General features: G+C 41.6%; 2 protein-coding genes across 4 annotated transcripts; both read left to right on the plus strand.

The window, feature by feature from the left end:
- The first annotated feature begins 766 nt into the window (after positions 1–766).
- On the plus strand, positions 767–5097 carry DPY30 (dpy-30 histone methyltransferase complex regulatory subunit). 2 transcript variants are annotated; one of them, XM_054196021.1, is made up of 5 exons: positions 767–906; positions 1103–1174; positions 1271–1318; positions 2575–2717; positions 4864–5097. In XM_054196021.1, the coding sequence occupies exons 2-5, from the start codon at positions 1139–1141 to the stop codon at positions 4934–4936; spliced, it is 300 nt and encodes a 99-aa protein (XP_054051996.1). In that variant the 5' UTR covers positions 767–906; positions 1103–1138; the 3' UTR covers positions 4937–5097. The 2 variants fall into 2 exon arrangements, with proteins under 2 accessions (XP_054051996.1, XP_054051997.1); XM_054196022.1 differs by lacking the exon at positions 4864–5097 and adding an exon at positions 2903–2954.
- An 8221-nt stretch (positions 5098–13318) lies between these two features.
- Positions 13319–41703, plus strand: MEMO1 (mediator of cell motility 1). 2 transcript variants are annotated; one of them, XM_054195554.1, is made up of 10 exons: positions 13319–13514; positions 25626–25707; positions 28053–28121; positions 30037–30149; positions 31523–31634; positions 32608–32750; positions 33925–34001; positions 39548–39652; positions 40034–40106; positions 40993–41129. In XM_054195554.1, the coding sequence occupies exons 1-9, from the start codon at positions 13454–13456 to the stop codon at positions 40055–40057; spliced, it is 786 nt and encodes a 261-aa protein (XP_054051529.1). In that variant the 5' UTR covers positions 13319–13453; the 3' UTR covers positions 40058–40106; positions 40993–41129. The 2 variants fall into 2 exon arrangements, with proteins under 2 accessions (XP_054051529.1, XP_054051527.1); XM_054195552.1 differs by lacking the exon at positions 40034–40106 and having other exon boundaries at positions 13320–13514; positions 40993–41703.
- The last annotated feature ends 29558 nt before the right edge of the window (positions 41704–71261 follow it).

Here is a 71261-nt window from a genome sequence, read left to right on the forward strand (position 1 = left end):
GCTTCAAGTCAAGACAGGATCATTAAAGCCAATACCTAGAGAAAGCTGCATTTTTCTTAACACAAAGCTAGGCAAAATTAATGGCCAACAGTCATTGTTTTGCAAACTATACTCTACACAGCTCTGAAAGGTTATTTCACTAATAAAACCACCTTTTCAGCTCTAAGTTAATTTCAGCAAAGTTTGCACAAACATGCCAGTGAACTCCTCAGGCATCAAACTGCATTGATTGTCAGTAGATTTCTGCACCACAGGATTTTCAAGGGCAAGTGTTTTTCAAAGGCTTGTTTGGAGAACAAGAAGCATCCTGCCAGTTATAGCCCTGACAGGGCACCTACTAGCAGAATTACCTGCCTGCTCCCCCACAACTGCCCTTAACTGAGCCTCCTCCACCTACGCCTCAAAACGGTTAACAGAGGGGAGGACAGCGCCTCTGTTTCCGTGAAGAAAATCACTTTACAAAATAAAAAAACCTCGGTCAGAGCCGCTCAGCATAAGGACGACCACGTACTCAAACGCGAGCCAAGCTCAGCCAGACACTGACCACGGCCCTACAGCTACCACCGCACCCCTCTCAGCCACCCTCCGACGGTTGAGGAACCGACGGTTGAAGAACCGCCGCGCGACCCGCCCCGCCCAGACACCCGCCTCCACGCGCCCGCCCGCCAATGGGGAGGGGATGAGGCGGGAACTGGAGCTGCCCGTCTGCTTCCCCCCGCCCACCCGGAGGTCGCGTCACGGGGACTGCGCAGGCGCAGTTGGCCGGGCGGCGGTAGCGCGACAGTTTCACTTACGTCAAAACAATTTACGATAGCTCTCGGTTTGCTGCGGGAGAGGCTGTGGTCGCCCCGCCGCAGCGCCCGGTCTCCCGCCTCCCCTCCCGCTGAGCCCCGGACACACCGGCGGGTGAGGCGGGGGGGGACTCGGGGGGCGGCCTCTGCTGCGTGGGGCGGCGCTTAGGGCACGGCCGGGGCTGCGGGGTCCCAGCCCCAGGCCTGGGGGGCGGCGGGGGGGACCGGGTCAGTGATAGGCCCGTGGGGCAATATGGATCGGCTCGTCTTTCGTCTCAGCCTGCTGACCCGTTCTTTTATCGCTTTCCAAGATCACCGCGCGTCTAGCAGCTCCCGCTTCGCAAAGCATGGAGGCGGAGCAGATTATGGAGGGACAGCCGCAGGTATGGCAAGAAATGTTTGTACGTGCATCGCGTAAAAGGAGCGCTTCCGCCTTGCTGACCGTGTGTCGTTTTTGGTTTTGTTTTTTTTTTTTACAGGTTCCAGAAAATCCCCATTCTGAATACGGTCTCACGGAAAACGTAGAGGTAACAAAAATTCTGTTGCTGTAAAGTACAGTGGAAGGGGAAAAATGTTGAGTCTTGAGTGGAGCTTCAGCAAATGTATTGTTGCCAAGAAAGTTAGATGGAAACTGAACCAACAGATCCTAGATCCTGGCATAACTGGCTGTTAATTAATACATTTTCTGTTGCGTTGCTTCCATTATAGTAAGTGGTACTGAAGTAAGTAAAGAACCTTTTAACGAGGTGGGGTTTTTTGGAAGTATCCTATGATTGTTAATTATTCTGTTAATTTATTATGGCACAAAAAGCCAGACAGACTTTTATCTTAGGGAGGGGAATAGGAGTTGGTGGCATTTCTGCAAAAGTATGAAAGGGAGGGATTCTTTTCACGTGCATGTCAGTGGAAACGTTGGATCGGAATAATCCAAGCTGTCTTTAATTACTCACGCTGAGAAAGAGTAGACACAATCCATTCTTTCTGCTGTTGGTAACACTGTGGGTTAGAATAATTCTGTGGCATTTATTTAGTCTTCCTCATTGAAGAAATGCCTTCAGTCTCCCTCCAATATAAGCTCCTACCCTATGCAAAGCTTTTGCAGAAACTTTTTTTAAACGTCCTCTGTGACTGATCTCCCTGATAACTGCCTGCCTGGACGCTTCAGCTTCCACTACCGAACTAGAACTCGTTGGATACGTTGGTGCCGTGTTGGTAAATCAGTGTATGTTGCATTGACTATGTTTGGTTTACTGACAGTCGCAGGCTGTCCTTTTTTAACTACAGTTAATGGCGTAAAACAATTCAGCACTTCTTGACCAAAAGGCACGGTCTCAAAGTGCTTGACTTCAAAAGAGTCCCCTCTGTAAGGCTTCACCTGAATTTTTTGTGCTTTTAGCATTTTGTGTTAGAAGTGCATGCATACAGGAACCATCCAATTGGGACCACTCTTGTTGGTAGTTATTCCTGTCTCAGTGGTGTAGAATTTAAATCTGAATGCAATGGCAGAAATAACAACAGCAGAGATTGTGTGTCTTCTGTTTTAAAAAACTTATGACTTCCTAACGTTATTTTCTCAAAATGTAAGAGTTTAACAGAAGGCTTCTCTGGATTAATTTTTGTGCAAGGAAAAATATGCACTTAAATTTTCTTACAAGTTGTAAAGAAGTTATTGCCAGTGAATTGCAGAGCAATACGTACTTTGTTTGCACTCACACTTCAAAGTAGATGTGGCTGCTGTTGCCAATGTTCATTGACCCTTTTTTTTTTTCTTTTTCTACTTCAGAGGATAGTAGAAAATGAGAAAATAAATGCAGAGAAAACATCAAAGCAGAAGGTGGATCTTCAGTCGTTACCCACACGTGCCTACTTGGATCAGACAGTTGTACCTATCTTGCTACAGGGACTTGCTGTTCTTGCAAAAGAGAGGTAAGATGCTTCAATGTTTCTTCTGTTCGTAGGAAAAAAAGTAGGCCTCGAGCTTGGGCAGTGTGTCACCTTTTCAGACCTCACACACCAGACATGGTTTTGCTAATTGTAAAAAAGTCATTATGACAGGTTTATGAACCTATGAATTACTATGACTGACCATGCAGGACGTGTTTCTCGCTTAGGTGCATATGGCGTTGTAAGAGTTATTTGCTGAATTTGTGATCTCCCAATGAGGTATGCTACTGCAAAGGTTCTGGAGGGAAAAATGTTGGGTTTTTTTTTATTAATTTTATCACATACTTGACCTTACAGAAGCAAGGCAAGAAGTTGTTCTAGTTTTGAACAAGATTTTTGTAACATGGAATTATAGAGAATTCTGCTTACCATTTAAAAGAAAGACAGACAATTCAGGCCTGACATGCAGCTTTGTCGGAGATGAAAACACTTGCTAAAGGATGAGGCTGACCCTGCACTGTCAATGCAATAAGAAGCAAACTGATATTTTTTCCTTTAAGTAAAGATTATGCTGTCAAGGTGCCCCAAATCTCTTATCAGTCAATGTAGAAGGGTATTCTTTTTTTACCTTTCTTCACTATGGGAGGAGCTGTTCTTTATGGGGACTCATTACAGGAGTGAAGTTGGAACATTGATAGAAGAGGTTGGGGAACATATAGTGCAAAAAAAAAAAAAAGCTAAGAGTATCAAACTACCAAGGTCAAATTGTCTAATCAGTTGAGTCTATTAAAACTTCAGGGGTGAAAAAGCTGAACGACCAGCTCTGCTGTATAATCTTCTGCTTAAAATGGAACTGGAAAGTAATCCAATGAATGCTATTTTTTTTTTTGCTAAGGAATATAGAGATGTTCAGGGAACAGCCCAGTACATCTGATGACTATGCCTGGAATTCAGTAGAAATTATTATTATTAAACTTACAATGTTCTTGTATTTTTAATATTTTGTGTAATTCCAATTCCCCTTTAGTCTGGTAGAAAATGAGAACATGAGAAAGCAAGAGGAGTGACAAGGTGGTCAGACTTATGGAATGCTGTCTGTATACAGAGTGACTGAATAGATGATATCTAGAAAAGAGAATTCTGTGAGAGAATACATTAGGAATCTGTTAAACCACAAATAACATAGAGATGATGAATTGAGATGGATTTCTTATTATCTCCTCTGGTACAGTAATCAAATTAAGCGAAGCAGGTAGTAAATTCATAATGAACAAAAGGAGGTGATCCTTCACAGGTCACATAATTAAGCTATATAATTTTTTTGTCTCAGGTTGAGCACATTAACATTTTGTTTGGGCTCAAGGGGCAAGTGGTCAAAGTTGTAGAGGAATCCACCCAGGACTGTTAAGAGTGCTAACTCAGAAAGCTGTTACATGCTTGGAAGCCAAAAGGATTGGTCCAGAGAAGTATCTCTGCACACTTCTTCCATTTCTTTTTTTTTTAACGCTCTTTATAGGCATTTTTGCTCACTGCCAGACCTGTGGTCTGACCCACTGTGGAATAAGTAAATTTGTCATTTATTCTGCAGACACAATCCAGATTAGCAGGATTCATGCACTGTAGCTGTAGGAGCGTTTTTGAAAAAACTTGCAAACTAAGGCCAGTGATCAAAAGTGTTTTTTATTGACTACTTGCAAGTTACAGCACTTGTCAAACTTGAAGTTTTTGTTGAAGTTTTGTTGTGTTCATTTCAGTTGGTAGAAACCATAAAAACAGCTCTAATGCACAAAGCTACACAATAACCATTTGAAGAAAACAAAGCAAGAAAGCACTCACAGATTAACTTTTACTTTATACAGCATGAGTTAAAGAAATAGGCAAATGCATGTAACTTCCCATGATGTTCATGCAGTATTTATGCTTACAGACTATACCCTAGGTCTAGGTATGTAACTGTTCTAGCAGTTAGGTAACATTGAACCAACAGTGACTAATACTCCTTATTAAAAACTTTTTCATCAGACATAAACTGGAAGTTTACAGTGTAACTCTAGGTAGCTGGTCATCCCTAAATCAAGGCTTATTAATATTGGGAGGAGTCGTGTTGCTTTTAAGGGAAGGTGATTAGTTCTTCAGCTACCTAATTTCTTAAAAAATAATTGCTTTTGATTTACTTTTTTCTTTACAGACCGCCAAATCCCATTGAATTTCTAGCAGCATATCTTTTAAAAAACAAGTCACAATTTGAGGACCGAAATTAACTCCATAAAAATGAGAACAATTTGGCTGCTAGACTGAAATACCCATTTGCCGCAACTTGTTTTCTGCTGTAAAAATCCTTTGGAACTATGATGTTGTCTTTCTTAATCGCACAATTTGCTTTACCTTCTGAGTTATTTAATAAAGAACACTTTACATTTAATTTGTTCCTTTGTTTTTAACTAGCTATTAAGAGACTTTCAAAATAAAGTACTGGAAGCACGCTGATGGATGAAAGTCTGAATAATTCCATGGGTCTAAATCACCTGAATGCATGAAACAAAGGGGAACAAAGAGTGATAATGTATAACTTAATTTTATATCGCACCTGCCACATGCCTACACAGAAAGCAAACAAATTAAGAGCAGTTAGAATTTATTTTAAGGAAGTACTGATTTAAGTACAGAGGAGAGGACCTGCTTCAGAACACCAGGAAATGGGTTTAGTTAAAACAAACAATTAGATTCAGCATCTGAACATATCACCTGCAGACAGGGCCCAGCATTTCAGATATTTACATTAATGAGGTGTGCTCTTCAGCATTTGTAATTGACCTCTTGTGACTGGTGTGCTGGATTTAACTGATTTAACAGCATAAAATTTGAAGGGACTTAAAAAGGTTCTGTAATTTGGTTCTCTGTACTGCTACCCCTAGTTGGAGCTTTCTTTCTCTGTCAAAGATAGAATCATAGAATATATCAAGTTGGAATGGACCCATAAGGATCATTGAGTCCAACTCCCTGCTTCTTGCAGGACTACCTAAAACTAAACCATGTGACTAAGAGCATCATCCAGCTGCTCCTTGAACTCTGACAGGTTTGGTGCCATGTCCACTTCCCTGGGGAGCCTGTTGCAATGACTGACCACCCTCGCCGTGAAGAACCTTTTCCTAATGTCCAAGACAATCTTAATCTACCCAGTAAAATACCAAGTGTTCTGATCTCCCTCCCCCCACTTATTTTGTTGTTTTTCACATTCTTAAGATCTTTTTCTGCCCCCTCATTTATTTTGACTGTAATCTCAGTAGGGGTAAAGGCCAGAGTCCTCAGGGTACAATATAAGAACCTGGAACAGAAGACTGGATCAGAAGAAAAAACTAGAATTAAGACAGTAAACAATATGTTGTGAAAAAATACTAGCAAAACATGAATATTGTAGCTGGAGAACTGGCTCACTAGGTTATTGGTAATGGGTACAGGGACTAGTCACAGCCCTCAGAATTCCTATTTTTGTTTTCTGAAACTTGTAACAAGGAGCATAATCAATGTTGTTCACTAGTGCAGGATGCTGGAATCCAGATTAAGCATAATGCAGGCTTTAATAGACTGGGAGAATGACCATAATTTGTTTGAGTCACAGAAATGATAAACTTGGCTTCCAACCGTTGCTCAATTAATCAAAATCCTGTATTTTTATTCAAATAAAATTCAATATTGCCATCTTTCCATTCCCATCTCCATTCAGTGTTTCTTAGCTAATCGCTTTAATATAGCAAGCATTTAAACCCTTGTAAATTAAATTCCTTGCTGCATGGGTTGGAGTTTTTTTCTGTATGACATTAAAGGCTGCATAATTTTTTGGTCATTATGCATATATTCACAAAAAAGAGACTTGGGACTCTCATTTGACTTGTTCCTGCAATCACCTAAAGATATACACTGTATTTACAGTATATTAGGTGGTCCACTGCACAAATAATATTTTCCCTTAGTTCTCTGACATCTAGATGAATTTCCTATGGTAATTTGAAGATTTTTGTTCCAACATAGCTTTTCTTCTTTAATAGCTTAGCTACATGGGTGTAAGAATGGCCAGAAGATAGATCCTTCAGAGGAAAAAACTTAACTTTTCAATTTTCTCGTAACTTGCAGGGGCTGCAATGAGATTTGGCTGTTACTCCTAGTAGGAAGGCTCTCAATATTTTACATATTTCTTTATATGCTAAGAAGGAAACACTGAATTAACATAGTACAAGAGCAGTAAGATTGGGGAACAAAACAAATTGAAAGAAACCCAAACCCCAAAAAAACCCAAGCCTAAAAAGCTCTCTTCTGGAAAATGTAGAGAAATTGTGGAATGAGATTACTAATTCTGTTGCATTGTGGTGAACACAGTCTCCATCAAACACTGACACTTAAAAAAGACCCTGTGAAAGGATTTTAAGAACAGTGTTTTGACTTCCTGGAATGAATAATAATATTTAAGTGAAGACAAGGAGACACCATAAAGGCTTGGTACTGCTATTTTTATTGCTAAAGTGGCATTTCAAGGTTTTGTCCCTAGGTGACAACATCTCAAGACTGTAAGAACTGTTAAATGGGAAAAAATAATTAAAAAAAAAAAATCTATGCTGATCCCCAATTTCTAGGTTGAGAATTTGTGCAAGACCATACAAAAATAAGCAGTTCAACTATTAATCTTCCCTGGACAGAGCAATATTCTCATACTATATCACCATGCCTGAATTCAGAATACAATCAGATTTCTCAGTTTACGTTAGCACCCATCAAACAGCTGCACAAAACTTGTATTCTTGATTTCTTGCACTCTCGCTTTCCACACAGCTCTTGCATCAACCTAGAATCTCAAAGCATCAGTACCAGTCTTAAGGTGAGCTGTCCCATGCCACCTACTCAGCTGTTGGAGCCACTGTTTGGTACACAGTGTCACCTGCTGTTGTCTTCCCATCTAGGCTAGTTCAAGAAAATTAAAAAGTCATGTTCACAAGGTGATGATGTTATAAGATTTACTACAGCACTTTTTCTGTGTAGCTTCCTCCAAGAAAATAACTTGAAGTGTTACTAGCAGCAGTGAACTCACCATCTCTAAGAAACAAATTTTAGTGATTCTTGCAAAGGTATGACAAGTCAACAAGAAAAGTGCAACCATATTCCTTAACTTGTTAAATTGGCTCCAACAATTAGGATCTGCTGCATAGAGAATACTCTGTAATGGGAAGAAGACAGCAAGTTATTATCTGAATAATCCAGTTCTCAAAAGTAGAGAAATAATGATAAAGTCAAAATTTTCAAAGCATTTACTTGTTTTAAATTCTCCCCGCTACAAAACAATGAAAATTCTGTGAAGAGACTTGACAGATGCTTGCTATCCCAATTTAATCCAGAAAAAAGGAAGAACTGTCTTTCCGCAGGAATCACCAGTTTTGAGGGCTTCAAGATAAATGTATTTAATTTTGATGCACAAATTAAAAACCAAGTGATTTTACATTTATAAAAATGAGGAATTTGTCAATAAAATGGAGAACAGGTGTAAGGGGCTACAAGTTATTAATAGATGTGGAATAAAAGCTTGAAGAAATAATTGAAAACAGTAACTTTAGACATATGACAGACCACTAAGTAGCTGAAAGCCATCATCTCTTGATTCTTGAACAATTATTTTTTGTTTTCGCCACAGCACCCTAAGTAACTGAGTCAGTATATACTCTGAAGGGCAGTAAGATTAAGCAGTAAATAGAACAGGATACCTAGTTAACATCAAAACACACCTTCCAAGATGGCTACTTTAGATCCAATATCCAGAAGTTACTATTCAGTAACTGTGAAAGAATTATGTATGACTCATATGCAGTATTTTGAAGTCTACCTTTTTAAATGCTTTCATTGAGAACATTATCTTTTACCTTTAAGGGGACAGTGACAGAAGAAAGGATTTCCCACCAAAAGCAATTCTGATCAAAGGGTTCTACATCCTCATATTCTGAAGCCTGTTACCACCTAAAAATAAAGTTTGACTTGCCAAACCTTTTTTTTTTTTTTTTCATCTCTGATTTATCAAGGACTTTCTCCAAAATCAGTACAGGTCTCTGAGCTATCAATTTTATTTTCTGAAGTGCTGTCACTATTATAAATGCAGTCTGATCAAAAGAAGTTCTCTCTCCCCATCAGACTTTCTAGAAATAAAACAGCTGCTTTCAAACAAATTAAAAATCTGAAAAATTCTAAAAGATAGAAAGAGTTGAAACCAGTAGGTTGGAAAGGAAACACATGAGAAGAATCCCTATCCCTAACATACTTGGCAGAATACAGGTTTTGATTTATTCTTATCGTTGTACTAATTACGTAACAAATTATTCTTAGCCAAGCTTTAACTTGTGTTCCCTATTCCATTTCATAGTCAGAATTCGTTTTAAGAGCGACTACATAGCCTAGATCACAGAAGTACAGAATGCCAGCTGTTACAGAAAGAGGCATTTTACCATGATGAAGAAAGTATCAGCACTGCTTCTGCTAATGTTCACTATTCAAATATAGTTTTAAGTGAGGACTTAAAATGTAAATGCTGTGTGAATAACTACAGGGCAGTTTACAGCAGTGCTAGTGCAGCACTGACTAGGAATGAGTCATATTCTTCTTCCCAAAGTGCTTTTATCTTTCTTCTCAAAGTTTGCTTTGCCACTGTGCATAATAAACCAGTTTTCTGAGAGGAGCCTAAGTTGACAAAAAGCTGCTGGATGGTTGCGAAGTATCTCCTGGAGAGCATAACAGCTTTCTTTTTTCTCTGGTGTACATTGAGGTATTTACAAGATGGATAATTACCCACTGGTATTATCTCAGAAGCTATTATGTTATACAGGAAGTGGAGATATTTCCCTTTGTAAGAACTTTGAAGTTGGGGGTGGGTGTGTGTGTCTGCTTTTAACAGTGGAAGGAAGGACTGCTAGGAACAGGACTGTTCCTCAGATAGAGAATGACAGTGTGTAACGAGCAAAACCCAGAATAACAGTGGCAGTGAACAGCTTCCTGAGAAGGGAGGAGCCAGGAAGTGGAAAATGTGAAAAGTGTAATAGGAAAGCAGGTAAAATAAACCACATGCAAGAGGACAACGAGAGTAAAAAACCAAGAAAGCAACAGACCTTGAAAGCTGGGCACAGGATGTTATTCAAGGAAAACTAACTGGCAAGTCGCTTTTGCCTCAACCCACCTTCATGCTTTTCTTCCAGGTAAGAAACAAACTGCCAGCAGACAGACATGTGTAGCAGTGGTCTGTTCTTCAAGGGTATGCTGACTTGGGGGATCTCTCCAGGCATTGTGTCAACCCTCCCCTGCACCTTAGGGTAAAAATGACTAAAATAGCTCCGAACCTGTTAACTTTGCCCTGTACAAAAAGCGCTCAGAATTGCAGACAAAGCAGGAGGATCTCCCAACCTAACACATGCTTCACAGCGTTCACTGAAAGCTGAGCCCAGTTTTCTCAGCCCGTGGCTAGAACGCTTCCATACCTCCATGTCCTGAGTACCAGGAAGCCCAGCACCGACATCTTCTATTTAACTGAAAAGCTGCCTGCTTTTCTGTTTCTGCCTCTTTAATGTATGTTATGTGGTACTGAGGTATGTCACCAGCCCTTAAACAAAGAAACGATAGATGATCAGGAGGTGATAGTTAGAAGTTTAAAAAGAGGAACCCACAAATCACTAAACACTTGTCAGTGGTATTATGTCCACCTGTGATGATAAGGAACAAAGCAAAAAATTGTACTGTCACCCTTGCCAGTGAAACAGCAGAAATTCCTCCTGTAGTACTATGGATGACAAGCTTTGGCAGGAACAGACAGAAACTGAGGAGGATGTCCTCCAGCTTCACTGGGCTCTGGATTGAGAGTGCTAGTGGATAACAGAGAAGGACAGAGATTCACTGGAAAACAGGCTATCGCGGTGTTTGGTGGCACATGCCACAACCTAAGGATTAGCAAAAAAAGCCTGTGTTTGCTATGACCCGTGAACACTGAGCTGCAGTTGTTCCTCTGCATGATATTATGTTTGTATTGCATAAAGTAAAAACTTCATCCTAATCTACACCTAATCTAGGTGAGAAAAAAACTACACACAAGGAAAGAAAGGTTAATGAGGAAAGCAAGGGAGAAAGACACTTGGAAGCACAAGGAGAAAAGGGATCCAACCCAAGAGACGTGCAGCAACAACAGAAATATATTTAAGAAATTTTAAAAGGCAAGCTGAAGATGAAAATAAACCACTATATAGAGACAGAAAAAAATACTTATAAAATGTTTTTACTCATTAAAACCACTACTTATTAAAACTACATTACCGCTTGGAAGTTCTTATATTTTATTTTCATTGGAGGGGAAGTGCTTAGAGGAGATGAAAGCTCTTTCTCCTAAATGGTAGAAAGGAACACCAGATAATTAAAAATTATTTTAACCTCCAATTCCCCTAAGATGTTCCTCCTAGCAGCCTCCTCTAACTGTTCTTGGTGGATTGTGGGACAATGGTGCATCAAAAACTTGAACTATATGCTGGCATGACCTTTTTTCTAAGTATATAATCACATTTATTTTTCCCCATGGACTAAAATTTATCCTCTGCTGCATTTAGTTAATTTTATTGAGGGATTAGTAGTCAGTTCAGGAACTACTCCCAGTATTGAAGTTTACGTAAAAGATTTGAGAGTTATAAATGGGTATCACAACTGCCAATATAGTTTTATGTTAAAGCAGGCAGGCTAGTTCTTCCAGTCTAGGCAGCAGTTATAATCCACATTAACCTTTTCCAACGCACTATTTATAAAATAACAACTGAACACTAGAAGGATCGATAGAGCAGTGAGGGCTACATAAAACGTTAGACATCTGCTGGGATAGTCTGTCCCCATTTCCTCATGGCAACCTATTACAAATATTATAAATTGGGAACCCCGGTCCTTATTGCCCCTCAGCTGCGTGGGGGAGGCCAGTGTCAGGAGTGCAGAGGAGGACCCTCACTGATAAAAATGACATCAGCCATTTCTCTGCAGCACGAGCCTCTTTGATCTTCAAGACATACGGTAACCAGTGCCTTTGTCCCCCCATTCCCTTTGTTCTACTGTTTAAAAAAAAGGCGGGGGGGGGCAAAAAAACCAAACCAAAAGCTCTGTATTTTGCCTGCATTTATAATTTTGGATGGAGGACATTTTGAAGAATAAAACGACATAAGGGGGAGAAGGAGAATGCGTTTCCTGACCTGGCCCACACACTTTCCACCTCACAAAGCATCGGTCTGCCTTAATACTTAATGGCTGCAGCCCCTCATCTCTGCTGTTGTGGCTTCCCTCTCTGCTGGTTGCATCTAATACGTCAGTGCCTAAAATTGCCTTTTCCCTTCCCCCCTTTTCTACTGGCCACGCTCCTCTTTCCAGTTCTGCCTTATTAGCTACTTTGAGTTATAATGTCGCCATGGCAGCAGTCCATTCATCAAGATAATAAACAAATTAAAGGGGTGGGGAAGGATTAGATTGAGGAGAATTGGGAGACTTCTCTAGAATTGCACTCCCACGGCCCTTGCTGCGTGCCGCGGTACCCAAAGCCGTAACAGTACGGGCGGTGAGGCACAGGAAAGGAACCGTACTAGCTCAGAAACAAGGAGCTTCGGCCCAGCAAGCTCCCTGTTCTCTCGGCCCGAAATCGCCGCCTTTGGGAAACGATGCTCCGTCCCTCGAGTCGTCAAAACCCCAGTTGCTCCCACAGCCCGTTCCAGGGGCAGGGGGGGAGCAGCGGCGGCACCAGAGGCTGCGCTGTGTTCCCCTCACAGCAGTGGGGCAACTCCCGGTACTATAAAGCGCCGCTTCTCTCCCGAGAACACCGCTCACCGCCCCGGCCCATAACGGGGGGGCGCTCCCGCAGCCGGCCGCTCCCTCACAGGAGAGAAGAAACCCCGCGGCCGCGCGCCTCCAACGGCGACTCCGCGTGAAGCTAACGGCCACCGCTCCCCGAGGCGGCGGGGGGGGGGGGGGAGAGAGGGGGCGGGCGGAGCTCCCCCTCCGTCCCCTCGTGCCATTCCCCTCCCCCCCCCCCCCCCCCCCAGGCCGGCCTCCCCTCATCTGACCTGCGCTCGTAATCTTCCCTTCCACCACGGAGACACGGCCCCGCCAATCAGCGCGGCCAGAAGCAATCGCCACGGCAACGCGGCCAGCCAATCCGAGGGGGGGACTCTCCCTCTGAGCCCTACCTTCTTCCTCCGCCCCCCCCTCACCTCCCCCACGAGGCGGTGCCGCTCCATTCCGGGCTTGTCAAAGCGGGTGGGCGGGACCGGCGAGGGCTGGCGGCCAATGGCAGCGAGGCTTTTGCTTTCGAGCCCAATGGGGGAGCGGCGGCCGTACGGCCCCCTAGTTCACGGGAGCCGAGCCGGGCCAAACCCAGTTGCTGCCGCGGCCTCCTTCTCTTCGCGCCCCCCCAACCTGCCAGCGCGGAGTTGGCGGCGACAGCGGCGGCCTCGGGCTTTGTCCCAGCGCCCCCCCTCCGCATCCCCTCCCGCACCCGCGGGGCCACCGCCTGCGGCCCGGCCCGACATCGCGCCTCCGGGGGCCCGCGCCGCCCCGCCCGCCGCCGCCGCCGCCTCCGCGCGCTCCCCTCCCGCCCGCCCGGAGGCTCCGCCGGCAGCGCCGCCTCCGCCCGCCGGGCCCGGGCCGTGCCGGGGGAGGAGGGGGAGCAGCGCCGCCGCCGCCGCGGCCGGGCCCGTCCCCCACCGCCTCCCCCAAACACCATAGGCGGCTCCGGCACCAAGATGTCCAACCGGGTGCTCTGCCGGGAGGCCAGCCACGCCGGCAGCTGGTACACCGCCTCAGGTACCGGCGACGCGGCCCGCAGCACCGCCGGGGGCCGGGAGGAGGGGTGGGGGGGGCGGGGGCTGAATCAGCACTTTCCGCCGCCGGGGCCACCGCCGGTACCGGACGCGGGGAGGGGCCGCCGGCCCCGCCCCCACCGGCGCGGCCGGCACATGGCGGGGCGGGGCGCGGCCTGGTGAGCCGGTGGGGGTTTCGGCAGGCCGGTGGGGCGGGCAGAGCCGGGGAGGGGGTGCCGCCGGGCCTCCGGTGGTCGGAGCTGAGCGCACCTGCCTGCCGCCGCTACCGGTATTCCTCCCCCCACCTCCTGGCCCAGCAGCGGCGCCTGTCGCCGGGAAGCAGCGCTCGAGCGTGGGCAGGGCTGGATGGACACCCCCCACCCGCGGGTGTTCCCGGTGTGTCTGTCCCCGCCTCGGGGGCGCGCACGGCTGCGGCCGTGGGTACAGGCAGTCTGTGTGTTGTGCTCCGTACCCGTTATTGCACTGAATCCGTGTAAGAGCAGAAAGAATTCCGGTATTTTGGAGTGCTCTTGTGGGATTTGTTTTTGTTTTTCTGGTGGTTTTGGTTCTCCACCCCCCCGCCCCGATGACTGGGGTGTTTTGCAGGGCTAGTGGTGGGGCGGGTGGGAAATAAAGAGGTTTATTTCACTTCTTGTAGTCCGAGGTGAGCTGCCTCTGTCTTTCCTCCCAGAGTGCTTTCTCTAGTAGCGGTGAAAAGTTAACAGAGCAGTAGTACAGCGTGAGCTCTGACCGTTTAAAAAAAGAAATATTTGCAGAAAAATAACAGAAGAAAGAAGTGGCACATCAGAGGGTGGACCACTGCTGCCCTCGCCCTCACAAAAAAGGACAGAAACCTGTAGTAATGGCTGGGTAATGCTGGAGATAAGCTGTGCTGGTTTTGGGGGCAGAACTCTGCTGTTGTGAACAGGATGCGTGTCTGTAGTTTCACAGCTGTTTATTAGGGAGACTTGTAAGGGATGGTCTTCGACTCGCTTCAGGAGTAAAGGTTTTTACAAAACTGGGTGAACAAAGGTGGACGAACAAGAGGCTGTCGTAAAGAATAGAGAATAGTTCAGAGGGAGAGGAGAGGTACAATTGAAAAAAAAACCAAAACAACCAACAAACAAAAAGAGATGTATTCAGGATCCTAAACTGACATTTGAGAAGACTAGATGTGAAAAGTCATATGTTTTCCTTGGCTATAAGAGGTGCAGTTTCCCCTCTCCTCCGCAAATTAATGAACAAAGCATGAGGCAAAAATTGAAAGGGAAGAAAAGAAATACAGGAGGGAGGGTAACACGGGAAGAGGCCGATTGTGAGATAAGTAGCTGGGCTTCAAATGGTGGGTAGGCAGTTTCCAGACAACAATAGACGATGACTGTTTTCCTTCCGAGTTTAATATTCCAAGCATAACTGTTGTATCCATTACAAAACTGGTCTCAAGTCTTCATCCAGCATTGATGGCTTGCAATTACAGTTTTTTCCAATGGTCTAGAAAGGTAGGTAGTACTCTGTTTACAGAAAGCAAACAAGATCATGTCAAAGCTATAGATTTTAACACGTGCAATGACATCAAAATGTTGAAGCTTTGTGGTAACACTTCCTAACTTGCTTGTGCTATTTATATTTTAATTTATGAGTAAGGCAAAAAATTGATTTGCGATGTGGAATGGCTAGATGACCTTATACTTACATTTTGTTGTTTGTTTGATATTGCACTTCATACCAAGTTGCTGCTGGATGCTTACAAATAAGAATTTTTCTTTTTTTTCTTAATTAATTTAAGAGGCATGGATGCTGTGCTTGGTTGTGGTCCTTTCCATGCAAATTCAGTGCATAATTTTGCTAGACTACACCCTGGTAAGTCTGGTGACTAGTTGGGCCAGTCCTACTTGTCTGTAATAAGACATACAAAAGCATGTTGCTCCCGTTGCTTTTGGGCAGCCCTCTGGGTATTGCTTGTTGAGGAGGTGTGGGGTGGTTTCCCAGACACAACGCGTGCATGGAAAAAAACACAAACTGAATCCCATTGTAATGAGTTATAGTGACTGTACTTCTGACAAGTTAAGTTGTAACTGTTACAGTGTGTGTGGTAGGGGTATGTGGTTGGTGTTGCACAGACTGGAATTTTGTGAGGTGTGTTTTGTTTTCCTGTGTGGGGTTTTCCATGAACAAGAAAAGAGCATTATTTATGTCTCTTCCTATAGAGCTATTTTCTGCAGTTTACTGTAGGGTTTGTGAGAGCAGGAATTCTTCCAGTTCAGCAAGGTAGGGACTACCTGTTATTTGCTGCTTGGAAACTAATTTCTGTGTGTTGTTTAGGAGGGTCTCTCTCAAAACTCAAGAGGAAACAAATAGGGACCAAGAGCATATGTATTCACCATAGACTTAACCTAAAATCTTACTGTATTTTAGGCCAAACTAGCATGTCAGTTGCTGTTTCAAACTTGTAACGTAGGCTTATTTCCTCAACCATACAATTGAAGAAAGTCTGGATTTTACCATGTGGTTTCAACCTACATAGCTTGAAGGATGGAGCTGAGGCAGGGATTAGAGTTTGAACCGTGATAGTTCTTCAGTGCATTCCCGTGATTCTCTGGGGATTGTGTTGACAAGTCCTTCTACCCACTCTCTCTGTGCTTACTGTCTCAGCCCGAAGTGATTTGCTGGGTTATACATATAAACTGATCAGCTTTTAAACTTCCCGTTACCTGAAAACTGCTCTTTTTCTACAGAGCTGAGTTTGGTTACGCAGGGCAAGTGGATACCCTGGAAACCCTCATCCTTCCCCATAGTTAAGATGACTGCATTAATATTCTCTACCTGTCTGAAAGGGTAATGAGAAGCATGATTTTTGAAGGATGTGTTCAGATTCATTATGTCTGAAAGCATTTTAAAGAAGCTATGTGAGGATGACCTCAGTTAAATGGCAGCTTATCCCCAGGTGCCTGGTACCTGCAGGTGAAACATCAGCAAAAATCCAGGATGATGCATGGGGTCTTGGATTGGGGTGGGGGCGGGTGTTGACTGCAAAAGTAGAGCACCCATTGCTATGCTTAAAAAAAAAAAAAAAATGTACCTGCAAGATCTGGATGTAGAAGGCAGCTCTGGGAAAGAAGAGCTGAGGGAGACGAGGGCAAAGGATGGATCCAAAATGCAAACCAGCTTTTGTGGCCAGAAGATATCCTTGAACTAGATTAACTGGCTTCTCTGTGGTCCAGGAGTGGAAGCAGCATCAGAGGTGAAGCCACAATGAAGTAAGAGGGAGCCACTATTCTTCATGGAGGGTAAATGTAATGTAGGTAGGAGGGTTTAGAAGAAACACCACTTCTTGTCTTTAGAGACTGCTCACTTCTGTGAGGCAGCAATTGCTTCAGCTGAAAATAGACGCTCGTTCCCCTATTTTCTCCAGCTGTGAGACATGAACTGCTTAGGTTCTGCCTTGGAAAACATAAACATGCACTACTTACTAGTGTGAATACATCACCTAATTGTATGATGCTAATTTACTTCTTAGAGCAGGTGAGACTGGCTGGGCAAGTATGCACATCCAGGCACGTTCACATGTTAGAATGTCACATCTAACTATAAGTAAACAACTTTGTTGTTACTGGAGGGAGAGTGAGGTCCCAGGCAGAAAGCTCACTACTTCCTACTCACTTGATGAAGCTGAGAAGGGCGGCGGGGAGGGGAAGATGGGCTTCACGATGCTGTTAGCGTTTAACATCCTATGTGTTCTTCACCCTTAATGTGCTGTTATAAAGAAGAATTTAAAAGGCAAGTTCCTTAATAAGTTCCTGCAGTTGAGTTCAGTATGAAAAACCTGACCAAAATTATCGTCATATCTTCTCCTCTGGAATTCTTGGTGTGGGGAAGTTCACATTCGTTCCACATCAGTCCCTGTAGCATCTTAATGATCTTTGGATGTGGACCTGTGGAGCATTTGTCTGACAGCAAACTAACAGTGAGGTCTGTTTGGTCAGTTGTTCCTCTTCCTACTTAGCAGCAACACTGAAGCTTTACAGCTGAGCTTCCAAACTGAAATAGTGCTGTGACCGTTGCTGATAGTAGGCCACTAGTCTAAATAACCTATTTTTTCACTTGCAGACCTTGTTCTGTATGTCTGTTTTTTAAAAATTTGAAAGTGGTATGTGGCACGCCATCACTGCTGTGGATTAGCTGTGTATGGTGGCCACTAAAAACGCTTGCAAAAAATGAGATAAAGGCACAGCATGTAAATAAAAGTATCAACCTGTTGGGCTGCTGTCATGTAGATTTTTTATTTTTTTTTTTTAAATGTATCATTGTGGTGAAAAATATTACACTGATTTATTTCTGGAAGAAAGTCTCACTCCTGCTGGATTAATTCAACCACCTAGTGTCCAGACCTCTTTAGAAATTGATTTTGACCAGCAGGGGGAAGAGGAAGATTCAGGACGACTTGAAACAAAAATGGCGTAATTTTCCATGACTTTGAATACAGGACAGATACATTCCTAGATACAAAAGGAGTAGCTGAAATACAATGTGAACGACACGCTTTCTCCAGCACAGACTACTTGCAGGACAATGTGTGGGTGCTGTCACCTGATTTACTCCTCCATGTGAGTAGATTCTGTAAGTGTTGGGCAGTTCGGCGGTGGTGGTGGTGGAAATCAATCCTGAAATGAAAATAAACATTACTGTGTGTCATCATTTTTCCTGTATAGCATGCCTTTGCAAGTGAGATGTCACACATCAGGGCACTTAACACAGCTTATTCTCTGGCAGCTGGCCTGCCTTGCCTGGCTCCTGGAAGTGCTAATTGAATACTGTACCACTCTTTGTTAAAGCGTTTGGTAAGACTTCTTGTCTTAACTCTTCCCCAGTCAGTGGCTGCTGATACAGACAAAACACAAAGGTTTTTAGTAGGCTTTTCCAAATCACAGGAGTAAAATCGAATTGAGAGTGTGTATGAATAACAAAACGACATGATCTGACTCTTGCTCTGCAAAATGAATTTGTCATTGTATTAGATATGGCTTATTTCTCTGTTTTCATTGACCAAGCAATAGTGGTCAGAGGCATGCTTTCTGGTAGCCTATGCCAAGTTGTTTTAACTAGGAGAACCTTAATTTCCATACGCTTATTGATGCAAATTTGAGTTGGCAGAGTAATTGCTGTGTCGATTTTAAAAGCCATTGTGCTTATTGTCTTCAAAGCTATTTTTTATGATGAGCCAAGTAAATGGTCTGTCTCCACATAAATGTTTGAAGAGAGTTTAAACCTCATGGTACTCTTATGTTCAGAGTTGTTTTTCTGCTGCTGTGGCTTGTAAGTAGAACAACCCCAACGGGGGTAGACACTGACATCTTGTTGCTAGCATTTGTTAAGGATTAAGCTTCTAAATTGTTTGGACAAGAAACGCCAGAACTTTGGAATAACTGGCTGTCGTGTGCCCAGGGATGTTCAGAGACCTTGTCTTTCAGGCTGAGGGCTGCATGATGGCGTCTAGGTCAGCTGGAAAGGGTAATGCTTTGAAGAACTTCTGCAGATCAGAAAATAAATGAAAAGGCAGTTGCATTCCATGAATGATCTGTTTAGAAATAATGTTCCTCTGAAAATAGTTGGCCACTATTTTACCATGTTTGCAATCTCTTCTACTCCTTTGTGATAAGACCTACATTAATGCTTTCTTTCTGCCTTTGTACCAAAGACTGATTTTTCTGATGCCAAAACCCACTAACTCTCTGTTAATAGCCTTTTGAGGTAGCCAGCTTCAACATGCAATAGCAGCATGATTCTGAGATAGTACAGCTTTTCTCACTTGCAACTTCTGGGGTTTGGGGGCCCTGGAGAGTGACATCAAAGTGTCCATTTTAATGAATAGTGATGTGATCCCCGCATTTGCGTGTTTGTTGGCATGAGCTGGAACTTCTCATCAGCATCAGAGAGCGTGTACGTGGGTTACAGCTGTTTCTGCTCTGCCAGGATGTTGCTGAATGTGCAGTCTGTTCACCAGGCCCTGCTGCCCGTGGTTTCTGAGGGCAAACACTGCTGCTGGGACGTCTGTCACTGACCCTCAGGGTGGCTGCATCCCACCTTAACTTAGAGCAGAAACCCTTCTCTGGAGTGTGTTGGATCTGAGTCTCTGCAGCAGCTGAAGTGGCTAGAAGGAAATAATGTGTGCAATATTGTGTGGTGTCGGGCTATGAATGCAGATGAGGGGTTGAGGAAGATGTTCGCTATATCATAAAAGAATCTTTTTATGAAAGTGCTTAACTCTGGTGTGCCAAGAGCCCTGGCATGTTCCCCAAAATTGGAATAACTCATCACAGCTCATTCATAAACGTAATGTACAAGTAATGAACTATCATGTTGTTTGTAGATGGTCATGGACAAATGGGTCCAGGAAAAAAATTAAAAAGCGTGTGAGGGTCACTGAAATGAAAGTTTTGACCTCATCTCTGTTGTAGTGAAAGAAGCTTTCTGCAGTAGCAGGATAATTAATGTACTTATCATGAAATCTTAATGTTGTGACACTAGCTGGAGCATTCCAAATACAGCTATTAACATAAGTTCTTACCTTGCAATCTGTGAACAACTAATCATAGTGTGTCTTGCAAATTTTTTTAACTATTTTGCTTTGTAATGTTAAATACTAAATGTAATGTTTCTCTCCCTTTGGTCTTCTATCTTTTTTAGACATTTTGTGGGGAAAGTGGATGTGTCATTGCTGGCTCTTCTGTGAATTCGTCATGGAACACAGTATTAATAGGCAGACTGTATTATTTAACATTGTACACTACAAAAGTATACTGTAATAATTTAAAATACAATTTCCAGACTATTATTTCTAGCAGAATCATTTAAGTACAGTTAGAATCAAGATACTTCAAGTAAAGAACGTATATTCAACTTTTACTGTACAATTGGAATTAAAAAAGCGCTTTAGATTTGGTGCAGTGCTGGTATTATTAAAATAGGCCTCCAAGTATCACTTAGTGAATACTTTCACAAATTCAGGTTACATTTAGCATGTATTAGAGACAAAATCACTTTCTCAAAGGTATAAAGCAGAAAGTAATTTGTTTGGATCGCTGAGTGACCTACCTGCTAAGGTATTTTATAAAGCGAGGTAGGTGCATGTTGGTTGATACTCTTTACGAGTGGTGTTATAGTTTGATTATTTCCTAATAACTTTCAGTAAAGGAAATTAAAGAGCTAGTGGAATACTGGAAAACTGGGACATGCGAGTGAGAACTGCCACCAAAGCAGATTTCAATCTTTCCATTATGGCTTCAGTTTTATTTTCCCCCGTTCAAACATCACCTGCTGTTTAATGTTCATCTTACAATGTGTATAATAGGAGTTTATGTAGCATCAGTGTAATCTTTATTTGTATCTTAATTTTTCCCCCCAGTCCTATAGTTTGCATAAGTAAATTTATGCCTTGCTTATAGGCTGATTTCACTGTTTTATCAGTATTCCATACTGGAAGAGAGTATGTGCTAGCAGTAGAGAATGTGCTCATCAACAGGAGTTGTTGGAAATTACTTTCTATTCCTGACAAATCCTGTCCTTTGTATAGATAAAACTTGTTCTTTATTCAAGGATTTGGCTTTTGTTGCAGTGAGAAACAGATTTTTTTCTTTCTTTTTTTCCAAGTGGGACCTGTGTTCTTTAAAACAATCCTTATACTTTCTGCAATTTTAACTAAGAGAAGAAACTGGTTAGTCCTCTGTCATGTTTCGGATTGGAATTTGCCTGACAATTGAATTACATGTTTTGGACTCGCCTTCAAAGTTGTGGAGAGAGGAATTCCCTTAGCTCCAGTTACTAAACTAATTGTGTGCCAGCCCCCAAGGTTTCACTGTTACTTACCTTGATTTTTTTCTAACATCTTACAAGAATAAAGACTTATTTACTTCTTAGTACATGTGCTGTAATATTTATTAGAAGTATTTTCGAGGCGTAGACTTTTCATCAATGGATAGTTAAAAGACAAAAGAAGCGATAGGCTCAGAAAAAAATGTTGGCTCCTACAGGGTAGGAGACTCAGTTAGACAAGTAAAAGCTGTCAAGTAGAAGTGTGAGAGCTGAGGACTGCAGCGTTACAGCCCTTGTGCTCCTGCATTACTTGCATTGCTGCAAGTGCTGTACGCGTACAGCCGAGGGAGACCTGAGCGGTTTTCCCTGGTGCTGCTCTGAATTTTGGTTGAGGCTTATACTCTTCCAGTAAAAAAAAAAAAGCTTTCACTGAGACTGAGGATTTGGAGCAAGCACTGTGTCTTCCCTACCGATCTTAAAAGGCAGGTTTGCACTAGCGATGGTGGCTGCTGGGGCAGGAGCAAGTTCCCACTACATTGTGTTGACACTTGGCGTTTGAGCACTTCAGCCTCGTGCGATGAGGTGAGCTTGGCTGTGGGAAGATTGTGCTGGTTTGGCTTAACCCACAAAGCCTGGACCGTGACAGCTGTAATTTGAGGTGATGAACCCAAGCGTGTGACTACCAGATGTCTTCGCGTTGTCATTCATTGGGTAACACTGGCATGCATTTAACGTGGAAGGATTCCTTCTTACTTACTCTAGGGCTTTGTGAGGGATAAATTGATTGTTAAAATAATTTATCCTTTTAGGTAAGAAATTTGAATAAATGCTGCCTGTAGCTGTATCCATAAATTTGCCTGATGGAGACTTCCAGTGCTTCCAGTTATTTTTAATTTGCCATAATTTCTGCCCGTTTCCAAAACAAAACAGGATGTGAAATATCGACAGATAATGTCAGCGTTCTTTAGTTACATACCTATATTTATACCTTACTTTATAGGATTGAAATGCAGATCTTAACATTATATGCTTCAGTGAAGCTCATATTTTGCCGCCTAATCTTCTTTTAATCAATAAAAGGTCTGATTTTACAGTATTAATGCTAAAGTGTATTGATCGTTGCATCCAGAAGTTGCATCCATAAGGCTTTCTGTCCTTCTGTCTCGGTTGGCCTTAACCCCCCTCCCCTGCCCTCATGCTACCAGCTTTCCCAAGCTGGGGTCTCCACCTGCTCCGGGAGGGAGCAGGGACCTCTCCTACTTCCCACCAGTGCAGTAGGAGAATACATGGACGGCAACACATTCCCATGCTTGTCAGCTTAGGAGATGGATATTTACTGCCTTTATCCCACTGACTATTTGCAAAGACTCTTTTCCAGTTTAATTTAATTTACGTATGAACAAAACTTCCCTATAAAGCTCTTCATGAAGAAGCTACTCGTCTGCTAGAATACAATTCCATATGGCAGAGCATATCTGCTGTGATAATGTGGGTTTATTTATATTTTGTATATCCAATTCAAATATTTTGACTTTAGCCTTAAGCATTGTCATGTTTGAGAAATTAGAAGGAAAAACTTCGCAGAACACTTCAACAAAAAGTTGATGCTGATTTGGTAGCGAGAAAATTACAGTGTTAGAATATCTCCCTTAAAGTATTTATAAGCATAGGAGGCTGCAGGTGGGCTATACTCCTGTCAGTTCATGTGAGTTCTGCTTGATTTTTTTTTTTTTATTTTTTAATTTTCTTTAGCTAAAAGGTCAGGTGGATATGTTGTACTCTCCATTCTCTCTTTCCGTTAGTCCTTTGGAGAGAGAGATCTGATTACGTTTTGTTAAAATAGTACAAATAAGTATCAGTTGATATGGAAACTTACATTAGGTCGGAGTTAATGATTTAAAAAGGCACCTTGTAGTTGCATTAAAGGGAAAAACTCTGGAAGCAGATGTGTTACCTGGTCCTTAAATAAACACTGACAGAATTTTCATCCCTTGGGTCACACAGATCTGTTATTTTACTGCCTCTAGGGAAAAAAAATGCTTGTTAGTCTGTGAGTGTGTGTCTGTAATAGCAGAGTAAGCAAACCTGAGCGTCTTACTCTGCTACCGCACTGTAAGATTGGAAGGTTTGGCCAGATTTGAACAATGGTGGAATTTTAGGAAACTACCAGAGATTCTGAACTTTGTCTTTAAACTGCTCAGCAAGTTACCTGATTTGTCTTAACCAAAGACAAATCGCCTTAACGGCCTTCTTAATCAAAAATCCGTGCTAAAGAAGGGATGGAGGAAGGCCAAGCGCTGTGCCTCGCTGGGGAGGAGCGTCCCAAGGCTGCCTCACTTCTGCCATTGCGCTGCCTCCGGATCCTCTTCTTTGAGGAGAAGACGTCAGGTGGGGCAGGGTCATGTTTTGTTTTAGTCTCTGAGTAGTAGGTGTTTGAAAAGAACCAAAACAACTGTGTCCCCCCAAAGGGCTTCATTCAGAAAGTACTTTATCCTTCAACATACTTCAGGAGAGTTAGGAAGTAAATTCTTTTTTAAGTTATTTGTGTCTTCACTCTTAAGTATATAAAAATCGAAGTGGTAAGACTGTAATAGAGTACTGTTTTGTTAATCTCCTAGTAGCTTAGAAAGAGGATGGAAATAGAGATCTATTTATTTTTACTCAGCTTCCCCAACAGCCTCCATTTTCTAAGATGTCATTATCCTTATCTCTATTGAATGTTTCTGCTGCTTGTAATTTCCCCAAGCTACAGAAGCAGCAGAACAAAATTGGTGTGTGGGGTTTTTTTGACAATTTTGTCATTTCACAAAGTCACTGTACTAAGGAGTGACAGTGGCTAATCAATGTCACCCTTTAGCCTTGTTAGAGTTGTAGGCAGCATCCAAGACATTCAAAGTGATTGTAGGCTTAATAAAAAGGTGTTGCACTAGTTCACCTTCTTCATGTCAACCACTGAAGTCGTCCTTTTTTTTTTTTTTTTTTTCATGAAACACATGAATTCAAGTTTTGTATAAAACCAGCCTTCCCTCCCCCAAGGTTTTCTAGAGAAACCTTTTTGGCCATCACTGATCAGTGACTGATTTGATTCTGCAAAAGTTGACATCTTTGCTCTGATCTCTAGTTCTTGTCAGCTTTTTGGACAGGTGTTAGTGAGATCAGGGCTGTTTGGAGAACTGGTGTGAAACAGTTTCAGGTATTTAATTTGGGTTTGATTTTCCTGGCAATTGGGGAAGATGCAACATGCATGGCAGAAGAAGGCAGCTCACTGCACTGTACTTTACAGCAGATAAACTCTGCTGACATACAGTTCTGTAAAAGCACAGTGTTAACTGAAAAAAGCGCATCTGTTTTTGTTAGTGATATGTTACCTGTAGCAACAGCAGCTGTGTGAGTTTTACTTGGAAGTTTGTTTTGTGTTCTTTAATATAAAGAATATCGCACTGTATTTGCCAGACTTGCTTCTTCAGGAATAGCTTTATGTCAAAAAGTTTTCTTTGTGATGGGAAATAATCAAAACCTGTTTTTTTTTTTTAATGTTGTATTTCTAGAAGGCATTTGTATCACCTGATTGAATTGAGAATATTTGCCACTTGTTGAGGTACAGAATTTAGCTTAAAAAATAAATAAATATTGGATTGACCAATTATCAAAGTTAGTGTTGCCGAGAAGTTTATGTACTTGTAGTATATGTTGACTGATCAGAAGTTGTTAAGGCATTAGTATAAGCAGTGGTGTCTTCTCACTTTTAGATTTTTTTCCAGTGTATTTACAGTTTTTCCAGGTTACAGTGTGCTTTGTGTTCTGCTCTTATGCTTGCTTGGTAATAATAAAGGACTAAATACATAGCCACTGGCTGTCCTGTTGGAATATGAGGTCTTTGTATTATATCATCTTCCTGTATCGGGCTGTCTTGCTGTAGGTTGTCTTAACTTTTTACTTCTGAATTCTGAAAATCTGGTTACCAGAGGAATCGGTCATCTGTTAGCCTCTCTTTTGAGATCAGCAGCCATCCTTTCTAATGATGAAATGGTATGTGCGTCAGTCCACAGAGCAAGAAACTATAAGCGTGTGTTTGGATGTGCAGTAAATGAACTTACTGGACTAGGAGGTTCAAACTTTCCTGCTGTAACCTTCAACGTTACAGGCGTGTTGGATTTACTCTCTTCTCTTCTTTTTTTTTTTTGAGATTTAAACACAGGCTTTGATTTTTAAGATGCCTTTAAATCTGTTGGACTTTGGGACTTTGTTAATTCTTGAGGTATTTTAGATTGTTTTATGGCTTCAGTATTTCCTTGTCTCTTCATAGGACCCCAGCTGAATGCACAACTAGAAGGTTGGCTTTCTCAAGTACAGTCCACAAAAAGACCTGCTAGAGCCATTATTGCACCGTAAGTTTGAAATCTGTTTTTAGTATGTACAATACTTGATTGGTTAAATGCTTCTTTATTTTGAGTGACTTTGAAAACTGGTGAAAGGAAGTATTTAGCTGAAAGGAATGTCATGTGGTTTCTAAATAAGTATTTTGGATATGACATAGAATGGAAGAAATCTGTGCACATTTTAGTATGTGATTAGTTTCCTTTTGCTGATGCATTGCAGACATAATGTTCACTGGTGATCATAGAATCATGGGATGCTTTAGGTTGGAAGGGACTTAAAGATCATCTAATACCAACTCCCCTGTCATGGGCTTGGAGAAGTAAAATCCAGTAAGACAGATAAGAGCTGTATGAGTGGAGTGGTAGTCTAAGGTGACAGCTCTTCCAATGCACTTTGAGTATAGAACAAGCACAGCTATTAAAAAAAAAAAAAAAAAAAAGAAACAACAAAACACACAAAACAAAACTCTGGCATCCCCCCCAAAATCAAAACTTCAAAACGTAGCGAAGATTAAAACAAAAAGTAATGAAACTATTCATCTGTCCAAAATGGTTTACTTTTGTTATTTTAGTTTAGTTTGGTTTGATTTTTTTTTTTTGGTCCACAGCAGAAATAGGGATCATCTAAACTATTTAAGTAGAATTCAATTTCCTGAAGATAATTGAGACACATAATAAGAAAAGTATGTTGGTCATTCTAATTATTATGAGTTGGAAGGAAATACTAGAAAAAGCACCTTAAATATGATGTTTTTCATGTGCTAACATAGCATTGATGTAACGTTTGAAGTATTCCATAATAGTATTGAATGTGCAGAAGAAATTGTCCCAAATTTGCCTTAGTCTGTCTTGCAGGAATGTCAGGAAAGAGGCCTTTCAGCTGCAGATGAGGTAGCCTGGGTTATTTTTCCAAAACTGCTGGAGGTCTCCCTGTGGTCTCACGAAACTACTTCACTAACTATGCCTTTGATTTCCCACCTGTAAAGTGGGATATGGCTAATAATGTTTTTGTGAAAGACTGAAGAAGCCTGTAGCAGAGGGAACCTTTCAGAAGGCTCTTCTGACATTGTCAAATAACATACCTTGCCGGCTCACTAGGTCTCAGTCTTCTGTTTATCCCCTTAGCGTGTACTTTTCTGAGCTCTTTAGAATGAGTGAGGTGACACTGAAGTAAAACCCTAGGGTAATTTTGAGGATAACTTGCTCCAGATATCACTCTGTGGATTAATATACATGCATGCAAGCATACATACATATAAATAAATATAAAATCAATGGGGTACTTGTATCTTCAAACATCCTTTATGTCCCAGGACATAGCCCACATATCATTCTCAGTATTGTTGTATAAAAAGACCATCTGGAAAGCTGTAGTTGTTGCGCATACTTGACTCAAAATAAAGGATAACTATTGACCCAGGGTCACAGGTGCTCCGGATGAGCTCCAGAGGAGATGTGGCCCAAGACCTGTGCAATGTGGGCATGGTCTTCTGCTGTGGACATGCTGCTGAGTGAGCTGTTCTCCGCCACTTGGCCTGGGACCCTGGGGAATGAACGTTCTCTGGAATGAATGCTTTTAGCAGTGTAAACTGAATCTTCTCCTGTTTTTAACAGTCTTGAAGGGAATGGGTCTTCGGATTTGGATGTGATAGTTGAAACAAGTAGACAGAATAATTACGGATGTTTTCGGAACACACACAGAAACGCAGGTCGAGAAAGGCTCCAGGCCAGAGTGATAGGAAGCGATAAGCATGTATCGCATTCTCTGTGGTAAAAGCTGCTGTGCTGCATTCCACTCCGTTCCTTGTGCCCATTCACTCTATTGCTGAGGTATTCTTCTTCAGTGACAGAGCATTTTTGTTCTCGGTTTATCTGCTGTAATGTGTAGTGTCTCTTTGCCAGACCCCTCTACTGTCATCGTATTCAGTTAGTGAAGTGTGGTTAGAAGAGCCTTCTCTAGCAGCTTGCTGTTCCCTTGTTCCCTGGCTGCACTCTTAGCGTTATCACGAGCTTCTGATAATACACAGTTGTGTAGTCTGCCTACTACTATCTTTTACAAGTCATGAAAGGTGCTTTCATCTGGAGGCTTGCTTACTATCAAGTAACTGGTCACTGACAGTTCTTTAACAAATACGTCTCTCGTACTTTTAGTACTGCAGCAGTGCTCTCCAGCTCTTCCAGGAGTTGATTTTTTGATCGCTCTTACTATTTCTAGCTCATTGGGGACAAACAATATTTAAGATGTTAACATTTAATAGCAGTGTCAACATATTTAAGGTGTTAAACAATATTTAATGTGTTAAATATTGTTTAACAATATAAACAACATTTAACGTGTACGCCTTGAATTGCAGCCATGCAGGATATACCTATTGTGGATCTTGTGCGGCCCATGCTTACAAACAAGTGGATCCTAATATTACGTAAGTATGAAAGTTTTTCTTTACAAAGCGTAAGACAATGCCATTGCAATTCTGTGAGAAGCTGAATGTTCTTTTTATATTCTTACACCTTGAAGTACTCAAATTTTAATTTTCTACTCGTTTTAGTCTTTTATGCATCCCTTCTTTTTAACATCATAAATGTTCAAATTGTTTGGATGTTACAAAAGAAAAAATTAATGTTGTATTTTAGAAATTGAAAATGCAAAGCAGTATTTTCAAAAATTATTGAGAATAATTGGTAGCTACATTTTTTAGAAGGGAGGGGTTAAAGGTGTTCTTTTTGCAGGTAATATTTAATTTACTTTGTTGCTTGGTGTTCTGAGGCTTTTATAAAAGCCCGAGCTGGGTTGGTTTTTTTACTGGTCACAGGATGTCTTTGTTTCTTCTTTGTTGGGAGGTTTTGTTTGCGTTTTAAGTATATTAAAATATTTTATCATGATTCTGCATTGATTTTTCAGTGCAGGATTATGGGCTGAATGCTGCCAGGATTCTCTTCTGCTGTGGAGAAAGTGACCTGTGTGTGTATATAATATTTGAAGTCAGTGAAAGTTACTTGTTACTATAATTTTAAATGGACTTGTGTTTTTAACAGCGCAACGGTTTAAAAAAAGAAAAATTTAAAAAACCGCAACATGCTACTGTAGTCTGTGCCTGCCTCTGAAAATATGACTCCAGTTATTCTAGGTTAAAGGAATGTAATTCTTATGTGTTCTGCTGACTGCAATGTTTTTTTTTAAATGACAAAAATTTAAAACATCTCCAGTATTTATTTAAAGTATGTATTTTGCTATGTTAATATAAAAACTGTCTGTGTCTATTAGTTGCTTATGAGATAACATGTTGTAATGTTCTTCAAAGACAATGGTTTTGATTCTTTCTAAACTATTGTAAACTAAATGAAGGTATCTTACAGCGTGACAGATAACTAGTTTCTCTAAAACATCTAGAACAAGTTGCATTCCCCAGGTTCCGTGACATGGAGTCGATTGAACTTTCTGGATCATATGCTATTCTACCACATGGGATGTTCAGAATTCATCTTTCAGATGAAGTATTGCCCTTTTGGATATTTTGGTTTTATGACCTCTGTAAAAAGTTTTAGTATTTCAGTATAGCTTGCTATAGCACTCCGCATGTAAAGAAAAAAAAATATAAATCTTTACATGTCTCCCACCCCTTTATTTCAGATCCTGAATCTGAAAAGCTGAATTTCCTATAGGTTGTTTTTTTCTTTTCTTTTAAGTCCTGTGGCAGGAGACCCTTAACACCTAATCAAGAGCCAGGAACTGAGGACTTGATGAAATAACATCATGATGACGTGTGAAAGTTTGCAGTATCAGCTAAAGCTACAAACGTACAGGTCCAAGTCCCTGTTGTTGATGCAACAGCTGGATTAAAACAGCATTTGAGAATGACTTAAATTTGAATTTGGTGAAATCTGAAGTAAGGCTAACGAAGTAAATAAGTAAAAAGCTCTGACTAGATGGTAAATCCATAATCCTGATTTGAGGGCACATAACTGTAGTCGTTGAAGGTGGCGTGTAACTGAAGGTTGTGTTGTTCTAAGGAAAGAATCCAAAAATCTGTTCCAAGGAGCTATAACACATCATTCAGTCTCCAAATGAGTCCAGTCGGACAGATTTCTAGCTGATGAGTGCTGTCTGATTGATATATAACCTGTTTAAGAGGTTTAAGGCTATGGGAAGCATTATTGAGCTGATTGTTTCTGAGATACCAAGCAAGATCTGTGGTCTTACACACAGCAGAGCAAAACTCTACTGGTAACCACCAGCAAGTATCGCTTTGTACGTTTTTATTAAACTTGTTACTCTAAAGCATGTCTCTGTACAATTGCAGTTGTCTAAATTGTGGGCTTTTGTGTTAATTGTTGTAGCCGAAAAATTTTCATTCTTGGGCCTTCCCATCATGTGCCCCTTTCCCGATGTGCACTTTCCAGTGTGGACATTTATAGAACACCTCTGTATGATCTCCGAATTGACCAAAAGAGTAAGTGCATGATAAGGCTTACATCTTGAAGATTGCTGAGCCTTGAGTGTTAACTGTGCTACTGCAGTGCTGAGGACTCTCTGGTTGGGCATTTCGTTGCTTTGAAGTGGCGTACAAGTATAAATCTGATTTTACTGCAATGAAAGCTAACTTCTGTAAGATCCTGGTGGTTGTGGATGTTGCTATATTATAACCTTAAAGTCTGTCTTGCTCCTGCAAGTAAAGAATTCTCCACCTTTGCTTATCTCTTCTGAGTGTGCCTCTTGAGAATGATCTTTAAAAGGGATCTCAAAATTAAAAAGCGTTACATTTGAATAACAGCCCACTCCACACCTGCTCTATTGTTCTGTGAAGTATTCTGTCTGCAAAAAAAAGACAGTGCTTTAGTTGGTTTGTGTTTATTTCTGATAGATTAATAATAGAGGAACAAAAACCTGCTTTTATTTGGATGCATTATCGCATGTGACTCTTTTTCTTAACTGGCAGAGTACTTACAGAACTTAAAAACTGTTAGTCCATGAAATAGCAGTCTTTCAGACTAAACTTAAAAGTGCGATGAAGATAAATTTGATATTTTGACTTTAGTGTGTTTTGAGGTATACCTAAATAATACAATATCTTTTTCAGAGGAGCTAATTATCTGTATTGCACTTTCGACATGACTGTGATTAAGCAAGCCAACTGAGGCTTTCTACATACTGCCTGCAGAAATTTGCTTAGGTAACAAAAGTTTTGGTTTCTGTAGAACTCCTTTATGGAGTGGAGAAGGAGGCACTGCCCCCACATCAAATCCCTCATCCACTGGAGAGTTTTCAGAATGTAGAGATGACTGCATACCACCAAGCGCACCTGAGAGTAGAAAAGATAACTTATAAACATGGATTTCTTAAATCAGTTTTTGCCGTCTCTAGATTTCATGATTCAGTTAATAATAATATTGTATTAAACAGTAACACATCCAGCAGTGGCCCAGCTGATCAGCAAGTTTTATTTTTTAAACATATGATGGTGTAGCTTGTGAAAAGATAAATTCAGTGACTGGCCAAATGCGTGCCTAGTTTCAAATGTGTTTTATTTGTGTTAAATTTTGTATCATAACTGAAAATCTTTCTCAATATGCTAACGAGGTCACCAATTTAACACACGTATTTTGTAAACTGAATCAGTTATGTTTGTATCTTTATGACTTGAACGTAATGTTAATCCTGAATTTATTTAAAAACAAGTGGTTAATGATGACAGCCCTTGGAGGCAAGTAATTTGTTATAGTGGCCTTGTTCTGATAAAGATGCACTGTAGCTTGCTTAACAGTGGCTTTTTGTTGTTTTTTTTTCTTTTTTAAGTAGTAAAAATTAATCTTTAATTCATTTCAGTTTATGGAGAATTGTGGAAGACGGGAATGTTTGAGCGTATGTCCCTACAGACAGATGAAGATGAACACAGTATTGAAATGCATTTGCCTTACACTGCTAAAGCCATGGAAAGGTACTAGGGCTAACTACTACTTCTGCAAGAATGAGCATTATGTGCATTACATGTTTGAACCACAAGTGGAGTGCAGTAGGAAGTAATAATGCCCTTTATGGTATATAATGCCCTGTATGGTGTATAATATGTGTATAATGTCACACTCCCTCACACCCCGGTAAAAATTTTGGGGAGGAGAGGGTCAGGGACTAGGATTAGTTGCTGTAATAGAAACTGTGAGCGGAGCAAATGCCTGAATGGTGAAATTGCAACACCCCTTATAAACAAGTTTATATGTTTATATTGACTTAATAGAGTTAATATTACACATGCTTTTATGAATATTTTTCAATCTTTTTCAATAAAAAATTAGGATGATTTTTTTTTTTGCAAGGCATCTCTGAAAAGTTCAAATAGTAGTAAGTGTTTTCTGTGGGATTTTGTTTGGAGGCGTAATACTAATTTTGAAATCAGGGTTCTGTTTACACCTGCAATTTCAGATGAGTACTTTGAGTATTTTTGCTTAGAGGTGATAATTTTTGTCAATTTGTGGTGGGTGTCCCCCTCCTTTTTTTTTAAAAAAAACCCAACTTTTCTTCCATAGCATTTGTAATTTTCCCTGGAGTATCAGTATACATCTGTGTGCTCTCTTGAGCATTTTCATATACGTTGGAAAATTACCCAACGTTTGTGGAGCATCTATACAGGGAGAACTTCCTTCCTATTTTATTGCTAGTTTCATTGTGTCTTTTCTTTTTGATTGCTGGGTGTTTTCGCTTTGCAGCAAAGATAAATACTGGGGGGGGGGCACTTCTTTTCTGAAATTTAAGTAGTTTCAGGTTCTAAAACAACTTTCTAGTATGACCTTACCGAATCAACTGTATCTTCAATTCAGTATTGCCCTTTTAAAACATTCTGCAATTTCAGTTAGCAAGCCCTGAAAAGCTTCAGCTGTTACTTGAATTACAACCTCTTTTCTTTTGCTTATAAGCCATAAGGATGAGTTTACTATTATTCCTGTGTTGGTCGGAGCACTGAGTGAGTCAAAAGAGCAGGAATTTGGAAAACTCTTCAGTAAATACCTAGCTGATCCTAGTAACCTCTTTGTGGTTTCTTCTGACTTTTGCCATTGGGGTAAGTTTCACATCTCTTCATTATAACAGTATGATGAATATTTTGTAGTGATTTTCAAGTAATGTATTTTATTAAAACTGGACATTTTAACTTCTGGTAAATGTATCTTTGAAACTTAAATGCCTTCGCAAAGCTAAAAAAGGATTTTTCTTTTTTGAATCTGGAACAATAGATGAAAAATATTAATGCGGTAATGTGTTTTCAGTGTAGTGGAGGAAGTAAGTGCTGAAAGTGTATGGGTTTATATACATCTCTTTACTGTTGCAATGAAATAAGTGTCTGAAGTTTCTCGCTCTTTTTACTCTTCTTTTGAGCACCTCAGAGCAACTTGCAAAACGAATTAGCTAAAAATTCACTGGACATGGCAATATCCCTCTGACAGAAATAAGTTTTGTACATTTTACTGCTGGGTAAGATAGCAGATGGAGTATTTATGCCATTATGCCAATTCACCAGGGCTATCCCAGTTCATCTTGGTGGCAGAACTATAAAGACTCCAGAAGCCTTGAATTCTGTCCTGCTTTAACACTTTATTTTTCTTTGAAGTGTGATAATAGCTGGAAAAGGGACTGCTTCAGAAAGATATATTTTATGTTACACAACAGACGTTCTTTCCTTTTTTCCGTTGTCATCTTTGGTCAACTTATGTTATTAAGTGCATATATTATTACTTGTCTTTGAATTGTGGAATAGGTGGAGGTATATAAGAATGACCTGGGTTCTGTTGTGGCTAATGAACCATCTAGAACTGTTCACTGAATTATCATGAACTTTTTCTTTTAACCTTCGTTTACTGTGGATGTTGTTGTACAAGCAGAAGTAGCCTGACTCCAGGGTTGACTTTGTCAAGAGGGATAGCGAAATGAAATGTTGCTTTACTTTTTAATTTATAAAATTGTATTCAAGGCAATAACAGGCAATTAATCAGTGACACTGCGGTGTCAGTTCTACACAGTAGGCTTTTCTTTAGGAATACAGCTGCCCATCATGTATTTTTTTCTTCTGGGCTGCTGCTTTGATTGCCCTAGAATGTCCTCAGTGGAGCTAAAAAGTATAAAATAAATGAAGATTATTACTTTACAAATATTATAATTTCTATTATTTAGTAAGTACTAGGGAGTGTTTTAGCTACGATTTTTCCCTTTTTTATTTTATACATGATTTTTGTTTCAAGGTCAGAGGTTCCGTTACAGTTACTATGATGAATCCCAAGGAGAAATTTATAGATCCATTGAGCACCTAGATAAAATGGTAAGTTTTCAGATTTGGTGGAACTAACTAACAAATTTCTCCTGTACATTACATTTCTTTGAACACTTTAGAAATTTCTCTAACAAAAGTATTATAGATTAGCTATCTTATTGAATGTGTACTTTTCCTTTGTTTACCACAATAAGAACTTAGCTGTTGTTTTTAGCTAGTATCCTCCATTTTACTGACTGCACACAATATATTGTGGGTATAATCTAGTAAGCATAATTTATGAGAATAAATGCATGTTCGCCTACCTAAAATGCCCTAGTGTAATGTAATTCCTGTCCACGTACCCTCTTAGGTTTTCAAGAAGCAATAAAAATTACGAATGGAGTGTTGTGGTAGTTCAGGCTTGATAGCTACGGTACCTGCATACGGAGGCAGCGTGGTGATTATGGTAATGGTTTCAGCAACGGCCATTTTGAGGAGGAGAGGCTGGAGGGGATTGTGCTGGTCAGGAAGACAGAAGTAGCTGTTTCCTTGGGACTCATCTTTCCTCCTGCCCCTTACTCTGTAGTAGGTGGTGGGGAAAGGCGGTAAACGGTACTTCGTTCTGGGTTTGGCAAACGGCTGAACGGAATGCGAAATACACAAAGATCATGATGTCAATTATGTTGCCTTTTCTTTGCAATCACAGGAGCCAAGGACTTCTTTTTAAATGAAAAAATTGTGTTAACGTTCAAGACTATACTTAAGGCACAGAATAGAAGTAATTCTTCTGGAAATACGTAACCCTAAAATTTGTCTTAAAACTGTTTGGATCATTTATGTAACTTCTGTAAAATCTGCTAAAGGGAGAACTGTTGTTATTTGGGGCATGTTAATTTTTTTCCTTGTCTTGAAGGAATAAATCCTATCTGCTGGAGGGATCTCTGGAGTTTTGTGCTTTGTGTATCCATATTAACCTCTTTGTTTTCCCACTATTCATCGCTGGAATGGAAACAGTAAATAATTTGCCTTCACTCTATTTATCCCATTTTTAATAATTCTTGTTGCCAGTTGAGAGGTTTCTCTATAAAGACAAGTGTTTTTCTATGGAGTCCCAGAGTTTGCAGCTCTGAGTGTTTTTGCAGGAGAGCAGATTAAGGTGCATTAGCAAACGTTAGTTTCCCCTTGTTAATGTCTGTGGTGAAAGCTCGTAGAAAGACTGGACTTTGGCATTTAATTACTTTTAGTGAATACACTGCTGCACCAACTCCTTCTTTTGGTGGTTATTCAGCCAAAAGGAGATGACATTTTTTTTGTAACACTGAAAATGATGTCTACTGTTTAATAACTATGAAAATACTTTTTCAATCTTAACTGTAAAACATGCTGCGTAGCAGTATACTGTGGTTATTTTTTGCCTGCTTATATCGTGCCATATGCAAACACATGACTCAGTATTCAAACTCTGTACAGAGTAGGTTTTGCTTTTGGTGAATTTCAGAAATTTCTTTTTAGGAGTATTGTGGGTACACTTGGGATGTTCTCCACAGTGCCACAAAGATCTCCCTGTCATGTTTCTCCAGCTTTTGGAAGAAGTTTATTCAATTTTGTATGCCCCATTCAGCTGCTTCTTGTTTCCTTAGATAAGTATTGCATTTTTTAGTGTCATTCGGCATGCTAAAGAAACTTGCATTGTTATAAACACTAGGCCTCTCCACAGAGAAAAGAGCATTAAGATAGAGACAAAAACCGTACTTAAAACCATCAGAGGTTTTAACCTCTGCTGTTACTGGCCGAATAATTTATTGGGCCTCAGTAGAAAAGCAGTCGGCTGAGTGTTTTTCAAGCAGGAAGATATTCTGGGGTTACATGAAGTTACTTTTCCTTAGAAATGCCCTTGCGGGAGGACGATGGTCTCTTCCTTATTTAGACTGGACCTTAAGTACAGATGCATGGTGATTTTCCTGGCTAGTGCGTAAACAATGCTAAATGCTTTGGGCGTTGAAGTTTTCCTAGCCTGGTAAATGCTGTGAGAAATTTTATTTGCTGTGATTTTAAGTTAGAGCTGTTAGACTCTACATACAGAACAGTAAATATTGCTGGGCACACATCGGTTTCTCCATGGTAACTCCTAATGTGACCACTGCGTTACGCTGGGGGTACCACAGTGCGTGCGCCTTGTGAGGTGATGGCGAAAGGAGTAAACAGCCCCATGGTAAATAGGGGTACCTTAGGGAAGAATCCTCAAATGAAGAGATATAATTGAGCAGCTGATGTGTAGTAATTCGTTAGTATATCATAACCTGATGCCTACCATCTTTTAAAATAATAGTGGGGGAGTCTTCTGTAAGACATTGTTGAAGAGTAATTATTTTTTTATTATGGCTAGCCAGAAAATGCAGACTGCTCTCTTCAGTCTTCACTGCCAGATCGCGCATCTTATATCTACTTGTGAAACCTCATGCCTCACTTGAGTCAATAGGAGGATTCTGTTACCCTGAATGCTGAAGGGGGAGGATAATGCAGGCGCTGAGGAGAGCTGTGCAGGAACGGCCAGCGGTTGTGGTGCAGGAGCCGTGCACGGCATGGGTGGCTTCTCAGGTGGCTTTAATGAACTGCCAAATTCTGGTGGTTTCTGCTGTGCTGACATGGCGTGCCAGCACCTTCCAGAGTGCTCCAGCCTGGGAAGGCTTCTGGTCTTGGGCATAGTGCGAGACCATGACTCTCTGCCTGGGTGCCCAGCTCCCCGCTTGCTCTGCGGCACCCAGCCAGTAATTCTCCTGTTGGTTATTTATCTTCTAGCCTGAGTGACTCACACATGCAAAGGTAGTTGGACTGGCTAGTGCTAAGACCGAGTTTGTTTCTACTTCCATAAGTAGAAGTAGTTCATAACTTATAATTCCACTAGTTTATAATCTTTAAGTGTGGAGAATTAGCTGAAGTAACTGATTGCAAACTGAGACTTGACCAGGCAAAGGATTATTGGAGTATGGTATAAAATAAACCTGTGGGTGGTATGGTTGTGGTTGGCTGGGGTTTTTTTTAAGCTTGTAGATACTTGATCCTATAGAGGATGATATTTAAGAATGCAACTGCTTTTAATCATATTAAGTGCACTGTGCTAGGATATTGTAAATGCCATTTACAGCGTCTGGTTAACTGAGAGTTGCAATTTCTATGTGGTGGCATAATAACCATGTGATGAACTGCAGAACTGCGTGATGGTTTGCATTTTTATCATGTGGGTTTTGTTGCGTATTTTAACTCTGTTCTAAACCGTGTCCGGCTGAGTTATCTTGAATACTGAAAATGATTAGCTTCATACTTCTGCTTTTTAAAAAAATCAAACCCAACCTGACAAAAATATTTCCTTTGTTTCTCAACACCATTTTAGACTGAGAAACAAGCTTGGCAGTCTTTGCTCCTCTGCCACAACGATTTTTAAATCCAAAAGATTGAAAAGTTCAGTACAGCTGAGTGCTTGTAGGATATGTGTCTAATAGCCATTCCCTGTGGATTTTCTCCAGCCTGTGATGTATGGAGCTCTGTTAGCATTTGCTGGGATGAACTGCATAGCTGTCAATGTTTTGCAGCGCTGAACTGTGCATTGAAATAAGCTTACTAGGCATTCTGATAAATCCATGTCCATTCATTTGAGACAAATGCTTAAATGCCTCTGCCCAGTATGTTTCGGTGACTTACAGCTATAAAATGAGTCTCTCAATTGAGCAGCCATTTTCATTTTTTAAAAAGTCTTGAAAGGGCTTACAAATGGATAAAATATATCCTTATGAGCTGTTCAGTACCTGAGTAAATGCCTTATGCGTATATAGTTCAGTTTGGTTTTGCTTTCTTTAGCTGTGTATTGACAAGTACAATTTACAAGTAAATGGATGGTTCAAAAACATGCTGCTTAAACTTTAGAAATGCAATGGTATTTGTGATCACTGATAGTTAGAGAATAGCTACCTTTATTTTTTTCTGGCTCTCGTTTAAGTTCTGTAGGTCTGGAGTGAGTTAACAGCTTTAATTACTGGCCAGGGGTCCAAACACCCTCTCCATGATCCTGGAAGAACTGAGCTCTTGCCAGCAATTGGGTCAACATAGTTTGGTTTTCTTTGTCCATAAAATTTGTCTCTTCATGAATTCATCTTATGTCTGGTTTTAATTAAAAATACGCAAAGGTGGTGGTTATGGTTGCTGTTTTCTAATCCTCCCTGATGCTCCTGGGAATCTCCAGCTCCTCCACTGTAAGCTCTGATCCAGTCTGAATAATTAGCGCATCTGCCAGCCCAGCCAACGCCCTTGCAGAGTATTCAAGAGGTTTCACTCTTGAGGTGGAGACTTCAGACAGACTGACTGCTTCCTGCATTGTGATTTCTCCTTTTATCACCCGCACTTTCCCAAAAGCAGGGGAAGGGGACGGGATAATTGCAGAAACCTTAGGAGAAATTCTCTCCCTTTCTGATATCAGCCTCCCATTGTTCCCATGCAAAGTGTATGGGTTTTTTCCAGTCTCTAAGGAAAACATTCCTGTTTCATCAGCTATGTGTAAGAAGCACAGCTATGTGTCTTACTGAATTAATGAGTGTCTGCAGCTCATTTACCTGGTGAAGGGAATTAATCATTTTCAGAGGAAGGAAAAACACAGGAGGGATGTAGTCTAATACAGGCAAAATAGCAAAACCATGATAAAACTCAGGCAATAATTGATTTAGACTTGCTTTAAAGTGCTTTCATTGTATTTGATCTGCTCTGTGGGATGGGATAAGAGTAGGCTGTATCTGGAGTTGTAGGATTCTTTTTGCTTTTAAGAATGCAAATGTTTGTATATGTGGAAGGTTCTGGTTTCCATACATGTGCTGAATTTCATAGTATGACTCCATGGGATCGTGGGCCTCACTGTGGATGGAGAAAAGGATGTATATATGTGACTGCCTGATGTGAAGCGGAAGCGTCATCTCCTGGCTCTTATGTTTCGGTTGTGCACCAGCTTTCTAGTGCTGTAGAGAAGTTACGGATCTGCTTTATGTACTCTGAGCAGATGGCCAGCCTGTGCCCAGATCACCTGCCACGCATGCCTGATGTGTCTAGGATACGTTACACTTCCTACATGCTTGAATTGCATGTGTGTATATTGGTGATTTCTCTAGGGTATTTGGACATCCGCAAGTCCCAGGCAAGTGCTCAGCCCTGAGCTCTGTTACCAGGGAGAGGAGATGGAGGCAGAACTTCTTCCTGCATTGCCCCCTTAATAAATTTGTCTGGTTATTGCTGTATAAAAACCTATGGAAGTAGAGTGCCCTTGGAGGTGGGGATCAGCTAGTCTGTGGGAGGAGCTTTTTTAACATGAGCTTCACTGGTATCTGCAAAGATAGCTTCGCAGATCTGTGCATCATCGACGGCTTTGGAAGAGCTCCTGCACTTTTAGTTTGGCAAGGGATGGCAATGAGATGACTACAAGCTAGAGCTCACGTGCTGAGATTCCCTTCATGCCCTTGATACAAAGTAGAGGTTTTTTCCTCCTGAAATATTCTGTGTTGTCATAAATAGGTAATGTATAAACACCTGCTTATGAATGTGTAAAGTAATCATTACTATCGATTCTTTTTCAGGGTATGAGCATTATAGAGCAGCTAGATCCTGTATCTTTTAGCAATTACTTGAAGAAATACCATAATACAATATGTGGAAGACATCCTATTGGTGTATTATTAAATGTAAGTAACTGATTTGTTGAAAAATATAACTTTTAGCAAAATGCTTACATTTGTTTTAAACACAACCTTGCTGGAGTATTCATTAGTTCTGAAATTGCAAGTCTTGAATTAATTTATTTTTCCAAGGGTTCTCAATTTGGTCTCCAATTTCCATGCCTTGCATATAGACAAATGTAAGCTCTTACAATGGCTGAGGGTTTTCAGTTCCCTAGGGGAGATGAAGTACCATGTTCCTTTTGAATTTCAATGAAATACAATCATTCACTTTCTCTTGGCCCTAAAGAAACAAACAAATAAATCCATCTCCCTGAAGAAGTACATACTTACTGCTTTGAATCAGTACTTACAAACATGTATATATTTTTTCTGTATTGCTGTTAGCTAGCTATTGCGAGTGCCTTGTGATGTCTGGCAGCATTTTTGAGTTCTGCAAATAGGATGAAAGATTGCCTCTGTAAGTATTAGTGCAGTGCTCTGTTAACCCATAAATTAATGGCAATTAGAATCAGATTAACTGGTACTTTCTAGTTACCCTGTTCTGCTTCTGCTTCGGTGATGCAGTACAGACATAAACCTGGCTTAACTTAGGTGTCTGGGTCACAGCTGCTTTACAGCACTGGTGGAGTGCTGCAGATTTGCCATGCTGTTTGTATTGCTTGAGTGAATCTCACTGTATTTCTACTGTAATTCAAGTCTGAAACAGGAGGCACATTAACCTTTTAAAAGAGAAAACTTAATTCACTCAAAATGCAGCCTATATGGAGAACATAGAGGGACCTTTTAAAGTGGAGACTATAAAAAGTTTGTATGAGTAATATGAATATTGGGGATGTATGTAGCAAAAGTCAATACTATGACAACTCTTCAAAAATATCCAACTCTTAACCTCAGATAATGATAAGTTTTGCAGAGAATCTGAGCTAAATTCTGTTCATTCACTTTTGCCAATTGTCACACTTTAATAAATTATCTTGTTAAACTCTTTTTCCTTAATGGAAGAAATACGATCTAAAAAGTGTTGATAGTGTTGGATTTTTTTTCTGTTACATCTGCGTTTCTGTATAAATTCCCTATGGAACTGAAAGTATTGTTTCTAAAGGATCTATTTTGAAACGTTGTTTAGGATTGCTTTATAGGACTGCGTGGCTGTACATGGTGCGGTGTGGGGGAGCGTCAGTGAATGAAACGGCACAGAAATGGGTTAGGTCCACAAATTACTTGGAGGTGCTTATATTATTGTGAGAGATGGTGCAGGGGGAGGGGAGAGGACTGAGATCTAGAAAAAGTCATAATTTCAATGATACCTTTTTTTTTTAAACAGCTTTTTTTTCTCTCTTCAGGCTATCAACGAGCTCCAGAAGAATGGAATGAATATGAGCTTTTCATTTTTGAATTATGCTCAGTCAAGCCAGTGTCGAAACTGGCAAGACAGCTCAGTGAGTTACGCAGCTGGAGCACTTATGGTCCACTGAACCGCTGAATGCTCAGGGATGGCACCTGCACACGCTCTGTATACGGGGTCCCAGCCTAGCCCTTACAAAGATACAGTCCCTGGTCTTTGGGTATACTGAAACCTCAAACTAATAGAACTCTCTTCTTTTCTAGTAGGTGTAGTCCTTCCTTAGTTTCAACTCATTTGAAAATGCTTTCTTGTTTAGGACAATGGAAGGAAGGCTGGTATTGAAACATTTTGTGATTTTTTTATTATTATTATTATTATTATTATTTTTTTGAAAAGATAATGGCTATGATGGCATGGTGGCAGACAGTCCTTACAAATACAACATGTAAAGCATTTACCGTATCCTAAATTTGCACTCTTTGCAGACCTGTGCACATGTACTCAGCTTTCAGAATAGTTTTGCAAGTTGTAAACGGAAAAAGGGGTGGAAGCTTTTTAATAAAAGGAAAAAAAAAAAAAGGAAGACAACGCATTTATAAATGATCCTGTATTAGAATATAATAAAACTCCAGTATAGTCAGTTACTACCCGTGATGTAAAACAGATATCTTCTATTTTAGTTGCTAATAAAGGGCTACACAAACCAAAATAGTCTGATTTAAACTTATTGCTTTGTGTTCTGTATGTGGCTGCTTGTCATTAACATCTTTTCGCCTCAGTTCTTAGCTTGATAATTCAGCCATTCTGTAAAATACTTTAGAATGTATTTTATATTCAACATTTGTTATGACTACTTCATTTACAGATTTTTTTTTATCTTAAACCTCCACTATGAGTTCAGCTGTGCAAAAGAATTTTAAAAACTTTTTGTATATTCTAATTCTTTTTGTTTTACAATTATCTATAAAATAGTATCTTTTAGTATGTGATACAAATTTGTATCAGAAATACGCTTTTAATGATTTTTATGCTGTTTGATTATTAAAGTGAAATAGATGCAGTATTTTTATTTAAAATGACTTAAACAGTAGCTCGAAAATGATAATTCTTAGAGTGTCTATCAAGCATTCATAGGCCACAGAAGCCATACAGTGCTAAGCTCAAGCAGTTATTCCTCAAAGATTTAATTGGGAGGGGAAGGTAAGGCTTCTCTTTTTTTTTTTTTATTTTTTATTCTTTATTCTTTGACTGTGGGTAGAATTGTTTCATGTTCTCTAAGCATCATCACATCTTAAGAGTTCCTGAACTTTCTTCCAGACAAAATAATGGTGTAATTATTTGAGTTGTCATTCCTGAAGACTTCCTTTCGTTCTAATAAGAAATGCAAAGTAGGATGGCAGTACTGGCTCATTATCTAAATGGAGATTTTATTCCCTGATATTTCACCTGCTGTCAAGCAACCTCCTGGTATGTTCGGCTTTTGTGAGTGGCAGCGGGGAATTTCAGAATTCAATTTAGATTATCTTTGAAACTTGTGGGAATTGCCGCATGCAAAGTCTTCACCTGAAAGTGTATCAGACATCCTGTTTGTTCATATTAGAACACCCTTTTGGAAACAGACACTGCTTGCACTGTTTTCTTTATCACTGTTTTAATGGTTTTGGCCACCATTTTAATAATACAGGTGAATGCTCCATTTACAAAATGACCTACTTTGCAGCTGTTCAGAATCCATCCCAAATGCCAAACTCCTTTGCATGTCCGTTCTTTTAGTTGCCTTATTGCTCTGCCTTGTTCTTGAAAAGTCTCAGCAGCAGACAGGGAAAACAACTTCCAGATTTCTTTTGACAGACCGGCAGAAAGGCTGTGTAGGCAAAACTGGATTGGTAGCCAGTCTTTATAAATACTTGTCTGACTGTGCCTTATTAAAAAAAAAAAAGTAGTTTGATCATGAAGATTAACTCTTTTTTTTTTTTTTTTTTAAATCTTTGGTGAACTGACGTTTAATTAGGGTTTGGGTTTCTTTCAGTCTTGTGCCAAATGCTTGAAGTCATTATTGGAACACACAGTTAATTGAAACAGTTAAGTATATACTTTCTCCCTAAGGTAAACACAGTCATTAGCTTCTGAATACAAATGCCTAAGTTGCATCTTAGTTCTGTAAGATAGTTTTAATGAAGACAAAGCACAACTGGAAGAGCTTCAAGGAAATCAGTCGGCCATTTTGCTCAGCACAATGTTACGAAATACCTTACAGTGAAAGCACTTCACATGTAAACTGTGTAATGTATTTCAAAATAAAGTTTCTAATTAAAATGGGAATTTTTGTGCCTACTAATAATAACCAGTGATGACAGTTCAGAAGCCTACTCAGAGAGAAATTTAAAGCTTTGTGAAATCTGCTGTAACGTAGAAGGATTTGTTGTAAACCCCTTGTTTGTTTGAAAGCAGAAAATACCTGACTTCAAAGAACTCAACTTTTTTTTCCTCTTTTTGTGGGGTTGAAGAGAGTTGACTTCAGTGCTCAGTTTCCTGGTGTGTCACTTTAAAATGTGTCATAAGGAAAAGTAAATTATCTCCTGAAGAGATCTTCACTCAAGACTATAGTTTCATTATTTTAGCCTTGCCACGTATTTTATTCTCACTTAAGTACACATTTTAATACAGCATTTTGGGACAAAGAATGTCTGGTTTAGACAATATTGAATATTCACAGTCCCATTTGCTTTTGTGGAGGTTTCTTTTCTGGCTGGGATGAGTGAGCTTTGACCGCTCTTCTGGTGTGATAAATCCAGACAGGGACGTGATTCGTGTTTTAAAATTTTGGCATTTTAGAGAAACGTCCAATGTGTGAAAATGTTGATTAAAATACTAATTTGTTTTGTTCTCGTGTTGTTTGCAAAAGAGCTTTATGGGTTTTGTATTTTTTTTTTTAAATTACTGTCTTTTAAAAGTGCTTTTAAAGTACTGTCTACTGAATTCTTAGCTGGCGTTTTTGACACTGAAATGGAGCAGGAGGTCTTCTGCTGCTTCGGGTTTAGATCAGCAGGAGCGGGAGAAAGCGCGGGCGTAAGCAGCATTCCATCCCGGTGCCGAGCGGTGGGTGGCTCCGAGGGCACGGGCAGCCACCTCTCGCCTCCATCCGAGCCTGAGGACTGTGCCCCTGCCCCCCCGGCACCTGGGCCCTCGCAGCGTGGTGCCAGTTACGGGTAACTACTGCAGCTCTCAGCCTTCCTCAGTTCGTAACGACTGCTTGGCTTTATTTAAAAAAAAAAAAATCCCGTCCTGAGTGGCTTTGGTCTGATGTTGTTATTTGAACGGAACTCTTACTCCAGTGCAGCCTCTGGAAATGCCGGGTTTGCCCAGGACATTTTTAGGCCTCGCTCTCGCTGCTTCCCCCTCGGGGAGTCATTGCTGTGTCCCAGGGGCTCTGGATGTTGCTGCAGGCCTTACTCGGGAATTTCAAATTGACATTTCAAGTGCTGAAATGGGGGGGTTTCCATCTGATGCCTGCACACGGAGTCTCCCAGTACCTTGGCATGTTGTTTTGGTGGCTGGTGTAGGGTTTTTCCATTTCATGTTTGTCCTTTTCCCCTTATTCCCTCAAGAAAAATGCTTTCCTCTCGTCAAAGGAAGCTTTGCTTTCAAATGACATCAGTCACCGTGGTTCACAGTTGTTACTTCCTCGGGCTGAGCTCAGTGTGCTAACTAGCATCTGATCCGCTCTAAAAAATTGCCTAAACTATTACATTCATGGAGAAATGTTTAAAGTCCCTTGTATGGGTGACATTTTGCCTGCATTCTTCTGTGAGAAACTTTCTGAAATTAGCCTTGAAGCTCGCCTGTGAAAAGGTCTTCAGTGTGAAGTGAATTTTGGGATGCAGTTTAATGCACCCCGAAGCCGTGAGATGTTTTGGTTCGGGGCCCGCAGTGCAGCCAAACTGCCTTTTCAATAGATGGTTGCGAAACATGATTTGGAATTGGTCTGTTGGGATGAACTGACTTTATTCTTTCAGTAATGCAACATCTATTGCCTCTATTCTAATTGTCTCTAGTGCTTTTTTTTATTATTTCATTTTTTTTCCTCATTTGATTTTGTGTAATTCTGAAAACAATTTGTCCATGTGTGCAGCAGACAACTTCCAGATGCCTGGTGTCAATTTGAGGGTTATCTTATTCCAGCGTTAGCCGAAAACTCGGTATTGGCTTCTTCCTGCCACGTCTGGTACCTCTTTGGTATGTGCATCCCCTAATGCTGGGGTCTGAGACATCTCTCCCATGGCTTATACTCCAGGAATGGAAATGCCATGGTAGTGATAAAGAATTAAGAAAGAAATCATGTCAGTTTGTTTGCTTGTGTTTTGTGGTTTTGGCTGGTTGGAGGAAGGTTGGTAGAGCTTGGATCTTTTTGGAAAGGGCAGAGGAATGAGAAGAACAGGCGTAGATGGGGAAGAAAATGGTTGCTTTTCCAATTTAATGCCAGCAACTGTTCTGCTATCCTGTTTGGGACCTGACAGGCTGCAAAATATTGCCCAGTGCAGCTGTGGGCTGGATGCAATGATGGGCAGCCTACTTCTGCTACTTCCAGGAGAAGAAATGTTGGAAGTTTTTTGTCCACTGTAGCTCAATTTGTTGAAGCTCAAGGGTGAGAATCCTGCGCTGATATCTTTAAGTTACAGGTAGTGACGGGGGACCCCACACCCTCCAGGTTTCTAAGGCAATGTGTTTCCATCTTGGCGGATTTAAGAGAAGCAAATAATTACCTCAGCTCTGTGATCTCCGTTGACGTTAATGTAAATATGTGTTCCCTACAAACAGTTCTATATACCTTTTTCAAAGCTTGTGAAACCAAAGTTATTTAATTACTGCTTTCAAACAAAAATATATCCTAATTTGAGTAGTTGTATTTAAATCCCATTAAAGAATAATCCAGGGCCTCAAGTCTGCTGTGAGTGAAGGTGGTAATGAAACTTTAGACTTTGGTGATATAGTATCTGCTCTGTATATCACAAAGACCTAAATGACAAGAGGAATAAAACATGGAGTTAAACATTAAACTGGGAACTCTCTGAACCTAAACCTCTCAGATTTCTTTTTTTCTTAAGTGAATTTTAAAACAGTGAGAAATGACTTTCCTGAGCCTGTGAGCAGCTTCACAAGACTGAAAACAGCAGTGCTCTTGGGTGAAGTCCCTTCTTTGGTAAAAGGTGGTTTTTATATTTTTCTGCTGAACTCCTGCAGCACAAAGTGGAGTATGAGCATCTTGGGGCCTGGGCTGCAAAGGCTCGACTGAGCTGTGGGCTGCACGGGCAGGTAGAGAAAGGCGTCCCCTGGGATGTGTCAGCTGGTACGTACTGAAACGACTTTCCATTTGCCTCTAGGAATTGTTATAAAGATTTGAAGAGTGAGCCTTTAAGCTCAGCTGTGATGAATCAGTGTTGAGTTCGTGCATATTTTTTATGATAAAAAAAATCTATTTTCGTTTGTGATCACAGTCCAATTAGCTGGTGTTACAAATAACCTGTTGGTAAGATGTCTGCCATCAATGGCTCATCTGGAAATGCTGACTGGCGTTACAACTCTTTTCAGGGAGAAATCACACTTCCTGCATTGTAAGAAATGGTTTTCTGTTGGCAGGGCTGAGATGTAAATCAAATGCTACTTTCAAGCCATTCTGAAATGAACTGACTTGGTTATTGTATATAAGCACTTAGCTTTGGTGCATGCTCAGTGTTCCCTCTGTCAGAGAAGTTAGAACAGGATGCATTACTGACGTGTGCCCATGCATTTCCAAGCCAACTCCAAAGCACTGGGGTTGTGAGGGAAAACAATTCCAGTGAAGTGGATAACAGGTATGTTTTGGCAGGTGTAAACCTGTGCTTTATGGGATTTACAAGAGTATTCTCATGTTCACTTAAAAAACCCAAACCCTGAGAAAGCAAAGAAAACCACCCCAAAACTCAGAAAATGTGTAAGAATATTTCTATGAAAAGTAGGGAAAACGTTAACCAGGAGAAGGTTAGCCTCCTCATGAAGGCTGGGACAAACCTGGCTTGAGAGGCTTCCTCTTCCACGTCCGCAGCAGGAGCCCTGGGAGAGGCGGGTGCCCCGGCTGGGGCTGGCTGGAGCAGGAGGTCCTTGGGTGGGCTCAGGACTCCCCGTCCAGAAGGAAGGGCCTTTTCTGCTAAATGCAGGTGAAGTCTTCTGACCAGCAAGGCTTTCGCAAAACTGCCTTTGCTCGTACTAGAGGAGCCTCTTCAGACTCTGCCTGCAGGAAAGCAGGCCCTTTGTATGAGACTGAGGGAAAGTGCTGGGGGTCAGGGATGCGTTCCCACCATCGCACGGTGGCGGACTGGAAAACGGGAGTCTCCTGCTGCATTCCCTCTTCTCATGCCTACGTGCTTTCTGGCCGTCAGCACCCTTCTCAAAGGCAGGCCTCCGCAATCGCTGCCTTGTGCTAGGGAGGGGGGGGCTGCCCTGCCCTCCCCCGCTTCAGCAATGCTCGTTGCGAAGCGTTCTGAGGTAAAAAGGATTTTTCCCCAGTGCTTTTTCTACGTTTCTGAACCAAGGGCTGTTTTGGGGAGGGAGGGGGCGGGCTGGCCGACACTAGGTGTCAGTGTCGTGCTTCCCTCTGCTCCCGCCGAGCGCCGCTGCCGGCCCGGGGGGAGCGGGGTGCCCCGGCGGCAGGCGGACACGCTTCCAGCCCCAAATAGTCAGTAGTAGTTGATGTTTTTAAAATATCAGCTAGAACCTTTCGTTTTCCAGTTTTTCATGAACTTCGTGGCCATAACCAAATGATCCTTTTCCAACGGTCCCTTTACAATAGAATCATAGAATGGTTCGGACCTTAAAGATCATGTAGTTCCAACCCCCCTGCTCTGGGCAGGGACACCTCCCACTAGGCCAGGCTGCTCAAAGCCCCATCCAGCCTGGCCTTGAACACTTCCAGGGAAGGGGCATCCACAGCTTCCCTGGGCAACCTGTTCCAGTGCCTCATCACCCCCACAGTAAAGAATTTCTTCCTAATATCCAATCTGAATCTCCCCTCTTTCAGTTTAAAACCCTTACCCCTCATCCTATTGCTACACTCCCTGATAAAGAGTCCCTCCCCATCTTTCCTATAGGCTATTACATTGCAGATTATCACCTACTGAGTTATCTCTGTCACAAACTACAGTAAAAAATGGCAACAGCATCTATCATGCACAAATATTTTTTGTTGACAAGGCTCATAAGCAAACATCCAAAGTAAAGGGATGGTGCACCTCCAGCTGTGTCTCTGGACATGGACCCTCTTGCTCTCTTCTGATCTCTCGGTGTTTCGCAAGTTGTGCAAAAATTACTTCACTTGGTTTGTTTGGGATTTCAAGAAGGCTGTTGTTCAGTTAGGGGTGAGGTGGGAGCTTGGGCTAAAAGCTGAACCTCCTCTCACCCTACAAGTTGGGTAAGGCAAGGGAAAGGTTTCCCCTAAGCTCCTCTGCAAGTGGCATTGCGGGTAAATTGTTAAGGACACGCTCCTGTTCGTATAAAAGCTGGTGGCCAAGCTCTAATGCATTTCAGCAGGATGGGCCCGAGACAACAGCTGGAGCTGTCACCCTACCCGAGCTGGGGGCGGCAGGACAGATGTGAGCATCCTCCACAACATCTCCCACCCTCATGCTTGAGGGCAGGACGGTCCCCAGACTTTGGTCTGTGTGCTTTGGTTTGGCCTGCCAGGCGGAGGGGACACACTGAGCCACACATGGCATTCTACCTCTGTAGGTACTTAATTTCACAAAGCTTGAAAAAATACCTTTGTGTCTGACCAAGCTCCCACTGAAGTCAGTAGGAGATGGATCCAACTTCGCATTCATAAGGAGATACGGAGTTGCTCAAGAAGGCAGCGAGGGAGTCAGATCTCAGCCGTTGTAACCTGTGGAAGGTTGGTGCTGGCAGCTTGCGCAGTGGAACAAAACCAGAGATGACAAAGATGTACTCAAATTGTTTCTGGAGACAAATGTCCATGCTTTCTAACCCCGAGCAGAAGTTTAACTTATCTGATCTGCCAGTTGATTTTACAAGATTATTTTGTTCCTTAAAAAAAGGAGTAGGAGCCAAGCTGCTGCTTTTTTTTTTCTTCCTTTTTTTTCCCTCTTAAATACTGCTACATTCTATTTTCTTGACACATGAGCTTTTCCATGACTACAGTTTCTTTTAGCTGAACTCGTCTTATCTAAGAGAGAAATCTCAGGCTGGATCTAGCTAATTTTATAATACTTATATATAAGCAGCATTCCAAAATCAAGTCAGAAGGTGAGGGACTAAAAAGTTGGCCTGGAAAAGACCAAAAAAAAAAAAGACAATGTCTGCTTTTTTCCATCTGACTCCAACCAGAGCAGAGTTGGGCCAGTGAAGACATTTTGAAATTCGTAATTCTTCACTTTCTATTGCTGAGTTGCTTTTGCCGTTGGCGAGCATCCAGGCCCTGGCACCTTGTATGGCTGGAGCATGCCATCACTAGCCCTTCCTGGAGACACGCCGCTGCAGACCCAGCACTGGTGTAGCTCTACTTCCAGTAGCAGGGAGATGTATGGTAAAATGGGCAGTGTAGATACTGTGTCTGTGTTGTGTACAGCTGCTTTGCATGGGCGTAGCTGACAGGATAGTGAAGATGCCCTTTTGCTGTTAGCTGTTGCTACCATGGAGCTGTATCTCCATAGAAGGAAAGATAAAGCAGAGGTAAGAGACAGTCTTGTGAAGACGCTGCCTCTTTGACTCTCCAGCAACTCACTGTACTGAGAGAGACAAAAACTGGGGGAAAGCCCAGCTTGGCTAGGGCCAGAGAGAGCAGCTGGGCCAACACATGTTGGAAGCTGGGCCTTAGGTTAGGTGATCAAGGGCTTTGCCAAGCCAAGTCCTGCATATTTCCACTGAGGGAAATTTCGCCACACCTCAGGGCAACCTATCCCAGTCTTTAGTTGGTCTCACAGTGGAGAAGTTTTTCATGTGTCTGGAGACAAAATTTGTCCTGAAATGACTTGACTGTCCATCGCAGTGTATCCTCATGAAGGGTGCCTTCATCATCTCTACATTTCTAGCACTGAAAGACTGGGATGAAATCCCTCTGAGCCCTTGCTTCTCTAGGCTGCATGAACCCAATCCCTTCATCCTTTCTTCATGTGCCAAGTTCTCCAACCCCATAACTCATAATCTTGCTGTGCTTACTGCCCCAACCCTGCTGGGCTCTACCCAGTTTTTCAATGTCCCTCTTGACCTTGGGGGACCAAAACTGGACACGGTGCCCAGGTGCGATGCGAGATAGTCACATCCCTTGTTACGCTGGCTGCACTCTTGCTGATACAGCACAGTTAGGTACTGACAATAGTCACGGCCATGGGGTATTTTTCATCAAGCAATTTCAAAGTGCTTTGTAAGGATGTTTTAGGAATAGCTCTCAGTTTCTGCCCTTCTGAGATCTTTTTCAAAGGAGGTCAAAACTTTTTCAGCCCTACCATCTACAGATCAGAATTCAGTCTATTGTTTTAACTGCCCTCGTCCTTTTGGCCTAACAGTCAAATCCATCACCTTCTGCAGTGTGTAACTCTAGAAAGAAATTTACAGGGGAGAAAAGACCCCCTTGGAGAGTAAGAGGAATGCATCAATTTTGCAGCTAAATGAAGTGCAATGAAATCTTGAGTTTCTCTTATGCATACACCACATGAAAGGGATTAAACTTTTTCTAAACTGTTCTATAAATGAAATACAGAGTTTTTCTTAAATATTTCCCGGAGCAACATAATGTAGACACAAAAATGAGCTCTGGCTCTAATCTTGATAATTTTATCAAAAAGCGTATTTCAGCTTGGCAACTGCTCCACCAGATCCCTGGTGACGGGGTTGCATGTTCTGGAGTAGAGTGCACCAGCCTTCTTGCCCAGCTCTGTGCTTGACCAAATGCCAAACTTTCATCCAAGCAGGCAAATGTGCCTCAGTTTCCTCATATTTAAAAAAGAAACCATGGCACTTGACTTTCTTTTGGTAGCAGCAAGAGAGAAACTTTAGTGACGTCCACCAAAGCTACCAGGGCCTTTTTCTTGTTTGCAGGCATTTGGAAAGATAGCAGTGTCACATCGTGTGACACTTGGGAGGTCCACCATGCCATCTCTCATCCAGAGCACACACTTAAATTGCCCTTGGCAAATGTTTCTCCAAAGTGTCCATGACATGTCTCTGGTGTGGTGACCAGCATGGTCCTGCCAGGGCTTTGCTGCTCTTCCTGGGGGGCACTTGAGTTGGGATCTCCTCTGCAATTTCATCCCATTTGTCTTCCTATCCCAGCAGACTTGTTAAACTCTCCCATCTCCTTGGCAGCTCCTGCTTTTGATTGTGAAATCTTATTGCATCTCTTCTCAATTTTCTCTTCCCTGGCAGGAACAGCCCTAATTCTTGCCATCCTTTCCTACACCATGACTAGTTGCTCTTACTGCTTTCCTCCAGGCTGGTGGTCAATGCTTCCTCGGCCTGTAGAATCTCAAATGACACATTTCTGCTGGGGCCAGACAGGTGCCAAATGGGGGGAGTGTCACTTCATGTTTTCACACATCTCACCACTGCACGGTGTGACCCATATGGTGTGCATCCTTCCCTGCAGCAGCAAGGCGCTGTGACACACGCTAACACCTAAATTCAGCAGAACAGCTGTGTGGCCAGGTGTTGCCTTGTCAAATGTCTGCTCATCCAGAAACCCATGCCAGGTTTGCACTTTCTCTTGTCCTTATCAAACTGCCTTCTGTTTTTTAGATTAGTTTCTCCAGTTTGGTTAGATCATTTGAATTCCTACGTTGTCTCCTGTGTACTGGAAGTCTTTCCACCCTAGCTGTCATCTGCAAATTTAATAACCGTACTCCAGGCTCTCAGTATCCAAAGCATTACTGAAGACACAGTATAGTACCATAGACTGGCTTCAGTGAAATCCGTGCTTGATGCATCCTTCCAGTTTGGCCAGGGATTTACTGACAATGACTCCCTGACACAAGTTTTTTAACCAATTCTGAACTTCCCTTATGATAGTGTCATGTTGACTCAAGTCACTTCCCCTTATAAGCACACCACGTGAGAAAATGTCAAAGCTTTACTGTAGTCAAAGCACATCTGTTGCTTACGTAGAATGACAGTTTCCACTTTCATCCTCTCACAGGAAGAACCTGAACTGGGTTTCATATTAGTTCCTTATTAATCTGCATTTGCCATCACTCATCTGATTGGGGTCTTTCATGTATTTGCAAGCAGCCTGGTTTGTTCTTATGGTGTTTTTCTGGGCACTGAAGTTAAGCCAACTGGTCTCCAGTTGTTTTGCTCATCTCTCCCCCCTTTATAAAGCTAGGCACTCTGTTTGCCTTTGGTCAGTCTTACATGACCTTGGTCACCCTCCCCAGGTTCTCAGGTAACCTCAGCCAGCTCTGAGGTAGCTTCTGCCAGTGGTGGAAATACCTATGGGGAATTCCATTAGGCACAACAAGTTTGAAAACATTTAATTTATCTGAACAGTCTTTTTAGATAAATTTAGATAGCTTTCTCTTTTTTTGTAGTCTGAAATCTCAGTCTTTTGATGTCAGTTCTGTCAGCTGTCCGATCAAACTTGACCCGTTCAGTGGAAACAGAAAAAAATATATTAAACACCGTCATTATTTACACTGATAGATCTAAGTGATAGAAACGTGGGGAGGAAAAGGACTACCTGGTTCAGTAAGTCCCATCTCCAGTGGCCATAAAGTATAACGTAATGCAGAGACTGCGCAAATCTCTGCACCTAACAAACCAAACCCCATTTACCAAACTCCTGCCAGGAGGTTATTATCCTGCGCTGCTAACACTGAAAAGGCAGCCTGAGCTTTTGGAGGCCTGGGGGTTTACCTTTGGCCTGTCCTTATTACTGAGGATTATGTTCTTACTCATCACTGCCGCACCAGCACGCTCTTGGCTGCTGCCCTGATGGGTGGACAGCCCTTGCAAGCCTCCAGGCACCACTGTTTGGGTGGCAACCTGGGCTGTGGCTGGAAAGAGAGGCTGGGGCAACAGTTCCCAAGGCAGGAGGTGGCTGCAGTGGCCTGAGGAGTGTGGACCCAGTGTGGGCTGCCATTGCCAAAGGGCCTCTCCCCCAGCCCTTGGTGCAGAGGGGGAGAGGTGCAAGGCTTGGGCTCCCTTGGTGCAAGGCTTTGGGCTGGTGGTGGGACAGCGAGGAGAGAAAATACAAACGAGATCCCCAGCAGGGAGCCTGCAGGATAATGGCAATACTCATCAGCTAAACAATCTGCTTGCTAACTTTTATACAGGTTCTTGTTCTCAATTCAAAGGGAAAGATGCTGTATTCAGGGCTTCGCCCTTTCTTGCAACAATCCCTGACTTGCTTGTGACTTGCCCACGGCTGTATGATTGCCATGCTGTCTCTCACTCTCTTTTTTTTTTTTTTTTTTTTTTGCAGCATTTGCAGCATCATCCCAGATCAGAGACCCGCAGAAATTTCCCCAAGCTGTAAAAATGGATAATCATGCAACAATCTCTTCTTTCCAATTCATGAAAGTATTATACAAGCAGTCACAAATGCTGATCTTTGAAAACAAGAGCCGCTTCACATGCAATTGTTTAGTTCAACCAACGTACAAAGCAAAAAACTTCTTGGAATGCTACATTATTGTTATTTTTTTTAATACTAAGTGGTCCTTTAATGCGTGTTAATCTCTGACAGATGGCTCTGTCCATCTGGCACTACTGAAGAGTATAAAAGTCTAATTTTTGTGGAAAACTTATTTAAAATTGTATATTCATTAGAAATAACTAAAACAACTGATCTTTTCATCCTGGGAGTGCATGATGGTGCCGAAGCACCACTAATAAATTCCATTGCCAAGAAGTGGGAGAGAGTTTGCGGACAGAACTGATGGCATGAGCAATTTTTCTCCTTTCATAGTTGTGAAATATTTCTAAGGGAAAAAAATCCTGTGAACAAAGCGCAATATTCCTCACAGACAGATTCGCACAGGCTCTGGCTTGTTCTGAAGGAAGGTACCGTATCAGCGTCGGCCTCGGTCCCTGGTACAAGTGAGGGCATCCCTGGTGGAAAGGCAGAGTTGGAGATTCTGGCTGCAAGCATGCCTGGCTCAGTGCAACACCTGAAGGGATGATGACGGACCACTAGTGCTACTTCTTCCACCAGACTAGCAACTTTATACTCACCCAGCCTGCTGCAAAGGGCTGGAGCTCTTGCTGGCTGCCCCAGTGGCTTGGGATGCCGAAGGCATTGTCTGGAGAAGGCAGCGGGGCAAGCCAAGCACAGCCCCAGCAGGGCAAAGCAGGGCTGCATGCCTGCACTATGGAAGAAGAGGGAGGAGGAGACAGGGACCCTCTAGAAAGTCTGCAGAATGCCTCAAGGAGGGAGGTGAATCCACATGAAACCAGGCTTTATCAGTCCTGCTGCTCATGGAGCAATGTTACTCATGCAGGCATCAGCTTCAGAGTAGTTAAAAAGGTAGGAGAGGCCCTGCAACAAACAGTTGTACAGGAATTTTTAATAAAACACAGAATTTGCCATCTTCAAAGCATGATCCCACTCCTACGGTGGCCTGTGTGGTGAATCCTCTTGGATTTTGGGAGAACTTGACTGTGTTGTTATGTTGCTGTGGAAATCTGAAATATTATATGGATGTGATGTCATGCTCAGAGAATAAAGCAACACTTTGTCTATGACAAAATAAACACTTATCTGTTATTTTTTCTTCTTTTAGCATCATCAAATACTCAACCTGAGAAGGAATACCATTTTTAAATTTGTCCTGGAATAAGAAAACATTATTCTGTGTCAGTTCAGAAAAAGTACTTTCTGTCTGCAATGGGCAAGATGATTGTCCTACCTTGAACCATGAAGGGGTTGAAGTTTGAGTATTGTTTCATGCTGAAGTAAAAATATTATTTTGTCCTGAAGATCGGAACAGAGTATCCAGTATTCCTCCAGCAAGCGGATCTATATTTAGAGTGACGACACACAAGGTTTTCTTAGCAATGGTAAATTTTTTTCTACAAAATCAGTGTCCTAAAATTAAATCCTTAGGCAAGACTGCTTTGCATTAAAAAAGTGCTTTCTCTTTTGAGACTTCAAAGTCAGGTTAGCCTCTTAAAACTGTTTGGAAAAGTCTTAGATGATTTATTAAAAAGGTAACTAATCAGGCTCTTGCTATGCGATAGCGGTTTATTAAAATGTATAATTTCACTAAACATGTATTTTCTGGTGATATTTTAATCATGGAGTATCTGACAGCAGAAGCATCCTTTCTATTAAAGTTCAATGGGACAATTTTGAAGGCTCTAGAACACACTTCATTTCCTTTTAAATGTGCTATGATTATTCCCTAGCAGCAAGAGGTAATAGCTCCAGGCTGCCCTGTTCAAAACCAAGCTTCTCTCTGTGGTGGATGTTGAGAGAAAGCCACCAGGGTGCTGGCCTGTGAATCGGAGGACCTGAAAGTGGGTCCGTGGTCCATCATACTCCACCTGCATGACTGTCTTTCAAACTCCTGAGTGTGTTACAGGACTGTGAGGCTGCAACAGTCAGTCAGAGCTACTGACATGAAAGCCAGAACCTGGAGCTCATACTTTTGATACAGAAGATATGGAAAGTTTGGCACCCTTTAAAAAGGATTGGAAAGCAGGCATGCTATGGGTCAGGGAGCCTCTACCGTTTGCCACTGGGAGATGTATTGGGAAAGGTCCTGCATTAGTGCCCTTCTCCAGACCTTGGGCACCCAAACCCGGGTCCTATCTTGAGGGCTGGTGGTAACATCTTGACTTTTCAGAACCAAACAATGCTCATTGCATCCTCTAAAAGAAAAAAAAAGCATTGGTGTTAACACCTACATTTTAAATTAGTGGTTTGAACACATGCTCAGGAAATGAGACACATGCATTTTTAAGCCTTTCTCAGCTGGAGGATGTTCAAACCCACATCAGAGAGAATCAGTAAGAGCGAGCCTGTAGCTGAAGGATGAGCGAGTGCACTCAGAGCACAGAGGGCAGGTCTGCATACACATTGCATTCTAGACTTTGGATGAAAAGCAAAAATAATTTAGGGAACACAGATTGAAGCCTCACTGACCTTCTGAGTCATACTTCCTCCTGCCCGGTCTCTTCTTCTGTGCTTGGGAGAGCTGCGTTTGTACCGCCTCTGCCCAAGGGAGGTGGCTCCTGACCCTGTGACAGATACTTAGAATTGTTGCCTTGGAATAAAACTTTCCTGATAGAAACCTCACGAAGAAAAGGCACAAGTGCTTTGTAAAGGAGTATGAGTTATTGAGGTTGGCCACATGGTCACAGCCTTCATTTTACCTTTCTCTATCACCTTTATGGTTAGAACTACTGGCACTTCACCTCCACTGAAATAGATGTCCTGAGCTTAGTGTCTCTATGGAAAAACACAAGCGGTGGTCACAACATTGACAGGCTTTTGTTCCCCACATACTGATTTAAAAGCTGACTTGCAGTTCTTCTCTCTGGAAATACCAGCTCAAAAGGGTTGTGAAGCACTCAAATACTTTAAAAGAGACTGTCCCCATTGGAAAAGGTCCTGACTGAAAGCCACACTGTCAGCTGTTTGTGCCTTCCCAAGTGCAAAGACAGCAGAAACCCTGCATTGTAGTGGGGACAAACCCCCGTTGGATGGTCTTTGCTGGTGTGAGAGGCCTGAGCCCATCCCTGGAGATGCACAAAGTTTCCTCAACTTAAATAACTGAAGGAGAAGAGAATTTTCATCCAACAGCTATTTAGAATTAAATTCATAAGCAGATCTGCCCTTCCGCTGCCAAGGGTGTGCTCTGTGGAACCAAGGCATTTTATTGCAATTATCATACTACCAGAGAGTCTCTTAGAGCCCTGACTCCCACAGTCCAGTGAACCCATGACAATCCCAGAACTGATTCAAAGTAATAATTCAGTTTCTAGCTGTCAGGAGCTAGAGAGAGGTTGGAAATTGTTACTTGGTTTTGTTTAAAGGGTTCAACAGGGTCATGAGTATTTTCCTTTTTAATATCATTATTTTAAAACTAGCCCCTTTACATAAAGAAAAGGCCTGATTTGTGAGTTTTGGACATGCGTAGTTGGCAATTCTGTGAATAGGACTACCCTGCATACGCTTGCTCAGTTAGTGTGTCCTTCACTGTATGCACATTTTAGAAATTAGGACCCTGATGTCCATTTGTCAGTTAAACCTCCCCAGATCTGGCTGCATTGGATCTGTTCTGGAGATGCCGCCGGGCATTAGTTACTATTTGCATTGCAGCATCGGATGTTACCTGTGGTGTCTCTAGCTCTTGAAAGAAACGCTTTTCCAGGGGTAGCATTCACAGCCTGGCTTGTCAACACAGGGGCTTGGCATTCATAGCACCACAGGGTGTTTTTAAACTCTGTTCATTCCTGTAGTTAAAACCTTTTGAACTCTTTGGAACAACTGCCCAGAACAAAGTACAGGTAAAGGAGAGGCTGCACAAGTAACAGCTGAACTTTTGTCTTAAGTGTTTCCCTATGACAGGAACTATTTCAGATAGACTGTAAGTAGCACTTCATAGAAATAATGGTTTTCCCATGACAGCAGAATTTTTGTACTACCATTAAGCTTTGCAAGACTTGACATACAGACATGGGAAAGCAACGGGAAAGTAGCAGAGCAACCAGAACCCTCCATACATCTCTTACTCCTAATCATAAAAGGAGCAGGCAAGACTTATTTTCTCATTTCTTCCTTTGTGTAGAGAAAGTGAGTTGACCGAGCCGGTCTGATCATGGACCAGATGGAAAAAAAAAGGGGAAGTTCATAAAAACTGAATGCATGCCTCTTTCCCTTAAAGAAAATAAATACATTTGGAGAGTTATGGATTCATGATTCTAAATTTGAAAAAATAACCAATTCTCTGACATGGGAAGCTCCTTCCCCCACTACCAATACTGAGGCCAGGAAGGCAGATCTCGTACCTTGCTGTTTGCTGTTATGTTTGTGTGTTACTTAGCTGGGAGGCTTGTGTCTTATGCTGTGACTATGAGGGAGCGCGAGCTTTCAGCGCAGAAACAAATTCTGAGGCTTGAACACAAACTCAGCTGTTGTCAGTATAAACTAACATTTAATTAACCTAGAAACTGTTACTGAGGAGTTTGTCTGGGCAACAAATGATCAAAGAAGATGTCTTTCCCCCATTTCATTGGTCTGGTTTAACTCCCCACAAAGTGATGTTTTGCACTCTGAGCATGGGGGGCGAAGGGGGGAGATGTCCTTTGAAGTTGTTTTCAAGTGCTTTTGGCAAAGCTGGTAAGAAGTGTGATGTTTTCTATCTCCTTCTCTTTGCAATAAAATTACCAGCTGCAGAGGCCAAAACCTTTCCCACAGAACTGCGGAAGAGCACAAAAGGCTCCTCCTCCAACAGGTGCTGAATCTCTTCCTGATAAATCTTCTCTACTTTTATACTGGCTTTTTTAGAAGCCAGCTACAGGCCCTCTTGCTCAAGCACAGCAAGTGACAGATCAAAGGACATGTTGCCCAAAGGGTCTGCTGTAAGCTGGGACCAGGAACCTGGACCAGACTGAGCCTAAGCCATGTTTTTAAAGTTTTGCTCTTGGCAGCCCTTTCTGCCCCAGTCAAACCTGAAAGGGAGCTGAGCTGGAGCTTTGGGTGGCTCAACTTCCTGCTTAACATGCTGCTCACAAAGTGAAAGACAGCAGGTTTTAAATGGCACTGTTAAGTTTCACATAGTTTTACTGAGTTAGTTCTGTTTCCTGATCCAGAGGGAAGGTGCAACATCAGGGAGGAAAGGCAAGACCAACCTCTTCAGTGGTGACACAACTAAAGTGATTAAAGTCAAACAGTAGCCATGACCTAAGAGGACCTGCAGCAAAGACACAGCTCTTGATTCAGTCCTGAGCAGTGCATGTGGTCCAGTAGGTAACTATTTAAGTAGTATTTCACAGAAGGGATCATAATGTATTAAATCCAGCCTTCTGGCAGGAGTGAAAAAGACAAACACACTCAAACCCCCCACAATAATGACTTAAAACTTTTTTAAAAAAAGAGATTCATGTAAAAATGAAGAAGCTGTTTGATAAGAAATTAAAAGGAAACTGAGGATAATATACTTATAGGCATAGAATCATAGAACAGTTTGGGTTGGAAGGGACCTTACAAGGTCATCTAGTCCAATCCCCCTGCAGTAAGCAGGGACATCTTCAGCTAGATCAAGTTGCTCAGAGCCCCATCCAGCCTGATCTTGAATATTTCCAGGGATGGGGCATCTACCACCCTCATTATAAAAAAAAATTCTTCTGTATATCTAGTCTGAATCTACCTTCTTTTAGTTCAAAACCATTACCCCTTGTCCTATCACAACAGGCCCTGCTAAAAAGCTTGTCCCCATCTTTCTTATAAGCCCCCTTTAACTACTGAAACACACAATAAAGTCTCCTTGGAGCCTTTTCTTCTCCAGGTTGAACAACCCCAGTTCTCTCAGCCTGTCCTCACAGGAGAGGTGCTCCAGCCCTCTGATCATCTTCGTGGCCCTCCTCTGGACCCGCTCCAACAGGTCCATGTCCTTCTTATGTTGGGGGCTCCAGAGCTGGATGGAGTGCTCCAGAGCTGGATGGAGTACTCCAGGTGGGGTCTCAGGAAAGTGGAGTAGAGGGGCACAATCACCTCCCTTGACCTGCTGGCCACTCTTCTTTGGATGCAGCTCATGACATGGTGTGCCTTCTGGGCTGCGAGTGCACATTGTTGGCTCCTGTCCAGCTTTTCATCCACCAGTACCCCTGAGTCTTTCTTGGCAGGGCTGCTCTGAATCTCTTCATCCCCCAGCCTGTACTGATAGTGGGTGCTGCCCTGACCCAGGTGCAGGACCCTGCACTTGGCCTTGTTAAACCTCATGAGCTTCACACAGGCCCACTTCTCAAGTTGTCCAGGTCCCTCAGGTGTGTCAACCGCACCACTCAGCTTGGTGTATCTGCAAACTTGTTGAGGGGGCACTTGATCCCACTGTCCATGTCACTGATGGAGATCCTAAAGAGTACTGGTTCCAATATGGATCCTTGAGGGACACCACTTGTTACTGATCTCCATCTGGACATGCAGCCATTGACCACTACCTTCTGGATGCCAACATCCAACCAGTTCCTCAGCCACTGAACAGGCCACCCATTAGATCCCTGTCTCTCCAATTTAGAGGGAAGGATGTTGTGGGGGACCATGTCAAAGGCCTTACAGAAGTCCAGGTAAATGAACCCGTAGCTCTTCCCTTGTCCACTGGTGTAGTCACTCCATCATAGAAGGCCAGTAGGTTGGTCAGGCAGGACTTGCCCCTGGTGAAGCCGTGCTGGCTGTCTCAAATCACATCCCTGTCCTCCGTGTGCCTTGGCATAGCTTCTAGGAAGATCTGTTCCATGATCTTCACAGGCATAGAGCATCACAGAGGTTGCTTAAGGACACCATTTTAGAAGCTGAGAATAAATGTGTCTCTCTAATGAATAAAAACTCTGAAAGACGCCTGATAATCAAAGAAGCCAGTGTGGTTAAACAGCAGAAGCTAACAAAAGTTTACCAAAAAAAGAGTTAGGTTATTTCAAGCAAGGAATAAAGTATGATGTCTGTCAAGTTAAATGTGAAAGCAAAAAAAAATTTGGCTTGATAAAAGATTTTAAAGAGCAAGTTACTAAAGGCAAAAGCTAATATTAAATGTTTTTAAACACATCAGAAGTAGGAAATTGTTAGGTTATATGATAAAAGCTTGTCTGCACACCCACAAAGAAGCACAGAGAGATGGGGCAGGAGGGCATATAACAACCTGCCCAGTTCCTCCCATGCCCATCACAGGGGCCACCAACCCACCAAATGCCCACGTCCACATGCCAGAGGTGCACAGAGGCACAACCACAGGCGGCAACCCAAATCAAGGATCCCCAAGGAATGAGGGAGCAACTTCTCCAGGCCCCTCCCAGGGCTGTCCCAGGAGGGCCTCAGCCCTAGTGTCCAGACTTGAAACCCATCACAAGGTGTCATCAGGAGCAGCTCTCTGGATCTCCTTTTGGACTGTGGGGGTCACTGCCTGAGGCTGTAGAAAACAACCTTATGGCATGCTGGGGAAGAACAGTTTGGAATTGCACATGACTTATTGCAAGATGTTTATGGGAGGAGGAACCAAAGGGATTTGTCAGGGATTTAGGTGACTTGGAGTGCTTTGTGTGTATGTACCCACTGGGAATACATTTTCAGCATCGCTACTGGTTTGACCAGGGGCATGGAGCTGTGGCAGCCTCGCCTCTCTCCAGCTGTCAGATCCAGCAGGATATATTTTTGTCTAACAGAAACCAGCCAAAGGTCTGTGGGACTGATATGATATCAAAGACTAAAGGGACCAAGCAAGACAAGTAACAGACCATAGCAATAACATTAGCAGAAAGGTTTTGGTGCCCACTGTGTTGGAATTTAGCCTTTCTTTATGGCAAAGAAACTTCCTAAAACTAAAGAATGAATAAACGAAACTTCAGAGCTGATAACACAAATAATGGGTGGCTGGCAGGTACAGAAGGTATTCACACCAGAGTTCTGAATATAGCTACAACTCATATATATAGTCATGAAACCACTGCTTGGATATATAATCCAGCCAGACATAATACCTCAGCTGTGGTGCCACAGGAATGGAAGATGACAGATATGACACTAATTTTTAATCCAGGAAACAGATCACCAATCCTGACTTCTACTCAGGAACGTGGCACAGGATAAGACTAGAAGCAGTCACATAGATAAATGTGGTATGCTGGGAAAGGTCCCATATTGTATAGAGAAAAGTTATGATGTCTGTTAGATTCATTTGAAGCTTTTAAAAAAGAATGAAATTGCCAGGGGGTTAGAAGGAAGATAATTTATGTATTAATAACTGGTTGAATAATAGAAAACAAAGTTCTCTCAATGGAGAAAGGACATCAGTGGAATCCCTCAGGAATCAGTGGTAGGGCCTCTGCTCTTCAGCATATACATAAACAATCAGAAGTGAGGCAGCAAAGTTTGTTGATTATAAAAGCTATTCAGATGGACGATGCCCCCCTGAGTTCAGTCAAGGTTTTCAAGGCACGTAATGATTTACAAGCAGATCCTTAACTGCTTGCGAGAATTGTGAGAATGCAAAGTAATAAGAAGTTCAAGACATAACTGAAATATAACCCAGGTGCAAAACAGATAGCAGCTACAATCTGGATTTATAAATAGTCTCATCTACATCATTTTCAAGTAAAATCATACAAAAAACTGATTGTAGTACTATAAATCAGTATTATAAAGAACTGCCTATTGTAAATTATCCTTTCTCTTTAAACTGGAGAGAGCTGGCCACATGGGCTGTCTGAAATCCACTATCAGATATTATCATAGCTTAAATTGGACAACTTCACCAGCTCCTAGAAATAAAGGCTGTAAAGGGACTTCTGAGACCAGCTGATCCATTGCCCTAAGGCTGCATCATGTGTACCTGCACCTTTCCTGACAGACTCGTGTTTCAAAGACCTGCAGCACTGGGGAACCCACAGGCTCCACTTTGTAACCTTTAATATCGTAATGTTTTTCTAAATGTTTATCTTGAATATCCTTTGCAGTAACTTAAGCCTATTATTTTTCATTGCAAATATGGGAAACAGATTATTCCTTTCCTTTGTACAGCAACTTTATATGTATTTAAGGGCATAAAAGATCTTCGTGACTTCTTCAGCCTTCTTGTCCTGTGGCTTGAGAACCTGGTTCATTCAATCTTTCTTTTTAAATCATATTTTCTAGACCACTAGTTATTTGTGCTGCTCTTCTCTTGACTTTCTTCATCTGCAGGGATATAAGCCAGACCAGCACAGGCAATATGCCAGCTGAGTCGTTACCAAGCACTAAGTAGAGTAGAATGGTAATTTCTTACGTCTTACAGTCTATAGCCTTGCTTTCACAAGAACAGTATTTGCTTTATTGCCACCAGAATGCCACTGTTGATAGGAGTTCAGCCTCGTCAATTGGCTTATTAAACCTCTCAGATCATTTTCTGGAGAATGCTTCGTAGCATTCCCAGCTATGATTTGTGACTCTAGAGACCTATGTAGTTTTGGTTCCTTACCTAGTGACAGAGCAAACCTAGAAAAGTTTCCAAAGAAACCACCTCCGTATGTTTTACATTTTAATAGTGGACTACCAGTGGCTACTCTGCAGTCACCTGTGCAGCCAGTTTTGTACTGGCCCTATGGCAGTTTTGTGTAAACCAGTGATTTTGAAATGATTGTCTTTAGGCTTTGATATAGGGGTTTCTGAAATGTAGCAAAGAGAAGTAGGCATATTTTCAGTAATTAAAATTTACTGTGGAGGACTGTGAGCTTCCTCATGGATCTAAGTTAGAAAAGACTGAAAACCACTCATCTAAACCATGCTTCCCTAAATTATAATGAGAATATCAAATGAAAAAGTGCTAAGGAAGGCCTGGCTAGAATCATGGAATGTGGAAACTCTTGCTTTTGCCTGTTCCACAAGACCTGTTATCCCTATTGCAGACAAAAGCAAACTGGTTTAACATTATTTATACTTGACAAACCTATCTTAGCCTACACTCATCTTCTTTGCCTTCAAGGTATAGTTTGTTCAATTTTTTCCATCAAGATTTTTTTCAGAGAAAATTTCCTTTGGTCAGTTGATAATTTACCATCTTCATTCTACACTTTTTAAAGCTATCCACTACATTCTCCATTTTCTCATCTTCAGACCACCTTGTGTGCCCTCTGTGGGTTTGCAGAGGTTACATCACTCTGAGGTTACTTCCACCAAGTCTTCAGGTTCTCAGGCCGAGATTTATCAGTCCTAGTCCTTTTGAAAACTTATAAATTATCTGAGTTATTTCTAACTCATTCTTGGCCTATTTTACAGCGAAAACTTTCTTCTTTGCAGCTGATAGTGATTTCTTCAGATACCTGCTTCAGATACTTTTGCTTACTCAGATGCAGCCTAAAATGAGCAATATGAAAAGGCCAGAAAGGCAATTTCACAATATTCCTAACCAAGACTCAAGTAAAAAGAGACTGTAATAACTCAGTGAGAGCCAAGCCCTGTCTCATTCCTAGGCATTATACAATAACTGAACACAGGAGACAAATGCAGCCTTTACTCCAAAAGCACCTGAAATACAGACCAAGAACCCTCAATCCCCATAATCAAAACACATCCCCCATCAACAGAAATCAACACAGTGGAAGAACCACATGTGTTTTTGGCAAAAGTTGCATGCTCCGGAGAGAAACAGCAACTGAGAACAAAGGAAGAATGATGAGGATTCATAGCCAAACCACAAACAGTTTGGAGTCTATTTGCCAAATTCTTTGCCTAAAGATGACAACCAGGAAGGGACAAAAACCTTCACTGCCTCATCCCCCAGAGGTTCCTCTATCTCTCCTTAAGCCTCAGGATAAAGGCCTGATCATAACTAAGTGGCAAAACTTTTCCCCAAGTTTCATATGGCCTGAAAAAAGAGACTAACAGATCTTGTGAAACTTAAGTGTCAAACCACTAGTGCTGGGTGCCATCCTGGGAACACAGCTGCTTGAGTCAAGGGTCAACGAGGAGAGAATCAACTTCTGTCCAATCCTTACAGGTCCAAAGCTGAGATACTGTGAGGATCTTGATGAGATCTGGTGAGTCAGCAGTGGACACTCGTTCTGCAAAATGTAGGTCCAAGAAGAACTGATCTCCCAAGGCCCTTGACACTGCCATTTGCCTTCTGTGACCCACACCTTAGCCCAGAGCAAGGCAGAAGGGAGCTCATGCAGAAATTCTGGGGGCTCAGGAACCAAGCCAAGACCACTTACCCCAAACTTTGTCATCCCACACCTCCTATAAGATTGTTTTTTGCTATTTTGTACTCTTGGTAGTGCCTAAGGCCGCATCAAAAGGGGATTTTGTTAGCTCTGTGGATCCCAGAACTTCTCCACACAGTGGCAAAGACCCAGGGCTGCCTGGTCCATGTGTTGCTTACAGAAAATGAATATTCACTTTCCTACTTCCTAGTACTGCTTAAATGGAGGAAAAGCCATCTCTCAAAGCAAACCCACTCTTTAGGAGAAATCCCAACAGTACCACAATTACATACTTTATATAAGGTGAGTCTTAGAAAGTCATGGGAGGAAAAGGTTTGAAAGAAAATGCGAGCTATAAAGTACCAGTTCAAATTCTTACCTACAGCTCTGTTAGAGACAATGAACATAGAAAATTAATTATCTACCATCGCATCAAAACCTTTCCAATGGGCCACAAAGAGAGTGGCACTAAAACTCTGTGAGTTATACTGTCTTTCCTCAGGGTGGAAATGTCACCAAACATCAGCCAAGACTAAATCACTCAGCAGAGAGGATGCAGTTCCAAATGTTTCCCATGTAACATCTAGTTAAGAGTGTTTCAAATCAGTCCTCCAGAATAAAAGGTCAGTCATTAAACAATTTGCCAAAAGAACAAATTATCCCTATGGAAGAAACATAAACATTAATTAAAGAAAAGATTATGTTGATCAAAAGAGGTACTCAAAACAACGATAAACAACCTGGAATAACTTCCTGAACAGAAATCAAATCAAGCCGGAGCTGCAATCTCTACACCACAACTAAGAAAAACTTCCCTTCCCTACTCAGTAAACCAGTCAGTGTAATTGTCTTTACCCAAGTGCACCTCTGGTGCAAAACATAAATCTATCATCTCTTGGAACATGCACTATGAAAAGAAGAGTTTCTCTAAAGAGTCATATCTGTAGAGACCGACACTTTGAATTGTTCACAAAACACTTTTTACAGAGACTAAAAAGGAGCCAACTGCCAAGCCTCAGACAAACTACTGAAACCACAACAGTTTATAGCCACTAATCCCCAGCATCATCACTGGCCCAACACGCACAGCAGCTATCATTCTCTTCAGCCTGTATCATTTCCAGTTGTCAGGCTTTAGGTACAGAGACATGCCTCACAATACATTGATTGGACAAGCAAAATTAGGTAAAATCCTGAAACAAATATCAACCCTATCCCATCTTCAGATCTATCAAAAAAACCCCCAACTGAGCATATCCTCCTCAGGGCATGGTGAGACCAAACGCATCCCTGAATCCCTGCTCCTAAGTTCAGAGTTGCAACCCTGTGCCAAGACAGTTGTCACTCAGACCAACAACTCATACAGAAATTAGACACTGAGTGGACACATGTGGAGAACACTTTCATTAACATTAATCACAAGAGATGTTTCTAAAACAGCATCCTTGGGCCTTGCCATTAAAAACAGACCTTTCACATCTCAGGTGTCAAGAGAAGCGTTGGGTGGGCATAAGGAATGCCAATTACAGAGTTTCTCTTATGCACCCAGCACCAGCTGCTGTTGCAGGCCAAGGGACTCCGGACCTTCTTCCACGTGGCAAGTCCTTCACTTCCAAATAACATGCTGGAAATTTGCCTTGGAGATCTAGATAAGACGTGGCACCAGTTGTTGGCTAAAACATGATGCTGACGTGTCAGTACAAGGATTTGCCTGAGTAAATTATTTTTAAACCTTATCATTGCAGCAACAAGTGAATTAATAGCTCTTAAATCCATGCTTAGTGTAACTATTTTTCTGAAATAGATTTGAGAATAACCATATGTTTCAAGATAGGCACTCAGAAACACTGAGGTGGGTTGGAAAGACAGCAATGCAAGTGGTGTCACCAAATACTGTTCCTTGTGCCAGCCCCGACCTCTGTTTGTTGTTTGGATGATGATTCTTGGCAGATAAGCCATGATGTGAAAAGGTTTGATCCCGTACAGGCAGGGAGAGTATCGATGAGCACCTGAGCTGGCACCAGCAGGCCATTATCACTGGTGAAGGACTCATGCTCTGAAAGCATGAGGGATGACATGTGGCTAGAGTTTAGTGCAGATAGATTAAAGCCAAATGGGACCGACAGGAGTGTTAGAGAGGGAAAGAGACATATAAAACCCTATGTCTCTTTGCTGTGCACAAGCCCACGCAGGTACTATGTGTAAACCGGCAGTAGACACCTACGTTTAGGGACCTGCATCCCAACCTTCCTGTGCTTCCTGGTTTCCTCTAACCTCAAATGACTTGAAGAGGGCAAAGAGCAAGAAATGCCCATGCTCATGTTACTCCATCTCTGGGCATGGGTGGCCTTCCCAGCAACCCTGTCTCACTTCGGCTGCACACTGTGGCAGCCCCTTCTCTGTTTACGTTAGTATTTATGGCAGCTGGATCAAGTCTATTCCTAAGGCTACAGCTGTCAGGACAGCTAATGAAGTGTATCTGACAGTATTGCTTTCACAAGACTTTACAAGGTGTTGTTAAGAGTTGTTTGCTGCCACAAAGCACAGCATTTGAGCAAGACATGAACTGTTCTGTGGAAATCCAGGACACAAACTATTGAGACACTGAAATGCCAATAAAAAGAGAGATGTAGGACACAGTCAGACCCTGAGGGTCTGAACAGTCATTGCAGAACTGTGTTTACTTTTCAGTGAACTTGTCCATATCCACAGGACATGTAAGTGGGGCTTTACAGTACAGCAAGGTCTCTATCACAGCTCTTGCTGTGTCTGCTGTCTCGGACTTACAGACAGGGATGAAACCTGCTGTGGAGACATTACAGCTCAGCATACTTTTGTGTATAATTTCCTAGGATATTAAAGTGGCTAAGGCATCCCTTGTTGCACCTGCCTTCTATCCTTTTTTACTCTGTTATCTTGGAGGAAATAAGTGACAAGACGTGAGTTCCCATGCATAGGGGGATCTCCAAGAAATGAGACTAAGCAAGAAGGGCACTGAGTGACCTGTGCCACTAGTTTCAGTTCCTGGGAGAGCCTGAATAGGGGGTTTCACATTCTAAGGAAAGGCTGGCAGAAGGCGCCCTAGAGCTGAAATTGGTGATGAGCTATAACTGCACTCCATCCGTCTAGAGGTACGTGGGGTCTCACCAGAAGTTCCTCAGTATGGCAGTCAGGCACTAACCCAGGTTCAGACAGCCTGAAATGAAGACAGTGCATCTGTTTGGAGATGGAGATGAACTGCAGTCAGTTCTTTGGAATCTGATGTGTGATACAAGACCTGTTACTGGGATGATTCATCTGTGATCAAATTCTGAGCTAGGGAAAGTAAGTAATTCAATCCCAAGACAAATTATTGCATTTTGAATCTTGGTTTCATTCTAATTCAGGATGAAAAGTCAACACTTAAATGAATAAACAAAATCTCGGATAAAAATTTGGAAAGAGAAAAATATACCTAAAGACATAGAAACTTCCTTATAACAGTACTTCTGACAAAAAAAAATGCAATGTAACAACAGAAGGGAAATGAGAAGGCTGAAAATAAATTGAGAGAATTGGGCTGCAATCTCCCATTTTCATTTTAAGTCATTCCGATATTATTCTTTTGAATTTTTGCATCATAATTGATACATTCCCATTAAAAATGAAATTTTAGGGTAATTAATTTTCCATCTGTTTCAAAAATAGTAGAGGAAATCACGGTCTTTAGTTGGTCATAAGTGATAACAAAGAATTCTTACCAATCTGGTCTTCAAACTTGCGTTTAAGAATATTGCATGGATGACACAAACTCTTTGGAAGCAATTGATTTGCATTGAGCAAATTACTGTTCTTGCCAGCTGAAGCCATAATTTGGGTCAGATGTCTGGGCAATTCACAGCTATGAATAGATGAAGAATTGTTGAGATTTGCTTTGAAACACATGATGGGGTGAATTTCAATTGTCAAAATTCTTGTAAAGTTGAAGCGGGGTAGGTTCCTGCTGACTAGATATTCATGAAAAATAGCTAGCAGCAGCAGAATGGAAAAAATGACTGGCAAAATGCAAACCAGGGAATATAGCAAAAGCTTGAACAGGAAGCCCAGTCCTTGAGAAACATTTTGACACCCAGAGTATGAACCTATCTTCAGTGGGATCTGTTGTCCCCACATTTCAGGCCATGGGCGCATTCAGAGCAGCAAGGGTTTTACTTTGTAATGCACCAGGAACGTGTCGTTGTTCCTTGAAGCAGCACTGTTCCCATACTAAAAAGAGAGACACAAATTTTTACAGACAGTCTGGAGCCTGCAAATGAGAGACATACAGCCTTTGCTGGAATGTGTGATGACAGCTGAGCATTACTTGATTTTGTCATTGTCTGGGATTTTCCAAGGCACCTCGAGTGGTTAGGTACCCGCTTCTCACTGGCATCCACTGGGACTACAATGTGTTGCTTTCCTATACTACTTTCAATACCTTTAATAGTGGTGGCCAGAAAAAGGCAATTTTTTGGAGGGAGAACCTGTTTCCTTGTGACGTGGGAAAGAATATCAACTTAAAAACATTCTCATCAAAGGGAGATTAAAGCCACATGGCTCTAGGGCAGCTTGGCTGCCAGGTTGCCCCAGATGTAGGAGTCCCCAGTGTCTGTTGGTCAGCATGGAGGGCTGTGGTCACTGCATTATCCCATGTCTGTCCCTCCACCTCAGGCCTGGGCCACCCTGGGACCCCACAGCCCCCTGGAAAGGCCACCCACTGGGAGGCTAACAGGCAGGGAGTCAGCAGGGTTTCCACAGGAGCCAGCATGTTGTAGGTAGATACATTTTGTGAGTCACTGCTCCAGGCAACAGGAATACAAAGCTGAGGTACACCGATACCTCCTCCCACACAGGTATCGTTGCTGGACTCAGGTCAGACTTTCTCAGAGTTTTCCAAGAATACCAAAGAAATTACTTTTAAAAGCACTGCAGTTTCAGAAAAAAACATAAGATGTAAATTCATCCCATGTTTAACATCTGCCAGTGCTAGTAAGTCTTCCCAAACCTTACTTCAGCATCCTACCATATACATCACAGAAATTACTGTAATGAGAAAAATTAAACTTCTGTGTGGAAGAGGAGTTTGTTTAACATTAGACTTGTAACAGTGACCCTTAGATGCCAGTCTTTCAAGAAATGACAATTCCTCTGACACCTTTTAAATGAGCAAAGAGCATGGAAAAATACAAAAGGAAACCCTATTCAGCCCATACTGACAGTGCTATGGTAAGGAAAAAAGTCTTCACAAACCAAAAATAAACCCAAGCTTATTTTTCCAAAGTAAAACTCACTATTACTAGCCCCTGCTACATAAAGCAAAGAAATTCTGCCCTGAAACTGCAATTAAATTTAAAACTCATTTGAAATTTGAAATAAAAACAATTTACTTTTTTTGGCACAATGACAGTCCTGGTTTTCACCCAGCTCTTATTATCATGTGAACCCTTCTGCTACAACATTCCTTTACTGCCAAATCTGCTTTTCTTTCTTCCATGAAGAAAAATTTAAGAATGTGATGAAGTTTCAATTGATTGCACTACTGCCAGAAATGGAAATTCAGTGACACCATGGCTGAATGTATGTGTAACTTGGCCTTTAGGAAATGAAGACAAAGCTTTGAACATAATTGTGCTAACAAACAGAACGCAGCAGGTGCTGGTATCTACTACAATTTGTTCTTATTAAGTTTTGCACTAAGAAAGAGAAAATGATCATTTGCCAACTGATCCACATTTCAAAATTAATAAATCAATGGTAATATGTTTATCTCTAATATATTTAGTATCCTTTTGTTACCTCTCAAAAGCTTATAACATAAAATCAACAGCCCAAACTGGCTGAACTTATTCAATACAATAACATATTATAGAATCGGCTGCTGTGTTTTTAAAACTTGTTTTTGGTAATGTAGAATTAAATTTCAATGACAACTTTTATATTGCTTTTTTATGCAGAATTCTGGGTCAGGAACTGTTGTTAAAGAACGTAGCTGAGAACGTTATCTCTGCTGTCCAAGCAAACAAACACACACATCTACATAAAGTATCTTCTTCTTATCATCTTTCACTGACAGATTCAAAGTAAGTAAAAAAAATTCAATTTTTTAATCTAAAAGGAAATTTAAGGACTGAGATGGAGATAATAAGATGGAGTGTATGAAAGTACAAAAAAGGTGTTAAAACTGAAACAAAGAGAACAGGAAATGTCAGGCAGCAGCCAGCCTCAGATAGAGCTGTACAAATAATTGATTCGTGGTTTTTCCTTTTAAACAAAACAAAAACTTGGCAAAATAGGATTTTTTTTTTTAATTTTAACACTATATTAGACTATGCTTTGTAGATTTAAGCAGCTTTATTAGTAATACTATTTTTTCAGATTTAA

Source organism: Rissa tridactyla, chromosome 3 (genome assembly GCF_028500815.1).
Source record: "Rissa tridactyla isolate bRisTri1 chromosome 3, bRisTri1.patW.cur.20221130, whole genome shotgun sequence".
In the NCBI taxonomy this organism is placed as follows: Eukaryota; Metazoa; Chordata; class Aves; order Charadriiformes; family Laridae; genus Rissa; species Rissa tridactyla.

Bases quoted from the DNA above. Each gene is read 5' to 3' on its own strand.
- MEMO1 (XM_054195552.1), top strand. From the start codon at position 13,454: ATGTCCAACCGGGTGCTCTGCCGGGAGGCCAGCCACGCCGGCAGCTGG. The intron at 32,751-33,924 runs GTAAGTTTCACA...TTTTGTTTCAAG, and splicing joins TTCTGACTTTTGCCATTGGG to GTCAGAGGTTCCGTTACAGT. The intron at 39,653-40,992 runs GTAAGTAACTGA...TTCTCTCTTCAG, and splicing joins CTATTGGTGTATTATTAAAT to GCTATCAACGAGCTCCAGAA.
- DPY30 (XM_054196021.1), top strand. From the start codon at position 1,139: ATGGAGGCGGAGCAGATTATGGAGGGACAGCCGCAG. The intron at 1,175-1,270 runs GTATGGCAAGAA...TTTTTTTTACAG, and splicing joins TTATGGAGGGACAGCCGCAG to GTTCCAGAAAATCCCCATTC. The intron at 2,718-4,863 runs GTAAGATGCTTC...TTTTCTTTACAG, and splicing joins GCTGTTCTTGCAAAAGAGAG to ACCGCCAAATCCCATTGAAT.